Genomic DNA, 69,813 nt, shown 5'->3' with positions numbered 1-69,813 from the left:
AAAGGATCACAGGATTAGGAAGGTTGAGAACCACTGTTCTAAGCTGTCAAATATTCTTTTGCACAATTTTAGTAGCTGAAGGTATTCCATGATGTGAGATCTGTCTTCTGAACTCCATGGGCTCCAGGCATAAAGGTATTGCACGTACATACATGTAAAACACTCATACACATAAAAAATGTTTTAATAAAGTTAAAACAAAAGAACACACGCACATCACCATCATCTTTGTGTGAATCTTTTGTGGCGCTTTGAATGAGAACGCCGCTATAGGCTCAGCTGCTTGAGATGTTTGGAAGGAAGTTTCACAGGCCTGAGCCTTCCCAGCCATTCTCTCTCTCTCTCTCTCTCTCTCTCTCTCTCTCTCTCTCTCTCTTCTCTCTCCTCTCTCTCTCTCTCTCTTTCTCTCTTCTCTCTCTCTCTCTGCCTGCTCCCATGCTCCTGGCCACGATGATCATGGCCTCTCTCTAGAATCATAAGCCTCAATAAACGTTTTCTTTTATTAATTGCCCAGGCTATGGTGCTTTGTCACAGCATTAGAAAAGTCACTTTTAATCCAGCACTCCTGAGGCAAGACAGGGGGATCTGTGAGTTCGAGGCCAGCCTGGTCTACAGAGCGAGTTCCAGACAGGTACCAAAGCTACACAGAGAAACTCTGTCTGGGGTGGGGGGGAGTAACTGAGATAGTTTTCAACCACTCATTATTTCTTTGTATTTTTAGCAGGGAAATCACCAGATTAAGTTAGTTAATACTGACCAACTGCCTGACCAAAAATATAATTTAGATAGTCTAAATTTGACCAAGAGAGGATGCTAGTATTAAACAAGAAAGTTAAAAGAAGTCATACAATAAAGAGAAATCAAAACATTTTAAGAGATGAAACTGGATTTTAAAAATAGATTTATAAGGTTTAGGCTTTACAATTGGAATGATTTTTATACTTCCTCAGTAAATTGATTTCTAAGCTTTATTTTTAAAAATCTTGACTTTGTCTTTGTTTGTTTGTTTCTCGAGACAGGGTTTCTCTGTGTAGCCCTGGCTGTCTGGATCTTGCTCTGTAGACAGGCTGCCCTCAAATTCACAGAGCTCGCCTGCCTCTGTCTCCTGAGTGCTGGGATTAAAGGCTGTGCCACACGCCGCCCCGGGCTTATTTTTAAAATTTTATTCATTCATGTGCGTAAGATGTTTTTCCTGCGTGTATGTGTTGCTGCTGGAGGCCATAATAGGTCAGATCTAGAACCGAAGTTACAGGCAGCTGTGAGGCACCATGTGAGGACCTGGAATCCAACCCCAGGGCCTCTGAAGAGCTCCATTGCCCTTAACTAACCACCGAGCCACCTCTCCAGCTCCTAACTACATTTTATTGAAAGTTCATCTTTCCTCACTAATTTGTAAGACTCACTTCATGAGAAGGAAGCCCTGTGATACAGTTTTCTTCTTGTCAAGAGCCCAAGTAGAAATCCTGAACTCTTATTAACAAGAATTTCATCAAGTCCCTTTGGACAGTTGGCGTCCTTCCATCTGGTGGAACTAGGAGCTGTATGATCGACAAGGATTTTGTTAGTCTTTTCTTTTCCCTTCTCCCGCCTTCCTTTCTATCCCCGTCCCCCTCCCCCATCTTCCCTTCTCTCCTCTCTCATCGTTTTTAAAAATGGAAAGTAGATCTTTTTAACAATATATCCTGATTACAGTTTTCCTTCACCCAAATCCTCCCCACCTCCCCACCCAGCCTTTCTTGCTGTCTCATCAGAAAACTATCAGGCAGCCAAAGGTGGTGGTGGTCCACGCCTTTAGTCCCAGCGCTTGGAAGGCAGAGGAGGGCAGATCTCTGTGAATTCCAGGCCAGCCTGGTCTACAAAGCAAGTTCTAGGAAAAAACAAAACAAAACAAACAAAAAAAGAAAGAAATTAAACAAACTAGCATAGTACAACAGAAAACAAAAGAAAAAGCACAAGAAACACATACACACACTTACACAGACAGAAATCCCGTGAAAACACACAAAAAAAGCCAGACAAAGCATTGTGTCTCTCTCTTATTTTGAGCCAGGGTCTTCCTCTACTAACCTGGAACTTACTATTGGGTCAAGGCTTGATTTCTTTTCTGTTCTGCAACCAAAGTCTCATGTGTCTTCAGCAATAGTTTCTTGCTATCTAATTATAGTGGGCTTGAGTGATAGCAATAGTCCGTGTTCCTTGGGGGTGGTCTACAGAGTCCCCCAAACAAAACATGTGATTAGGAAGTTATCCCACACCTGGCATTGAAATTGTCACTTAATTACATGTCTTTTGGAGAAAGCATTTTACACTCACACAGGGTATTGTGTCCAAACTTTCTTTAAAATCATGATTCTGTTTTTTGGGTTTTTGTTTTGGTTTTTGGTTTACGAGATGGGTTTCTCTCTGTATAACAGTCCTGGCTGTCCTGGAACTCAATCTGTAGACCAGACTGGCCTCCAACTTAGAGATCTGCCTGTTTCTGCCTCCCAAGTACTTGGTTTAAAGGTGTAAGCCACACCTGGCTAAAAATCATGTTTTTAATTAGCTTATAAAGTAGCAATTCTCCATAAGGTTTTTCATAAATCCTTAGTTTGGTTTAACCTATTCAATACTTTCCTCTCCCTCCCCATCTCCAGCAATTCTACATTAATTTTTTTTTAAGATTTATTCTTTTGTCTCTGTGTATGTATCTATGTTGAGTGTATGCATGCATGTATGAGTGCTCATGGAGGGCAGAAGAGGGCTCGAGTTACAGGGATTTCTAAGCTGATATGGGTGCAGCAAGTGGTCCTAACCATTGAGCCATCTCTCCAGCCCCTAGTCTTACATTTTTATGAAGCATTTTACAAGAGTGGATTTGAAAAGTCTGGCAGATTACTGGAGGAAGTGGTGGGAAAAAAAAAAAAAAAAAAAAAGCAAGCTGACAGGTGACCGCACCAGTTAAAACAAAAGAGCTGGGACACACTTGTCCTCCCTTAAGGCTGGGGCAGGAGGACCAGGAATTCACTCTCGGTTTGGGCTACACAGGTAGTTCAACACCAGCTTATATATAGTGAGACTTTTTCTCAGAAAACCAAACCAACAAAACCCCAAAGCCTTAATTCTCTTCTCTGTCACAGAATGAATTATGGGGGCTGAACCCAAATTCTTGCACAGGAAAGCAAGACTCAGCACTGACCCAGCCTGAGACCTGCGACCTTTATAAAGCAGCTTATAAAGTACCTGGTTTTCCCATATTCTGTCCAGAATTTACTTTGGGGTAATATGAGAAGATTAAGATTAAGATAAAGTGAAATTCAAAATGGGATTCAACATGAATTGGTAGTTGTTGAAGTTGGGAGGTGGTGCAGGAGTTTTAGTGTATATATTCTTCATTTGTTACTTAAATACTTTACCAAGAAGGCCCTGAGTTTGATTTCTAGTATCAGATAGATAGATAGATAGATAGATAGATAGATAGATAGCTCTCGCTTTCCTCTATTATCTCTTCTTGTATATCATAAACTTGAACTGGATTTAGAGATCAATCCCATAAACATTCTGCATATGCTGTGAATGAAGAACCATGAAGATACCCAACATGGATACCTTCAAATGTCTTCCTACATTTCAAACTTTGAATACAAAATTAACCCCACAAAGGTAGACCAAATAATTTACACTTCTCTTAAACACAGAAAAGGAGATGTGACCAGGAGCATCTATTTGGTTTTAATTGTCAGCCTGGCAAAATCTAGAATCACTCAGGAAGAGGGTCTCAATAGGGATTGTTTGGATTGGGTTGGCCGGTGAAGGACTTTTTCTTGTTCATTGTGTGTATGGGGTTTTGCCTGCATGTATGTCTGTGCGCCATGTGTGCCTGGTGCCAAGGGCACTGGATCCCCTTGAAGCTATGTGGTTATGAGCTGAAGTGAGCATACTGAGTTCTCTCTCCAGCCTAGTGAGACATTTTCTTGATTGGATTGAGCTGGGAAGATCCAGCCTGGGTGTGGGCAGCACCTTTTTATGGACTATGCCCTGGACTGAGAAAAAGGAGAGAGCCAGCTGAGCACTGGCGAGCAGCATGTATCTTCTCTTCTCTTGGCTGTGAATGTGACTAGCTGCTTCAAGTTCCTGCTGCCTCGACTACTCTGCTATGATGACCTGAAACTGGGAATTGTGAGCCCAAATAAATTCTTTCTCCCCTAAGTCACTTTTGTCAGAGTTTTTTTTTTTTTTTTTTTTTTTTTTTTAATCACAGAAACTGTCAGTGAAAGTAAAGCAAGGCAATACTGTCAAAGAAATCTAAATAACGTAACAACCTATTAGAGTCAATTCCTCAATGACAGTCCCTCCAGTTTGGTTTTTTCATTTTTTTTTTTCCCAACAGGGACCTCATATAGGAGGAAGTTCTGGTTAAACAAGGGACAAATGTTTAGTAATTTAATTCAATCACAAAGGTTTAGACCAGGACTTAGCTATGGGTACCAGTCTCAAGGCCTCAAGAGAAAGAACACAATGACCTATGCATTAGCTCAGTGGTGAGCTCCTGCTTTGCATGATTAAGGTTCTAGGTTGACAGAGTACAGCAGTGGGGTACAGGGGTACTGGAAGGATATACAGAAGTGCAGACCTAGCATTTCAGCTTCCACTGGTTACTGTAATGCACACAAAGGCCACTCACAGTGATAGTTCATTTATCCCCAATTCTTTAGTTATATTCTTTTTATCCCTGACCCTTGATTGACTAGCTTTTTCAAGGACAGAAGTTATCTTGTGTTTTCCCAGGAGTCAGTTTCAGCTGCAAAACCCAAAACTGGCTAACTACATATTTGAGTCAGAGTCATTGTCTTTCATGGAAAAAGAGACACCACCATTCTTGGCACACTAGCAGTCATTTAAGCTTTTTATTGGAGTGGGGGACAGTGAGGGAAGTAACTTCTCTATATACATCCTTTGGTCTGGACTTGAGATAAATGGTAGTAACAAAGAACTTCATTAGCCTGATAGTTGTTGGTCCTTAAATTCATAGTGCCTTTAAGCAGTTGGAAATTACCATGCATATCCTCTACTCCAAATGTACTTGGTGGGAGGTAGGGGCATGCTTAGTTTCCCTTTATCCTCTGAGCATCTCTTCTAGGCCTCCTTTCCTCTTGGAGTGATGTACCAGGAAAAATGGGAGTGGTCAAAGGCATGTATAGATGATTTCCTGTGGCACTAAAAGAATTAAGAGTTTCTAAACCCTAATATATAATTAACTAGATGCTCCAAGGACCAGAAGCCTAAAGAGCCGTTCTGATCCTCATGTCTGCCATTCGAGCTCATAGTCCGATTCAGTGAATGAAAAGGCACTTACCTTTCTGCAGATTAATAAATCAGAAATAGCTTCAGGTTCATTTAGATTTTTAAAAAATTTTATGTGTTTGAGGGTTTTGCCTGCATGTATGTATGTATGTGCACTGTATCTGTGCCTGGTACCTGTGAAGGTGAGAAAATGGCATCAGATCCCGTGAGACTGGGGTACAGAGAACCAAACCAGTGTCTCTAGAGTAATAAGTGCTCTTAACTGTTGACTGTCTCTCCTGGCCAGCTGAGGGCCATTTGTTTCCCTTCAACATGGCAGGACTTTGGAAAAGTTTAAAATCGTAAATACTCACGACCTCACAAGAACCAGTGACCAATACATCACCTGACTGTCTGTCTCCTCTTGCTCATCTTCTCACACAAGTGATGACAACCTTTTTTGTTCATAAACAACATGGCTGATACTTTTTCACACATTAAATTCTACCTTTAACATTCAAATCCCCTTTTATAAACATTTGTGTGAATGTGCTCTCTCTTCTCTCTCTCTCTCTCTCTCTCTCTCTCTCACACACACAACACACCACACACACACACCATGGTACATGTAGAGGTCAGAGGACAACTTCAGGAGTTCTTTCTTTCCACCTTTCCTTCTACCAACTCAGTTGTCCAGCTTGGCAGCAGAGACCCTTACCTACCTACCTACTACTGAGTCATCTTGCTAGCCCTAAGCAAATGTTAAATTCAGTATTACTGAGTCTGCATGAGCATGTAGGTTGGCATGCATGCCAATGGTGGAGGTCAGAAGACAACTTTGTGGAATCAATTCTCTCTTCTCTAAGTGGGTTCCAAACTTTGTGGAACTTTATATGTGGGTTTCAGGGATCACATTAAGATTGCCAAGCTTGCTCAGCCAGTCTTTTCCTGAGGCACCTTGCTGGCCCAAGTCCACATCTATACATGTTTTTTTACCCAAATCGGGAACTTTTTAAGCACAAGGCTACTCTCTGTTCTGCTTCTAACGAAAGTACAGCGAGAAGCTGCAACTACTGTAGCAGGTCTACTGGGCCCATAAGACCCGTGGGAGACCCATCTGCTGGAGATTGCCCCATCACTGGGTGTAGTGGCACTTCCCTGAGTAGGTATGGAACATCCTCTTTGTGGATTTTTCTCCCTAAGGACTAAGTGAAAGGCTGTGCATTTTTGTCTTAGATTCCATCCCATTTCCCAATTGCAGATCTTCTCTAATGGACAGTTCTAAGGCAGGTATTCCAAGCTACCAATCAGCACTTTCTGCAGAGAGCAGTGTGTATATAAAACTATGTGGCAGAAGTTGATGCATGTGGCCATGTTGAATCTCACTTGGATCCTAGCTCTGCTGCTTCTAGCTGCACACCTTAGATGGATCGTTGATCCTTTCTGTTTATTTAAACATAAGGGCAACTGTATACACTTCATGAAGTCCTGATGAACACTAAGTTACTGTGCAGAAAACTTCAGTCAAGCGCTGCCGTCAGGGTTTCAAACACGTGTATTATTCTAAGCATTCATACATCAGTAGAGCAATTCAGCCTTGTGCAAGTACCTGGGTCCTGGTTGGTTGTACTATTTTCCTTAAAATCTAAAAAAATGAATAAAGAATTGGGGCATTATTCATTTATAAGGACCCATCTACTAATGGAAGCCCAATGTTAGACCAGGAATGAGTATGTATGAATGTGTATGTAACTAGACAATCTAGTATGCCAGGCCATGTGCAGAAGCAGCTGAGACGAACTACTCAGACTTCTTTTCTCAACCTCATTTTCTGCAGCACATGGTGACATTACTCACACGCTTGGGCAGGCTATATTCTGTGTTGGGAAGCATGTTCTGAGCCCTCCAATCAGTTCCACTCAGGGCTGCATTATTTCACAGACAATAAAAACATACTCAGGTGGGCACATGGCTTCTGCCTGCAATCCTAGCACCCAAGGACAAGGCAGGAAAATCATACCAAGTGAGGTCAGTGTCGGGGTCCTGTCTCAAAAATAAAAATCCACAACAACAGTAGTAACCAGGTAAATACACACAGGCCTGGAAACATTTCCCCAATGAAATCACAGCACCAGACAACACAGGGCTACAAGCCATGGACAGGTACGTTATCTTCTCATCTTTAGAAACATTAACAGGGCACCGAGAAACTAGCTGTGTAAACTACTTGGAAGGAAGCTATATTACGTAGGAGGGATTACGGACCCATATTGGAAAATCAATAGCCCCTACTTCACTTTTCACCCAAGACCCAAAAAAGAACAGCAATGTAAACATACAATATTTACTTTTATTTTTAAACAGTAGTGGCAGGACATGGTCTAGGACTGGAGTTGTATGAGGGCAATCCTGAGTGCTTGTGAGAAAACTCCAAGAAAACAAGACAAGAGTCTTAGGACCTCAGTTTCTCTTCAAAAAAACATGGAATTGTTCTTGGAATGTGTTTTCATACCCTCCCAGGTGTAGTGGATAGGAATTTAGATTATTCAATACAACTGGATATTGTTATTTGTTTTTATGTCTCTGTGGAAAAATGCTTTGGCCACATGTAGTTTGTCTTGGGACGTACACTTTACTCAGGTGAGTCTTTTTAACCCTCACAGCATAAAATGTCTCATGCTCTGACAAAGTTGGCTAATGTATGATACTTTAGCCACCTCATTATTGGGCCCATTTTCCCATCTCCAAGCCCCAATTAGAGTGGTAAACACAGTAGGGCATGTATCCAAAAGGAAGCAGGACTAAGAACCATGGCAGGGCTTGTTCAAAGTGGCCTTAGCCTGACTCCGAAAACGGTGGACCGAGTTGCTGATGGCACTCATAAGGAGACACATTGTACCCTAATCCAAAGGGATCAATGAGCCCCAGGGTACTGCCTCACCCTTGCAGCAATTGAGTATGATGGCCACCAGTTCAAATACTCAGGGATATTCTTAGGTGATATGCACATGCCTAGCACCAAAGACAGACCTTTCAACAGTATCAAGGGAGCAAACAAGTCATTGGGAAGTCACTGAGGAGAGACACTGGTTGAAACATTATGTCACTACATAGGTGGGGTCATTTCTCACCATTAGTGTAAAATAATTATAACCAAAACATAAACTGCATTAATGGGTTTAGTAAAAATAACTGGAAATCAAGGTAGAGTTGCTGTTTCCATGAAAGAAAAACTAGAGGAAAGAAATCATTCCAACAGTCCATGGTTCCATCCTGGGTTCTGAGAAGGGAGATGTTGTCCAAAAACTGTGTGTCTTAGTATGTTCTCTATTACTATGATAAAAACACTGACCAAAAGCATCTTGGGTAGGAAAGGGTAATTTATTTGGCTTACACTTCCACATTACAGTCTTATCACTGAATGATGTCAAGACAAGGGCTCAGGGCTGAAGGAGTTAGGAACTGAAGGAGAACCACAGAGGACCACTGCTTATTGAATTGCTTTTTTAAACAGTCCAGGACCACTTGACTAGGGGTGGCACTGCCCAGAGCTGGTCCTTCCCCATATCAATTATTAATCAATAAAAATCCCCCATCAGACTTGTCTACAGGCCAGTCTGATGGGGGCATTTTCTCAGCTGAGGTTCCTTCTTCCCAGATTTTAGCTAGCTTCTGTTCCACACACCCACACAAATAGTAATCAAAATTATTTTAAAGTTTTATAGTTTTTAAAAAATTCAAACACTTTAATCTCTTTAAAATGTTCTAAATCTCATTAAGTGGATTCCTGTAAAATCAAAATACACACTTTCTTACTCCAGGAGAGTAGAACCAGGGCACAGTCACAAACAAATCAAGTAAAACCAACTCAAATAGTTAGTTAAATAACTGAATGTCCCACATTGGGACTCATGATCTCCCGGCTCCAAAGGACTCGCATAGCCTCACCTCTCCAGCTCTGCCATATGTAGCACAAACCCATCCGACAGGCCCACGCGAGCTTCACTCCACATCTGCTGCTGTAACTTGGTGGCCGTCGTATAGTCCCGCCATCTCCAATATGCCGGGGTCTCGCTGCAACTGGCCATACCTTCACCAATAGCTTCTCTTGGGCTCTCTTCAGGGACTACGATCCCACTTCAGGAAACCAAACCTCAGCTTCTCTCCATGACCCCTTTAATCTTGTTGTTCATGCAGCCAAACCAAGAACCACATGGGAGATGCTTACACATTACCGAGTTTTGCTACTACCTGAGATGCAGAATTAGCCTCTTCTGGCCCAGTTTCTGTGTGCTGACCTTGAGGAAAAACTTCCCAGAAGATTTCACCTCAACGTGCTGGCCTTTTGTTAATCAGCTGATCTCCAGCCCCAGCTAACCAGCATCGACTGTCCCAATAAAGCAAAGGTTTCACTTCAGTGGTGCCTGGTCTCTTGTTTATTCACAGCCAGTTCTTAAGCCCCAGCTGTCCAGAAATCACACATTCTTAATTCAAAAACATTACACAAATGATCCAATAGTTTTTGCTTCCCTCTGAAGCTTCACAAGTCTGGTCTCTATCATCTGCATTTCTCTCACACTCTTATTTTCCAAGCTCCCACAGCACATTATACTTCTAATATGCAATGGCTTTTCCAAACCAAGTTCCAAACACTTCCATAGTCCTTCCCAAAACAAGGCCAGGTCTATCACAGCAACAGCTCACAAACCTGGTACCAATTTTCTGTCTTAGTTTCTCTGTTGCTATGATAAACACTGATCAAAAGCACCTTGGGAGAAAAGGGTTTATTTGGATTACACTTTTACATCACAGTCCATCATTGAGAAAAGTCAGGGCAGGAACCTCGAAAGTGGTTCTCCAAATCCTATCCATATTCTTTATCTACTTCAGTCATGTGTAAAACAAAAACAAAAACAAAACAAAAAAACAACAAAAAAAAAGTGAAACACAGGAGGAAGAATCTGGTTTTTATTTCTGGGAAATAGCAATACTTCTCATTACATCTCACAATCTTCAGGGGAAGGAAAAGTATAGTAGAGACCATGAACATCTTGTCTCTCACGGTAAGGGCATGGAAAATGGTAAGGACACTCAACTGTGATGGACAGGAATTGACAAGACAACAAGATCCTTGTGCCTGGGGTAGCATTACAGCAACAGCACTTGTGTCTACGTTCACTTCTCAAGGGGAGGTCTCATGGAATGGCCGTGATTCCCAACATGACCAGAAAACCCATCAATCCCACTCATAGGGCAGATGATCAAAGGAGCTGCGCTCTTCCCTCCCGAGTAGCTTAGGCTGAAGTAGGGCCGGACTGGCCCGCAGAAGGTAGCATGAGAAAAGTAAAGGTATGGCATCTCTCTGTCACATTGTAGAAGGAGACCTCACCAGCATCATAGTCCAAGAAAATCCCTACCCGCTGGAGAGGGGTCCGAAGGGGGAGGGCAGTCATCGGGGAGGTAAGAGCCCAGTATTCTTTCCCATACCACAAAGACACTGCCAGAATCCATTCTGGGGGGCTGAGGTCACTCCACCTTTTCTGCACACCGAGTCTTCACAGACACCTATGGTCCACTTGGCTTTATCTCCCACCTCTACCTCCCAGTAATGTCTCCCAGCGATGAAACACGGAGAGCCCAAGACACAGGGAAACAGATTGAACCGCTCAGGGTTGTCTGGTAGGTCCTGTTGGAGGTAACTGTACCGTACTTGGCGCAGATTATCAGAAAGGATCAGGCTGGGGTAAGCTGTGTCTGGGTCCAGGGTCACATCAACTGTAGAAACAAAGAGGGGATGGTCAGCTGAAAGCCAGAAGAGCCCACTCAAGACCATCTGGCATTTTGCCTACTCCCCTAGAACACAGCAAGAGATGTCCACTAGTGGTTGTATTCATTTTATGATCAAACACATCATACAACTACATATTTCAAAAATTACTTTTGGAACCAGGCATGGTGGCACACTCAGGAGACTGAGGCAGTAGTATCTTCCTGAGTTTTAGACCAGCCTAGGTCACATAGTGCTATACAGCAGTCTGGTATCAAAACCTAAAACTGTGTTAGATTAGCTGGTCCCCCTCTGTGCGGATAACAATGAAAGCAATACAATTTTACTCCCATCCTTCTCTCACATATAAGACTGAATTTCCATCAGACTACAGCTGAGGCTTTTTATCCATGTCTAATTAACTGAATTTGAAAATTCTGGTGGCCAACAGCTTAAGATGAAGCTGAATATTACCAATATACACAGCGAAGTCTAGCATTGCAGTGTACAATCAACCTTAACAGACATGCTTGGAAACATGCATAGTCATATTACAACAGATAGAGGCTCTTGGTCACATAAATTCAGGAGTTGCTATTTTCTTAAAGATTTATTTATGCATATGTACAGTCTTCTGTCTGCTTTTATGCTTGCACACAGAAGAGGGCATCAGATCCCATTATAGATGGTTATGAGCCATCATGTAGTTGCTGGGAATTGAACTCAGGACCTCTGGAAGAGCAGCCAGTGTCTTAACCTCCGAGTCATCCCTCCAACACCAGGAATTGCAATTTTAAAAATTTACTGAAAAACAACCAACGAAATTTTGGTTTACAGATATTCTGGAGTTCAGAATTCTGGATAAAGAACTGAGATTCTGCCCACTTTGCCATCTTTCAAATCATTCTTTCATTTCTTCTCAGATTCTGTCTTGCACACCCACACCCTATTCATGTTTTCTCCTTTCCTGAGACAATCTGTGCAGATCAGATACCTTAGCCTCAAACAAACTACATAGCAAAACATGACTGTAAGCCCCTGATTGCCCTGCCTCAGCTTCCCAACTGCTGGGGTTATAGGCATACACTACCACATCCGGCCTCTGCCTAGTTTTTTGTTTTAATAAAGACGAGGTCTTTCTACATAAGTCCCACTGTCCTGGAACTCACTCTGTAGACCAGGCTGACCTAGAACTCAGAGATTCAACAGCCTCTGCCACTAAGTGCTGGGATTAAAGGTGTGTGCCACCTCACCTGGTTGCCTGGTTTGCCTTAAAGCAGATTACTCCATTGCTCTTTGGCTTTTAATCTAACATTGTGGAGAATTCATGTCATCCCTGGTAAGGTGGATGTGGGGTGTTTAAGAAAGCAGACTTAGCTCGGCAGTAGAGTGTTTGCCTAGCAAGCACAAGGCTCTGAGTTCAGTCCTCAGCTCTGGAAAAGGAAAAAAAAGGGAGGAAAGAGAGAGAGACAGACAGAAGCAAAGCAAGCAAGCAAGCAGACTCAACAAGCCATGGGTAGTCAGTAGGCAGCTTTCCTCATGGCCTCGGCATCAGTTTCTGCCCTGACTGTCCCTCAATGATGGACTGCTACCTGAAAGTGCAAGAAGAAATAAACCCTTTCCTCCCCAGGTTATTTGTGGCCATAGTTGTCTCCTCTGAACAACAGAAGCTCTAACAAAGACAGAAACACTAACAATTTCCAAAATTTAAATCCTGAATCATGACAGGACATTGGTAAAATTCAGGTTTATCTGGTACATGGACTACTCGCACTGAATGTGAGGTCGAGCTGTAGGCCTTGTGCACATCCTACTTCACAAATGAGTCTGTAGATACGCTAAAGCCTTAGGCTGAAGAGGATGCCCCAATGCTGTGAAAGAGCCTTGGGGGACTGTCCAGGCAGCTGGCTGTTTCTACCAATTCACATCTTGTTTGCACTTCCTGTTGTGCTAGTAATATTATTCCCTTCTTGGGTCTCTGAGGAGTTGAAGATTAGATAGTTATAGTTATAGTTTTCCTTGTTAAGAATTTCAAAAAAGACTCAACTCACTAAAGAAGTGTAAAGTGTATAAATTTGAAAGACATTATAAGATAGTTCTCTATTAGTAATATAAGTTAGGATAGAAGTGATTCAGATACATTTTTGGACTTACCAATTTAGGATAGATAATGAAATATTTCTCTGAGTTTGTCCAATGCAAATGGACTAGACATTGTTGATATATTTATTGCTTGTAGACGTTGTATATAGTCATTGTGCTTATTGAATATAGTTTTTCTTATAACTTTTTTTAATCAGTTTTTTTTTTATTAGAAAAAAAGGGGAAATGTGGTGATATTTTATTGTATGTTAATAAATAAAGTTTGCCTGGAGATCAGAGGACATAGCCAGCCATAAACAAAAGTCAGGTGGTGGTAGCACATGCCTTAATACAATCACATGGCAGGCAGAGTCTCTGTGCATTCAAGGACACAGCCAAGGGTGGTGACACCCACCTTTAATCCCAGTATCAACCATAGAGACCTAGAGGTCTGTACAGAGAGGCTAAGAGCCAATGAGAAGACAGAACAGCAGGCAATAAAAGGCGCAGGTTAGACAGGAAGCTGGTTCTCTTGAGAAGCTAAGGAGGCATGGTGAGCTAAGGTTAGTTGGTGGCTATCATTATTTCTCTGATCTCTACGGCTTTCACCCCTGTATTTTGGCTCTGGGTTCTTATTTAATAAGATTGTTTAGAAATTCATCTACAGTACCAGAAGGGGGAAATTGCTACACAGACCTGACCATGTTTTTGGGAGGACTGTGATTGCCTTTGAACTTGAGTATGCACAGCTCAGTGGGCTGTTCTGTTTGAACTTGGAAGGCAAGAGTGTCCAGAGAAATGCAAATGATGAGGCCTGGTTGTGAAGTTGCTGGAGGAAGCCAAGACTCTACTGTGGTCGTCTGTGTGGTATTTTTGTGTTAAGAATGAGTGGTATCTGGTCATCTGGAGCTGAAGAATCATCGGTGATTAACAGAGACCAGCACCAATGGAGGAAAACATTTACTTTGCCAGGACAGACATCCCCTTTCTCCATACCTATTCAGTACAGTACTGAAGTCTTAGCTAGAGGACTAGAACCACTGAAGGAGATCAAGGGGATACAAACAGAAAGGAAGATTCATCATATCCTTATTTTGAAGATGACAATTTTTTTTTTTTTAAAATGGCTTTTCGAAACAGGGTTTCCCTGTGTAGCTTTGGGCCTATCTTGGAACTCACTCTGTAGACCAGGCTGGCCTCGAACTCACAGAGACCCGCTTGGCTCCACCTCCCAAGTACTGAGATTAAAGGTGTGCGCCATGCTCTGATAATTGAAGATGACATAATGTTTTATGCATAAAAGACCCTGAAGAGTCCATCAGGAAACTTCTACAGCTGATAAACACATCAACAACGTAGCAGGATATAAAATTAACACACAAAAATAAGTAGTCTTTGTATATACAAATAACAAACATACTTAGAAAGAAATTAGAGAAAATGATCCCATTACAATAGCATCAAAAATAATTTTTTTTAAAGCCGGGCAGTGGTGGTGCATGCCTTTAACCCCAACACCTGGGAGGCAGAGGCAAGTGTATCTGAGTTCAAGGCCAGCCAGGTCGACACAGAGAAACCCTGTCCCGAAAAACAAAAAAAAAACATAAACCAAAAAGATAAAGGGGAAAACTAGGAGAATTAAATTTCACAGGCGATGGGAGGGCAGGGTACAAAGTGTTATATGGGGAGAGATAATACTAAAGCTTTTTGAAAAAGCCTCAAGGAAACCTAATACTGAAATAAGCTTCCTAAAATATATACAGACAAAATGAATTTAAATGTTATGCATAGATAAGTTACCATATAATGGGATTCTGGGGACAATCTCTCAACTAAACACAATAAACTACTAAAAACCCCTACCAGGACTATGAATGAGTCAATCTTTTTCTTGAGTTGTTTGCTCAATGGTGTCTCAACTGCCCCTCCCCTCACATTACAGGCCATTGTTATTGGCTATCCTCAACAATTTGATGATAAGTCCCTGTTGCTGAAGACACTACATACTTATATCACAGAACATGGAGAAAATTGAGTTGGTGCTCAAGTGGAAGCTTCACCCCTACCTGCTGGCATTTAAAAGGTGCTATACATGCTACTGGAGGAGAAAAGTAATCATTCATCTCACCCAACTCAGAACCCTGGGAACTGTAATAATGATCTGCCTGCAAGACATGCCCACTGGTGAGTAGTGGCAAAAATGTTACGGAAATAACCAACCATCTTATGATTGCATTTTAGGTCTGCTTCATAAGATGGAACCCATACGTGACGCTGTCACTGAGGTTAAGAACCCAAGGCTAGTAGGTCACAGGTCCAAGGGGACAGTTATTCTGCTAAATGAACAGTGCAATAAAGTGACTACTAATAACACACTGCTATATGCATAGATAAGTACACTGCTTAACCCTTTTCAGAGAAGCTTCTTTTTGGCAATAGATAGTAATTAACAGAGATCCATAAATGGTCAGTGTAGACTTTGGAATATTCAGTCCTAAATGGTATGTCTGTATAACATTCTTCCTCTCAAGGCTCAGGAGTCTATGCAGAAGAAGGGGTGGAAAGACTTTAAGAGCCGAAGTGGTAGATGACTTCAAGGAAACTCTTCCAACAGAACAGGGCAGATGTACATATAAACACACATATATGATGACAGCATGTATAAAGGCCTGCACAAGCTCAAGCCAGACAAAATTCCAGCATGGAGATGGGAAAGTGGGCACGAAGTACCACCCCTAGCAAAGAAGCTATTCGAAATTGATAGTGCTTGGAGAGGGAAAATCAATTTTCTTCAACAGGATGATACTGGGTCTATCAACTACATTCCAGGTCAGGCTCCATGCTCAGCCAATACAAATTGGATTCCATGATCAAAATATATTGAATGAAATTCTCAAAGAATAAACAAACATTTAAAAAATTCATGATAGGTTACAGGCGAGGTGACCCTTGGTTCAACAATCTGTCTGCAAAAGTGACCTATCTACTCTCATCCACTCTTTTGGTGCTATGAATTTAACAAAGGCCCTTATACACACACAGGTTCACAACCTGCCAATGAGCTATATGTCCAGCACCAACTCGTCTTTCTTGTGTCATGGGTTACCTCTTATCTCCAACCAGACTGTAAATTCCAAGGGCAGAATAGCGCTCTCTAAAGTGTTTTACATATTAGCCTGTGCTAACATGTGACATACTCAGCCAGTATTTCAAAGAAACAAATATCATGGCAGAAGCAATGGCTCAGCAGTTGAGAGCAGTTGCTGCCTTTGCATAAGACCTGGGTTTTGTTCCCAGCACCTACATGGTGGCTCACAATCATCTGTGACTCTCGTTCAAGGGGATCTGACACTTTTTTTAGCTTCTGTGAGCAGCAGACATGCTATATACATGTATTCTAAATACTTAAAATGCATAAATACATAAATAAACATTGATAACAGCCTTTGTCCCAATTAAGGAAGACCTAGTAATTAAAGGTTAGAAGTAAATACACCTCAGATTTGGGTTTCCTGGAACCAGACTAACTCAGTCTCTGAATCGTAAGTTAAAGATGGATGTCTAAGGGTTGTCAGATTTTTGCCCAGAGCACACTGCTGAAAGGCTAACCCCCAGGCTAACCAGCACGAAAAATAAGAGCTGATTCAATCATTTCTGTTTATGGCAAACAGCACATTTGCCCCAGATACTAGTTGGGAAGGTTCATACTACAGTGGGATCTTTCTGTTTCTGGAGAACCACGTTTCTAGAATGCCACAATTATTTAAAGTGATAAAGATGTCACTTTAGAAAACACATGGAAACAGCCAGAGGCTTCTGGTTATATGCTATTTGTACATATGCAACTAAAGGATCCAAACTCAGGCAGTCTCAAACCACTTGTAATAGTGGTTAGGTTCAGAAAGCTTGTATTCCTTTCTCCAACATTGTTTGTCTTCTAGCACGTACCTGAATATAATTGAGCCTCTCTCAATTCTGAAAGAACAAGAAAGAAAAGATGTTACTGAACCTGTGTGTCTTTCTAGGAAACATGTTAAGTGAACCTAATCTGGTTAAAATCATAGAGCAGCGGAATCTACTAGTATTTCAGAATCCTTGTGTCAATTGGGCATTGATTTCTTTGTTCACAGTTATGAATCCATATCTGCTATCTACCATGAATTTTTTTCCTTTTCTCTCTTTTTCTGTTTTTTTTAAGACAGGGTTCTCTGTATAACAGCTCTGGCTGTCCTAGAACTTGAATTGTAGACCAGGCTGGCCTTCAACTGGAACTTGCTTTGTGGACCAAGCTGGTCTCGATCTCAGAGATCCATCTGCCTCCCAAGTGCAGGGATTAAAGGCATGCACTACCACTACCCGGCTCTTTTTTAAAAAAAGACAGTCTTACTATGTAACCCAGGCTGACCTGAAGCTCACTATATGGCCCAGGCTGGCTTTAAACTCATGACAGTCATCCCTGATTAGCTGTCCAAGTATTAGGTTTACAGGCATGACCATTATGCTTTGCTCATGGAAGAATTTTTAGGACTAGAGGGCTTGGAAACCCTGGCTATACAGATAACATGTGTGAACATAGTATCAGACTGAGTCACGATCAAGAATTCCACGTTCCAGAGAGCCACCTGACTCTGCAAAGGCAAAATTTGCATAACATATATATTTACAACTCAATGTGTACAAACCGTCTGCTGCAGAAGCTGAGTGGCTCAAATGACACCCACTGTCATCATTAATTTATGTGGGATTTTCTAGTTGGCCAGGGATTTCACCCAAGAGTCTTTGAAGTGGCAAAGGAAGAGGAAGAGAAATAACAAGAATCAGATTGAGGAAAGCCACTTCTGAACTAGCCACTGAACTAAATGTACTTGTGGAGTGCAGGTATGGCACATGTGTAACCCCAGAGGCTGAGGCAGCAGACTGGTGAGGAAGAGGCTAGACTAGGCTACATATTAAGACTGTCTCAAAAAAACTCAAACAAGGGCTGGAGAGATGGCTCAGAGGTTAAGAGTACTGACTGCTCTTCTAGAGGTCCTGAGTTCAATTCCCAGCAACCCATGTGGCTCACAACCATCTGTAATGAGATCTGGTGCCCACCCTCCAAAAAAAACCTAAACTCAAACGAAACCGTCAATAATGTAAAGTAGGGAAGCAGATGATGACTGTGTGTGTGATGACTGTGTGTACTGTGTGTGTGTGTGTGTGTGTGTGTGTGGTGTATGTGGCGTCTGCTCTTTCCTTACACTGTTATGTAGGTTCAAGTTTCAAACTCAGGTCAACAGTCAACAGGCTTGCACAGGCTTGCACAGTAAGTGAGTGCGTTTACTGAGCCATCTTGCTGACCCTCCTGAACTCTCAATATACTCAGCTTCTTCCAAGAAACTTCAAACATCAAGAGCCCAGTCAATAGAAAATTTACCTTGAATTTTCTCCATATCTGACTGCATTTTTTCTAAGGACAAAAGAGAAGAGATTCAGTTTGTATTACTCTGTCTGGTTAGAAAATGCATCATCAGGTGATAACATACAGATATCAGAATACAAACCCACTTCCTCTCCTCATATTACCTGTGAACTGCTTCAGACTTTCTGTCAAGAACAGACATTTTTGAGCAAAAATATGGATTTTTTCTTGTAATTGGAGGTGTGATCCAGGGCTCAGGGATCCTGATTCTTTCAGCTCTAAAATAAAACAACAACAAACCATATGTGATTCCTTTCCCTCAATTTGCCAGGCCTGGCTACTCTGTCCAACACTAGTGGGCAGTTTTTAGAACCAGCTACTGCAAGCTTTCACCATTTTCCTCTAAATCACCTTTAGAGATGAAAGTGAGATAATCTTGCTCATGTTCATCTCCCCCAGAGCACTAGCTCATGGCTTTGCGAACAGTACGTCTTCAGGGGGTACAGTGGCTCCCCCTAAATTCCAGTCCTCAGGAGGCAGGAACACGAGGAGGATCACTGCTTGCTTCAAGTTGTCTAGGGCTACAAAGTGAGATCTTGTCTTAAAACTTCCCAAAACAACCAGGTGGTGGCGGCAGCACACACCTTTAATCCCAACAATTGGGAAGTAGAGGTGGGTGGATCTCTGAGTTCGAGGCCAGCCTGGTCTACACAGCAGAGTTCCAGGACAGCCAGGGCTACATAGAAAAACCCTGTCTTGGAAAATCAAAAGACAAAACAAAAACAACAAAAAACAAAAAATACAAACCTTCCAAAATGAAGCAGACAAAAGAGCAAGTCTTCAATATTGAAATGAATTATGAGGCTAACCTGGCCAGAAAGCAAAGTGTTATGACAAAAGCCCTTGTGGGCAATTGTCTAGAATCTTCAGGTTCCAAAACAGAGAGAGAAGGCCATCTTTAGACAGAGAGGTTCTGTGTAAGGGATCAGACCCAATTTCCTAACCTCTGAAAAAAGGGACTGTAAAGCAAAAACTTGCCTTCTCCCATCTTCCACACATTATAGCTCATGGCGGGTCAATCTTCCACCTGTGACCTTACGACTGAGTTGTAATGAGAGATTAAAAAGCATCTAATGGAATTTTCAAAAATCTGCTTAAAGGGTCAGGGAAGACAGCTCATCAGGTAAAGGAATCTGCAGCGCTAGGCATTCCTAAACCCACACTGTAGAAAGAGAACCAATTCCTGACCCACGAGTTATCCTCTGATCTCTGTATGTGTTGTGGTGTGTACTCATCTATCATGCATGCGAAACCACACATGTAACACACACACATATACACACACACACCAAAAAAAAACGAATACTTTTTCTTTAAATCGGCATAGACATCATTGGCATTCTCGCAGTTCTCTTGGTCTAAATGAGGACCACACTTCAGGCAGGTAAAATGGGAAGAAATCAGCCTCTGAAGACCACTGGCACCACCACACCAACTACAGAGCTATATGTAGCTATCTACAAACTTCTTATAAAATTTTTACTATGCTTAAACCTTATGTCAATGAAACTCATAGAGCCAAATCTATTTTTTTAAACATTTATTTATGTATATGAATGCTCTTTCTGCATGTACACCTTTATGTCAGAAGAGAGCATCGGTTCTAACTATAGATGGATGGTGCACAACCATAATGCAGGTGCTGGGAATTGAACTCAAGACCTTTAGAAGAGCAGCCAGATCTTAACCGCTGAGCCATCTCTCCAGATCCGTATGTTCTTTTAAAAAAAGATTTATAGGCTGTGCAGTGGTGACACACACCTTTAATCCCAGCACTGGTGAGGCAGAGGCAGGCAGATCTCTGAGTTCGCAGCCAGCCTGGTCAACAGTGAGTTCTAGAACAGCCAGGGCTACAACAGAGAAACCCTGTCTCAAAAAAAAAAAAAGTTAATTTTATTTGTGTGTGTGTGTGTGTGTGTGTGTGTGTATGCATGCCACATCTTCAAGTGCCCGTGGATGATAGAAAGGGATCCCTTGGATCTGGAATCACAGGCAACTTATAGCGGGTGCTGGGAAACAAACTTTAGTCTCTGGAAGAGTAGCAAGAGCTCTTAGCTGCTGAACTATATTTCTACGGTCCCAAGCCTACTCTTTACTAATTTCTAGGGTCTGATAGCAACTTTCATGCAAGGTTGATGGCTTGCCATCCCAGTTCTGCATCAAAAACCGGAAAAAAAGAGTAGGGCATATGGACTAATAGTAGAGCGCATTTCTGGCATGTCAAAGGCCCTGGGTTCAATATCCAGTACTGCAGAAAAGGGAAAACAAAACAAACCCCCATACAAAACCAAACACAAACTGGCATTGTAGCTCATGCCTGTCATTTCAATGTAAGAAGCTGGAGCAGGAGGACCAGAATTCACAACTAGCCTACTATAGAAGACCTTATCTCAAAATAAACACAAACCAAACTCAACCCAAATAATCTAGCAGACACAGCCTTACTTTCTTGGCCACCAAATGGGATTGTTACAACTTCCAATTCCTCTTCATCTCAGCAGCTCTGAGACTACAGTTATTTGCATGCATCTCCCAGCCAACCCATCAAACTGCATTTTCCTTTGAAGGAGCTTAATCAATTTCCAAATTCAGCTTTGTCAAAGTCAGTCTCATCCTGTAGGTACCCCATATTAAACACTTTCCAAAGCCTAAACATCTGTCCTGCAGCTGCCTTGTCTTCTTGCCTGCTCCAAATTCTCCCTCTTTCTTCTGGTCTGGTGTCTCTCCTCCATTTCTAGCACTGGCAAATCAAGTCCTGGGCTCGTTGATGGCAAACACGTCCTAGCACCGAGCTCCACTCTCTCTCTCTCCATCTGACAGCACAGTAGAGAAATGGCTACACCAGAATCCATGTGACCCTCCAAGCCAGTCATATCTTTTTTAGGCCTTATTTCCCCCATTATATTAAAGAATGAGATAAGAAGATGGAAAAAACTCTGAAATTTGTAGGAAGCAAGAGTCACAATCTGCTCTTGTACTCTTTTCAAGCTCTGGAACTGTCCTTACATCTAAACTACAGCACCCCACAAGTGAACTCTCTCACTCCAACATCAATTTGTCAAAGTTCCAAAGTGGATTTTTTTTTTTTTTTTTTTTGAGACAGGGTCTCACTACTTAGCTCTGGCTGTCCTGGAACTCACTATGTTGATCAGGTTGGCCTCAAACTCACAAAGATCCGCCTACCTCTGCTTTGAAAGTACAGTGATTAAAGGTATACTTCATTGGGCTCTGCAAGTTCTAAAGTTCTACTGAGGAGCTTATAAGGTTCTCTAGTCCTCTGAACAGTAAGATTCCTCAGTGACAGACAGCACTTAGTAAGCCATCTACTTCTCAGGTGCTAGTCTCTAATTCGGATTCACAAATGCTGGCCCATAGTCTTGGTTTACAACACAACACAAGGACAGAAAAGTGTACCTGCTCAGTGTCTCTCCAATGTCCTGCAAGAGAAAAGAAGGAAAGCCATGAGATGCTACGCACAACTTGAGTTTTCTCCACAGGGCCACTGAAAACCCAGCCCCTCTTACAGACACTACAGTCAATTTTTTACTTGATAGTTGCAAAAAGTATTTCATTAACTTTAAAATCTCTTCCATGACTTAAACACAGTGCCTGAAGAATCTCTCCCTTATTATTATGGATTTTCTACTTTTTAAAGTTTTTTTGTCTTGCTTTTAGGATTTATTATTATGTATAGTGTTCTGCCTGTATGTATGCCTACATGCCAGAAGAGGGTACCAGATCTCATTATAGATGGTTGCAAGCCAGCATGTGGTTGCTGGGAATTGAACTGAGGACCTCTGGAAGAGCAGTCAATGCTCTTAACCTCTGAGCCATCTCCAACACTTTAAAGTTTTTTTAAATTTACTATTTTTTGTGTATGCTAGTTTTGCCTACATGTATGTCTGTGTACCACATGTGTTCTGATGCCGGCAGAGGCCAGATGAGGGCATGTGATCTCAGATTTATAGCTGGCTATGAGCTACCATGTGGGTGCTGGGAATCAAACCTGAGTCCTCAGAAGAGCAGCCAGTACTCTTAACTTCTGAGCCATCTCTTCAGCCCCATCCCACCCCTTTTTTAAAGACAGCATCTCATTATGTAACCTTGACTAGTCTCAAACTTGAGGATCCACCTACCCCTGCTTCCTAAGAACAGATATTATAGATTATTATTTATTCAATGGGCTGTAACCCATTGCTGTTTTATTTTGGTTCAAAAACCCTAACAATTTATTCTAGAGTCCTTGCCACTCCTCCTGACCCCTCCTATCTTATTTGCCCATTTCCCATGATTTCGTTTCTTTTGCAAAACTAGCTCATACATGTAATCTCCAATCTCTTTTTCTTACCCCAAAGTATCATACTCTCTTATGACTTTAAGATTTTATTTTTATTGTATGTGTGCACTGTCTGCACAAAGAACCCAAAAGAACTCACTGGATCCCCTGGGGTTGGAATTACAGGCAGCTGTGAGCCACCTGATATGAACGCTAGGAATTGAACTCAGGTCTCCTAAAAGGGCAGGAAACATTATTAACCACTGAGCTATCTCCCCAGCCCATAGTTAGTTTACATTTTGATTTTTTCATCCACATGAGTTTACAGGTACTATCCCTCTTCTCAACCCTCTTGAGACAGGACCTTACTATGTAGCTAGCCCTGGCTGACCTGAAACCGTTTGTACAGACCAGGCTGGTCTCAATATTGCATTGATTCTCCTACCTTTGCCTAGGTATGCACTTCCGCTTCAGGCCTCTCAGTTACCTTTCTTCTTTTTAAAAGCTGCATAGTATACTGCTGGGCATGTGTTTAGCTGACTAAGTCAATCTTTTAGGTTTGGAAGTTAGACTATTTCCAGGACTTACACACAATGTTGTAATCATCTTGGTATGGATTTTCATACTTGGGTCTGACAACTTTGAACTCCCACCAGCAGATCTAACAACATCCCAAACACTTGCTCTTCTAACTGATAAGGGAAACCTTAGTGTAGTTTTGGTAGGCAGCTTATCTCTTGGTGACTTTTGCCCATTTTCCTATAGAATGTTCTTTCAACTTTTTTTTCTTCTCAGATAGGATCTCATGTGGCCCAAGAAGGCTCAAACTCCTGATCCTCCTACCTCTACTTGCCAAGTGACAGGGTCACTCTGTAGCCTAGCTTGGCCTTGAACTCATAGCAATCCTTCTGACTCAGTGTAGGGAGACAGGTATGAACCACCACACCAGGCCCGCCCCTTTTATGACTATGTTGTCTCTTATCTAATTCAACTGGTTAAAACTTCCAATAAAGTTCTGAAACAGCATGCAACAGTTTGCAGCTGTAGCACTTGGGAAATGAGGTAGAAGGTAAGTGCAAGGCCAACCTGGGTTATACGAGATCTTCAGTTCATAAAACCAAAAAGTGAACAGAGGTCGAGGGTGCCTTTTTTCCCTGACCTCTGGACAGTCTGCTTTTCCAAAGACATAACTCTAAACAGCCCTGGAGAGTCATCAGACTTCTCCTCCTTACTGGATCCATGCATACTCCCATCATTCACCTTCAATTTCATGATCCATATAGTAAAAACTATTCTCACATGCTGAGGTAGCTGTGTTGGCATGAAGTCATAGCATCTTGGAGGTTAAAGCAGGACATATGAGTTTGAGGCCAGCTTAGGCAACATAGCAAAACTGTCTCAAAAAAACATACTAAAACAAAACCCCATTACAATTCCCAAAACATGCTGGATGCGGTGCAACCTATAATTCCAGATCTGTGAGTTTGAGGCAAGTCGGGGATACACTGTGAAACCTTGTCTGAAAAAAAAAAAAAAAAAAAAAAGGGTAGGACAAGTGGCTGGATAGCTCAGTGGTTAAAAGCACTGGCTGGTCTTTCAGAGGTCCTGAGTTCAATTCCCAGCATCCACATGACACCTTACAACTGTAACTCTAGTTCCTGGGAATCTAGTACACAGACATACATGCAGGCAAAATACCAAAGAACATACTATATATATATATATATATATATATATATATATATATATATATACATACACACACACATACATATATATATGTGTATATATACATACACACACACACATATATATCCTTAAAAAAAGAAGCAGCTGGGTACACATGTCTTTAATCCCAGCACTCAGGAGGCAGAGTAGGATATATTCACAATGGAATATTAAGCTATAAAAAGAAATAAGGTATTAATTCATTCATGAGAATGAATATTGAAAAAATTATGCTGAGTAAAAGAAGCTAGAAATAAAAAGTCCACATATTGTATGATTTTATTGAACACCGAAAATGTTTTAAAAAAACCCAGATACAAGGACTAGAGGTAGAAAGGAATGAAAGGGACTGCTAAATGAAATGGGGTTTCTTTAGGGGGGTGGTGATAAAAGTGTTCTGGATTTAAATAGTAAGCTGATATTTGAATTCATTATTTTAAAATGCTATGTTTGTGCTACAGAAACAACATTTTTGAAATGGTGAAATTTTATTTTCCATGCAAAAAAAAAAAAAAAAAAAAAAAAAAACTCCAGCCCAAACAGGCCAATTTCTGTTTCTCAGGACTTACATGGTAGCAGTGAAGACCCAAGGCAGCCAACATCACCCACAAAGGGCAGAACAGTCCAGCAAATAACTGTCATTGGGGCCAGAGGGTAGGAGCACCTTGCAAGCCTGATGACTTGAGTTCAAGCCCCAGAACCCACATAAAGGTGGGAGGGGAGGACGGATTCCACACAGCTGTCCTCTGACTTCCACTGCCATATGGCCACACCACCTACCATCAGTCATCATCAATTTGTCACTGACCAAACAATCCTACCTGCCTCAGAGAGCAGAGGCTTTCCCATACATTGCAGCAGTCTCTTCTCACACAACAGAGGACCTCCTGGAACAAATGTGCTATTCTATCCCCACACCCTCTTAGTAGCATACACTTCTGATGTCCCATCATTTTGGATTGTGTCCACGTGTTCTCTCACCTGATCTGTACCACAGACATCCTCCTCCCACTTTTAAAAGGTTTAGTTTCTTCAAGTAGTCCCTCCAGATAAAGCACAGAAGCCCCTTGTCTCTAGGAATCTGCTCCATCATCATCCTTCAAATAGTTTCACCTATGAGTTTCTATTCACCTCACCTGGTCACTTTTCAACTCTAACATGGTTACTGCTCAAAATTATTACTGTGACAATTCTACGTGGAGTCACCAGTCACTTAAAAAGCTCTGACACTGCTGGCGTCACCTGCATCAAGACTGTCGTCTACTCCCACCATCCTGGTCATCTGCCTCACAGGTCAGCAGTCTCCCTTGCAAACTCCCCTTCTCTCTCCAACAGAAAAAGTGACATTCATCAAGACAGCTTTAAGCTGTCTGCCTTACTGTGCTACCGGTGAGAAACTTGTTCTTGAAGAGTTAGATGGTCAACAGTTTAGGTTTCACTATCTACACAAATACTCAGTACTACTGAGGCAATGGAAAAGCAGTGAATGTTATATATATGAATGAGCATGGCTATGTCTAATAAAAACTTATAGACATCTAATCTCAATGTCATACAGTTTCACCTATGATGAAAAACATTCGCACCTAGTTCCCAAACATCTTTAAAATATGAAAACCTAATTGGTTCCAAGCACCAACAGAAAAAAATGGCAGGCCATAATTTGCTCACTAACCTATGTACTATTGTACTAACCTATAACCTGTTTAAAATGGCATTTATTAACAGATGTGACAACCATTTACTTATTGTCTGAACTTCAAAGTAAAACATAATTAAGGAAAGCTTATTTTCCTACCACTTAATTCCAGTGCCCACCACAGTGCCCGTGGCAGTGGAAGTAAGACAGGAGGGCAGGCAGCAGATCATGTATACTGTGGTCTTGCCCTGTGAGTACACTGGCCTTCTCAGCTACACTAACACAGGCAAGTTACAGCCATGTTCAGGCTAACGTACCTGCTCTCTAGATGTCTTCGGGCTGTGCTAACGTCCATGCACATATTAAAGTAAAGGCTTTATCATAATCCAGCCTGAGCAAATGAGATCAGGGAAGCCCTGACAGTGTCAAGGGCTGGCCTGCGATCTGACCACGTAGTGCAGGACAGGCCCAGAGACTAGGGTTTTCTTTTCCCGTTCCATGACACAGTGCAAACTGAAGAACTGAGTGTGTCAGTCACAACAGGCTTTCCTTCCGAAGTGCCCGCACTCAGGCAGTCCAAAAGGACAAAGGGAACCGTGAACTTGTGACAACAGTGAAGCTGCCCTGTCCTGCTGCGTCCAGCAAGCTGCCCTGCAGGGCTCTCCTGGTTACCTGTAGGAGTTCCGGGTGGGCTGCTGCTGCTTCTCTTCCAGCTGGGCAATCAGGCCACTGAGGTGAGAGATGTTGCAGGAGAACTGAGTGATGGCGCCATTGATGCTGTTGTAGATGGCCAAGTCTAGCTCCTCGAGGCGAGCTAAGAGGCGATACTCATGTTCCTTCAAGGAGTGATAGAGCTGCTCGAACTCCCAAACGATTTTTTCCCTCTCCATCTGGGTCAGGCTCTGCACACAACAAACAAAGGCAGTGAACAGGAAAGGCTCACTTCTACAACTCTTCATACTAAAACAGATTCTCATTCATTCTCCCTCCCTCCCTCCCTCTCTCTCTCTCTCTGCAGTCTTTATACACCAGACACACAATGACCATGAATTGAATTACTCCAATGGCAATTAAGAAAGAGTCCCTGACCTTAAGGGACTCGGTCAAGTGAGAGTCAGGTTCATGAGAAACCATCATGGTGGATAAAGAAGAACTGTCTTCCCCAAATCCATGTCCACACAGGATCTTGAAGAATGCCGTGGAAGCATAAACTAGATAGGCTTTCTAGGTTGAGCAAAAGGCACAGGTAATCATGTGGGGAGAGAAGACACATGGTTCTACATGCTTGGAGCCCGTGAGCACCGAGGGACAAGGTCAGATCATACCCTGCCTGCCAGAGTCATGAAACAGCCATAGAGAAGTGGCAAGGTGAGGTGTGTGTCCTGTGGAGGTGATCTGTAACGATCAAGTACACATTTCTAGCCTTGTTTACTTGGTCCTTTACATGATCCATGCCCTATGATTTTTCGGGATGCTTGTGGGCTTGGCATTGAAAGGTGTCCTCCTTTCTGTTCTCCACACAATGTGTCTATTCCAGTTTGTCTGTCTTTCCTTCTCCACCCACTATCCCACTGCCAGGAAGCCGGAGTCAGGTGTGCTGGTGAATGCCTGTATGCCCAGCGCTTGGAAGGCAGAGATGGGAAGACGGGCTTTAAGGTCAGCGTTAGCAATATAATGAATTCAAGATCAACCTGAGCTATGTAAGACCTCATCACAAAAAAACCAAGACTTCTAAGGAATTATAAGTGTGGCAGTGCATACCTGTAATCCCAGAAGACTAAGCAAGGGATATTCAGAATTCAAGACATTCTTGGGCTACAGAGTGAAATTATTTCTGAATAAATAAATGGTCACCAAATGGCTCTAGAACAGTCAAGAAACATTTCCTTGAATCCAGCCACACCCACTCATCCATGTATTGGACATGGCTGCTTCTGAGGAACAATAACTGAGCTATTTAGTTGTGATTCGGCTTGTGTAAACCCACAAAGCTAAAACTACTACTGGCCCCTTTTAGAAAGTTTGCCAAACTGATCTGAAACTCAGCTGCTCCAAGACGACACCCCACTCACACACCTCTCTAACCAACCTTCTTAGGCACTTACTAGGCATCTTTGTAGCACACGCTTGTGCACATTACGTGCACACGATACATACACACCTTGTGTTATAGACCCTTTTCATAAGCTCATATCTCTTCTCAGCTGAGTAAGACTTTCAAAGGCATAAAGCATACAATATAGTCTTAGATGTACAAATTTAAAGCTAAAGAAACCTTGAAGATCAGTGTTCCCAAAAGGGGTTGTGACTGACGCCCTGGCAGGAACAATTTGCCTGGCACAGGTCTGTTTCTTGCTGCAAAAATACTTATCAACCTTGTTCCACCTTCCCACTCAGCCTTCAACTTGGCCCCAAACAGACCATTTACCATTTCAAAGGCAGAAAGGGCAGCACAGCCTGCTGGAGAACCACAGGTTTCATCTGACCCCTCGATTTCACAAAGAAATTAAGGCCAAGAGAGGCTGCACCACCTCTCCATCTAAACTGACTAGTGTCAGAGCCAAGGAGCAAACCCAAGATTCTAGATTCCTAGAGGCTGTACCTCTCTGGACAAACTCCCAGAGCTGACACTGCTGTACGTGTAAGTTCAGTCCACTCAGGATCACCGAGAAGTTTCTTCAACCTACTTTTCAAGCAAGGGGTGCCAAGGTCTCATTCAGCTGTGTGTGGCAGAGCTAAGTGGTGGGATTGACAGACACCAAAGGGACGACAGGCTGTTTGGTTTTCACGTACCCCGGCCAAGACTGAGATTTCTCAAAGAGTATCAGAGACAGTAGTTCAGAAGGTTACTACCAGATGCAATGCCTCTGCAGGATGGAGATCTGGATGGACCTTACCAAGAGCTCAGCTCTTGCCTGCCCCCCTGTGCCGCCGTCTCTTCTTCAAGTCTTTTACTCTTCTCAGATGGTCCAGCGATTCTGGATTTGTTCCTGAAGAAAGCAAACAGTTGGGCAGGTCAAAGATTATACAGATCTCAGCATCAGAATAGTTACTCTGCTCATCACACAGGAACCAAACAACAGATGCCAAGGCCCGGCTGGACTGTCCTCAGACCACAATGCCACTCCTGGGAAGAGCCCAAAGCACAGGGGTCAGCACAGCTCTGCTTTAGCGATTGTTATTTAAACTCTGAGCCACTACCAGTTCCTAGATGGGTTCTGCATAAGTTATGAGGCATCTGGCTAAGAAGGCTCAAAAGCTAAGGTGCACCTCTTCTCGGAGGACTGCAGAGAAAATGATTTATTTTCCTCATGCACAGAATCGGTAAACATCACTTTCCCAAACTACATCTTATCACCGGCGAGTGAAATGATACAGGTGTCAGCTCTGTAAACAGCACTGACATTTGGATGAACTCACATTTAAACAAATACAACTCTGTGTGTGTGTGTGTGTGTGTGTATTCCTGCAGCCCTCAAAATAGATGCATTATCACTGTAGAGCTCCTTTAAAGTAACATTTTTGCATTTCTGTGGAGTCCTGCCAGTGTTTATTCAACAGTCCACAAAGGCCTCTTCAGGTCTTGTGAGTTCACTCACTCCTCATGATGACCGTTCTCTCCGAGTCTCAGAGTGCCTAAACGATTCACTCCAGCAGTAAAGAGCTGTTTTTATTTCCACTAGCTCCTAAAACAGGTGACAGGGAAGTGCCGGGGACACAGATTAAGGGACAGGCACTGCTTTGGTTGTGAATTCAGCCGGGCCCGCAGCGGCCGCTCGGTTTGCTCTCCCGGGGCCAGCTCGGGTTCGAGGTCTCCAAGGCCTCTCGCAGGGGACGCGCGGCTCAAGTGCACCTCCTTTGTCAAGGGAGCGTCCCCTCGCGCCGTCCCTGCCCCGCACGCGTGGAGGCAGTTAACGGGGGGGGGTGGGGGGTGCTGGAGTGGCGGGAAGCGATGGGGTGGGGACGCCTCTGGCCTGGCCAGCTACAGGTTCTCCCTGCCGAGTCTTGAGCGCGGAGGCTCGGCGGCCGACAGGGAGGAAATGACGGCGCTGGGCCCCACGTCCGGCTCGCCATTTTCTCGGCGGCAGGCCAGCAAAGCCCCCGGCTCGCCCCCTTTGTCCGCCGGCCCGGCCCACCTTAAAAGCCCTCCACCGCCTCCTCGAGCGGCAGCACGCTGTGGCCACGGTGCTCCCGCGAGCGGTGCCACCCACGCAGATGGGCATCTGGTCCTGCTCGCAGTACAGCTTCAGGGGCTCGCGGTGCTTCTCGCACACGCCCATCTCGCCGCCGGGCCCCGACGGCCGCTCGGTGCGCAGCTGCTTCACCAGCTGGGTCACGTTGGCCAGGTGCCGTTGGCGCATGTGGCGCTGCGGAAGGTCCCCGGCACTGCGGGCACGACACGTTGGTCTCCGCGGCCCCCAGCAGCGGGCCAGGCAGGCGCAACAGATGTTGTGGCCACAGTCGAGCATCATGGGCTCCACGAAGTACTGAAGACACACGGGGCAGGTGGTCTCCTGCTGCAGGCACTCGGCCACGCTCCCGGAGGCCATGGCGCGGGCCACTGGGCCGCAGGGCATGAGCACGGAGCCGAGCTCTGGGCGAGCCCGGCGCGCTCGCTCGGCGGCTCCGCTCCGGAGCGGGGCGGGCCTCGGAGGCCGGGAGCCCGGACGCGCGCGGGCTCTCGGGCGCCAGGCCAATCCCCGCGCAGCCGCACCCCGACGCCGACAGCGCGGGAAGGCCTGGGCCCAGAGCCCGGCAGGAGGCCGAGCCGAGGGTGCCGGGAGCCGGGCGCCGCGGGCTGGCTCACAGGGCAACGTGGCCGCGTCGGAACGGATCCCGAGGCCGCGCAGACTCCTCAGGGCCGAGCGGAAGAGGTGGACCGGGGGCGGGGCCTGGCTTCGCGCGCCCAAGTCCCCTGCCGGCGAGGAGGCGGGTGTCCTCCGCCCGCGCGCGCGCGTCGGCGGTGGCCGCCCGGTGCGGTGTGCGCACCGTGCGCCTGGCCGTGGGGTCCGGACGCTCCAGGCGTCTGTGGACCCCGAGTCTTTTTGTCGGTTTCCTCTTAGGGCCCAGGCCTCGGCTCCTTTAAAAAGTAAGATGGCTTTGTAGACGTGCTGGAAGCCGGGCGAGGAGAGCCCCGCTAAGCCCCTCCCCTGCGTGTGAAGCCCTCTGAAACACACCCAACCCGGGGTTTGCAATTGCTAGAACAAGGCTGCCTTATCAGCAACTTGGAGAAGCCCAGTTCTCCTTCTTGCACCCCGGAGTAAGTTGGTTTACCGTTCCGAGCCTCATCTTTCTCCTCGTGTGGAAATGGGGATGGTCGGAATCCAGACTAGAGCGCTGACGATGAGCAGCCCCTGGTACCTCCCGGAGTCCTCCCTTTCTCCCGATCGCTACGGCTCCTGGGGCGCCACTCCACCGAGAGCCCGCCTTGGGTCCCTAACTTCTTAGCAGGCGCCCTCAGTGCCCAACTTCCCACTTCCCCGAGTGAGCCGGCCAGACGAGCTGGGTCAAAGGGCTCCGTGGCGACACACCTCCCTCCCGTTCCCCCTGCCGAGGAGTCAGCCTCCCCGCGGGTTCCAGAGAGACCCCCTAAGAAAGGACCCGGATTCTGCCACGTGAGCCTCGTTCTCAGAACACCCCGCCCCCTCCCGGCCTGCTCCTGCGGCGCCAGGGCCTGAAATTCGGAGTGTCCACGTGCTGCGGTCCGTCCTCACATGGCGTTAGTAATTCTAGTTAGTTCGTACTCCAACAATCCGCTTCAGTGTCCCCCTTGAGCCGAATGCCCTATGTCTTTCAGGGATATACGCCAGCAAGGAGTTAAACTTTGTTTTTTGTTTTGTTTTGTTTTTTTTTTTAACCGTTTAATCCATAAAGATGTTTACCCACTGGTGTAAAAAACACCCAGTGCATGGATGGCATTGAGTAGAACCTAAAACTTGCTTGTTTCTGCCCTATCAAGAATCCTGTGGTAAGTCGAGGTCTCATAGTGTCCATTGTCTTATCACAGAATAATTCTGTAGTTCTGTGCACCGTCACCTCTGACGGGACATTTCCTGCTTTCCTTTGGGACTGTCTCAGTGTTGCCTTTGTGGTGAGCAACAGGGGCTTCTGCACCCAGAGCATCACTTTAGAGGACTCTGTTCAGATCTTCACCATGAGACAAGAAATTCGAGGTCCTAACTGGTCTTGCCAAGCCGATCCTCCATTCTCCAACCTGCCCTTTGAAACTCCAGGCCCCAACACTAAGCACAAGAAGGTAGAATCCGTGCCTAGGTCACACCATAGTCTGCTTCAAAATTGAAGGCCGAAGGAATCGAAAATTTCACACTTTACTCCAGAAGGAAGAAACAAGTTTTGCAAGCCAGTGTGTAAATATAAGAAGCAATGCAGATGTGTGTCCTTAGGCAATCAGTGCAGGCCTGGATGAGTTTAGGTTTGTCATCCAGGACTAATGTGGTCTCTGCTTTCCTAACCTCTGGAGGCAGATGGCCTGGAGATAAAGCAGATAAAAAGGTGAGTTGGGTAAGGTGGGGGAGGGGAAAGGCAAGCTTTCCTTCTGTGTTTCCCACTGCCCTCTCAAATGGCAGCTGCTTTCTCTTTATCCACTAAGTTTAGTAGACTTGTCATTTGCTTTATGGCTTAATTTGCCTACTCATTTACAGTTTTATTAGTGTTGGAGATCAAACTCAGGGCCTGAAGCTAGGCAAGTGCTCTTCTACAGTTCCATCCAACCATTCTAATTTTTGTTAATCCACCTTGACCTAAATCGTTGCAATACACTATCAGTTTGCACATGATTTTGAAATGAATTAGTAGTCAGATGAAGGAAGCTACTGCCATTAATTTTGTTCCCAGCCTTTTTTCTAACCATTTCATACCACTTCCAGGAAGAGTCATCCTTAAAAATTCTCCATAGTGTTTTCTTCCATTTTGTCAAGTTTTTTTTTTTTTACAGGTTTCTCTGTGTAGCTTTGCGCCTTTCCTGGAACTCACTTGGTAGCCCAGGCTGGCCTCGAACTCACAGAGATACGCCTGGCTGCTCCGAGTGCTGGGATTAAAGGCGTGCGCCACCACCGCCCGGCTCATTTTGTCAAGTTTTAAAGTACTTTGGAGTTAGTTGGTGTTTGAGCTCCCTTGTTCCTTGTGGCTTTGTGCCATTGTGCTTTGCTCGTGTTAGGTCCCGTCACTTTCTGTGTCCATTGCTAATCTAGATTCTGCATATGAGAGAAAATGCGATAGGACTTCAAAGTTTGTTTGCTGAGCTGTATTTTCGATTGTTCTTGCATTTGAAGCACCTCAGCCGGAGACTCTTTGCCATAGTCTTTAACTCCTACACAGTCCCAACCAACCACCTTACTGGGTTTCTTCCTCTCATTCAGTTTTACAGAGGCCAATCATTGCTCTAGTTTTGTTATATTTGTGCTCAGTGAAAAAGGCTTCGCTAGTTTACCTCTGTCACAGCAGCTGCTCTTTAAACTAGTATTCAGCCAGGTGACTAAGGCTATGGGGGGGGGGCTTCTGTTCCCTCAGACAGTGGTCTGCTGCTGCCTGAAGGTAGATTGAACTAAATCTCAATGTTCAAATAAAACTGAGATTCAAAGGATGGGGCGATTCAAAGGCTAGGGTGAAAACCTGTGAGCTCAGAGAGTTAGAATAGCAACTGGCTGACTTTCTTCTTAGCTGGGTCCCCCAAGCCTCTCTCCTTCCACACCACCTTAAATAAATAACCCATGCTGTGCTCTCCTTGCTACTTCCTGTCAACTAGTTGCCAACCCCACCTCTCAGAGCCCAGGTTAATTTTATTTAATGCAAATGCAACACATCTTCATGTAGTTAAACAAATGCAGCATAAACAAATGTAACACATCTTTACTTAGTTAGACAAATACTCCACAGCAAGGCTTCCACCAACTTGGCATACACAGGCTCATTGCAATTAGATGCAACAACACAGAGATGGAGTTGGCATTTATCTAAAGCTTGCCACTTTGGGAATTTCATGTACCAGGTCCATGTGATGGACGAGGGCAGTCTGCAGCACCTCTTGTAAAGCAGTGTAAAGTAAAGGATCATTACATCTCTAGCAGCAATGCCTTACTCAGGCCTTCCTCTTGTGTTCATGAGATTCCATGGTGGCATGAGAAAAGTGTGTCCTTTCTCTCCCCTCTCCCCTTCCTCCTCTCTCCTCTCTACCTCCTCTCTTCTGTTGTGGGAAATTTTGATTGCACTCTGACACTCCCAAGACTTGCCAATAAAGTTAAAGCTTTATGAAATGGATGTTTTTGAGACAGGGTCTTCCTATGTAGCCCTAGCTGTCCTGGAACTCCAGAGATCTGTCTGCTTCTGCTGTCTGAGTACTGGGATTAAAGTCTCTATGTTCTCATTCTGTTTTGTTTGTCTGTTTTTGCTTCTAAGACATTGCCCAACCGTTTAAAATGCAGGACAAAGATATTAAAATACAGCCAAGTATGGTAATACACGACTTTAATCCAGCACTCAGGAGGCAGAGGCAGGTGCATCTCTGGGTTCAAGGCCAGCCTGGTCTACAAAGTGAGTTCTAGGACAACTAGGACTACATAGAGATATCCTGTGTCAAAAAACAAACAGCAAAAATTATATTAAAAACACTATTTACTTATTATTTATTTTGTTTTGAAAGTCTCCCTAGGTAGACCAAGATGGCCTTGAACTTGCTAATCATCCTTCCTCAATATCTTGGGTGCTTTTACAGCTGTGTACTAACATTTATAACTTACAGTTTTTATTAATAAAATGTTTTATTTTAAAAATAAATTCCTATTTGTTGTCTTTACCCTACCTACTCTAAGGAGACCAGTGACTTTTAGACTCTGGCAGGCTTTAACACCTCAGAGGTATTTGGCACTGGTGACTCATCCTTCATCAGATCATTCATGCAGGCTGAGTGGGACCAAAAAGTACAGAGAGTTTTCTTCTTCTTCTCTTTTTCTCATCTGCCCTTTACCAAGAAAATTTTCAGAGTTCGTGTATTTCTTAGTTAGGATTTCTATTGTTCTAAAGAGATACCATGTCCACAGCAACTTTTATATAGGAAAACATTTATTTGGGGCTGGCTCACAGTTCAAAGGTTTAGTATATTATCATGTTGGCAGGAAGCATGGCGGCATGCAGGCAGACATGATGCTGGCTGGCAGCTGGGAGTTCTACCTCCAGATTGGCAGGCAGCAGTAAGAGAGAGAGACATTGGCCTGGCCTGAGCTTCTGAAACCTCAAAGCCCACCCCAATGACACACTTTGTAGTGGGTTTTTCTTGGAGTACCAGCTCCCAGGTAACAACACAGAGACTTTTTATTAATTATGAAACCTTAGCTTAGGCTTGTCCCCAACTAGCTCTTAAAACTTAAATTAACCCATTTACATTAATCTACATTTTGCCACATGGCTTGTTCCCTCTCCTCAGTACCATATGTCCAACTTCCTCTATGTCTGGCAGGCAAATCTCCTGCACCTCAGATTCTTTCCCAGAATTCCCATCTCTCCCTAGGAGTCCCGTCTATCCTTTCCTGCCTAGCTATTGGCCATTCAACCCTTTATTAAACCAATCAGAAGGTGCCTTAGGCAGGTGAGGTTAAACAGAGACACATCTTCACACAGTGCACAAAGAGATTATCCCAACATTTCTCCTTTTTTGTCCAATAAAGGGCTCTTTCTCTAACATCAATAAGCTATATACAATAAGAACAATTAGCAGATAAGAATTACATTCATAATGTCCAGTCCATTTGTAATGGCAACTTTGGAGAGAAGTACTATGTATCTTATATTGGTGAGCCCAAAGTTTTATACCTAAATCACTTTCTATCATAATTTGTATTACCAACCTAAAAATGTCTTTTTAGACCATAAGACATTTTTCTAGAGAAACAATTTAAGCTTTTATGTCTCTCAACCTTTATAAACTTTATATCTCTTTTGTGAGTTTCTTTTCTGAATTTGGTAACAAGGAAAACTATAAAACTATAACTGTCTAGTTTTCAACCTCATCAGAGACTTGAGAAGGATAAATATTACCTAAATAAACTGGAAGTGCAGAGCAAGCAACTTCCAAAACTATAGAAATGATAGAAACAGCTGGCTGCCTGGACAGTCACCCAAAGTTCCTCTGCAACATTGGGACATCCATCTTCAGTCTGTTGGTCCAGAATATCTAACAGACTTTTCTGTGAGGCAGGAATTTTGAAGGACTGTCCTACCTTGTCTTAGCAAAGTTCAGCAGACCTTTCTTTTGTGTCCTGCTTGTCCAGTTTGGACATCAACTCAGCAGTTGAGGAAAGGGCAGGTTCTTGCCCACATGGCTAGCTTTGCCACATTGAAAGCAAACTCCCTATGGAGGTTCTTTGATTCCCATCATCTTCTTTGAAGTAGATTGGTTGCTACCAGCAGCAGGCATGTCTCATTGTCATGAAAAGCCTTATGTTATTAAAATACCTTAAATACCATGTTGCATAGATCTCTGGAGTGTTTTGAAGACCACCTATCTTTCTAAAATACATCTCTGTTTAACTTTGAAACATGTCTAAACAGGGGCTGGAGAAATGACTCAGAGGTAAGAGCATTGGCTGCTCTTCAGTGGTCCTGAGTTCAGTTCCCAGAAACCACATGGTGGCTTACAACCATCTATGGTGAGATCTGATGGCCTCTTCTAGAGTGCAGGCATAGCATGCAGACAGAACACTGTATACATAATAAATAAAATCTTAAAAAGAAAGAAAACATGCCTAACATGACTATTACCACTAACCTGCATTTCTTAATTATCCTAAACAGTTTGTAATAGTAGCTTTCAAGGACTAGAACTTTATATTACATGTTAAAATGAGCCGCATAGGTACAATACCTTAACCAAGAGTAGAAACATATATACAAGGCAGTAGAATCCCCACAGGGCTACAGCCCTTTGACCTGGAGGGTTGGCACCTAGCTTTGATCTGCCTTTTGTGATTGCTGTCTCCTGTCTCTACCTTCTGTTTGAAGTCTTATCTGAGAGTTTTCCTAGGGAATCCAAGCCTGTGCAAACTTATCTTAAAACAACCAGAACACTATGGTATTCTTTATTAAGAATTTGCATTTGCCATTGTCCCTCTGGAGGGCTTAGATAAAGGTTTTGGTATACAGAATTGATTTGCTGAAGTGTGGAATTGTATAACAATAAAAGGGCCCTTTACTCAGCTACAGCTGTTCAGTCCATAGAATCCATCCTGCAGCTGGAAAAGGCTAAAAATTCATCCTTGAGGTGCCTCTGTACTTCTTTCACAGGCCTGCGTGTGCACCCACACCCGATAAACAACATATACAGTATGTTGTAACAAAAATAACCTTAAATTTGTATAAATATACAAAAATCCATAGCAATGTAAGATATTTGAGACTAGTAGTAGCTTGATCTACTTAAGGGACCCCCTGGCAGTAGCATCAGGATCCATCCCTGGTGAATGAGCTGGCTTTTTGGAGCCAATACCTATGGTGGGACACCTCGCACAGCCTTGAGGGAGCACAAGGGCTTGGATCTGCTTCTACTGAATGTACCAGGCTCTGCTGACTTCCCATGGGAGGCCTTACTTTTTTGTAGGAGGCAATGGGGGTTCGGTTGTGGGGAGAGGCTAGAGGGGTGGGAGGAGGGAAGAGGGGGATCTGTGATTGGTATGTAAAATGAATAAAACATTTCTTAATTAAAAAAAAGAGGGAAAAAGTAACTTCAATAATCTACCCTTTTATTCTATCATTTTTTAACACTTCCTCCAACAAAAGCCAAACCCATTCCAATAAGGCCACACTTCCTAATAGTGCCACTCTCCATGAACCTATGGGGACTATTTTCATTCAAACCACCACAGTGTGGGAAATAATATCAAAAACAAGCTGCTGTACTTTTAAAGATAATATAACAGATCAGTATAGCAGAAACAGGAAACTGAGAAACAATTCAAAATATCAGTAAGAATTTTGTATAAGATAAAGGAAAAATTTCAGGTGATGCTGTTGTCAACAATTGGTTTTGTACCTGTTGGCTGGCTGTTGTGGGGAAGGAAAAACATCCTCTCATGATTCTTCCAAATATGTTTTATATCAAGGACTAAGGGGGTCCAGCCCCTCGATAGTCCCCTCCCAGGGTCTGGGAAGAATCTACAACCAGTTGATAATTAATCTTTGATGAAAAGAAATGAATCTATGTACACGAAACTCCTTAGTCCATATACTTTATTATTCTGTGACAGTTATAAGCTTATATTCTGCTCTCATATTTAGGTCATCTTTAGCCTGATTTCTCTCTACACTTGTCTGCGATCCCCTCTAAGTTCTATCTTAATTCCTTTGTCTAGTTCTGCCCCTTCTAGGTTCTCATCCATCTTGTTCCTTCCCATATCATCTCCTCTCCCGTCTCCTTCTCTCTCATCTGGCTCTTCCTCATCTTCCATCTTGTTCCTCTAGTACTCTCCTGTAGCTCTTCAATCTACTTCTTCCCCATCTCAGTTTGTTCCTCTCAAGTTCTTACCCATCTAGTTCTTCCATTCTCTTCTCTGTCCTTTTGTGCCCTGGGAGTTCTGGTATATATACACTTACAAGCAGTATTCCCTTAGCAGTGCAAAACCAGGCTTCCAGGGTCAAATGGAGGGGTGATAAGAATCACATAGGGAGGCAACAACCATTAATTATCACTTGCAACCCCAAAGGGAAGTGACCAATGGAGAAATGAATTAACTAAAAAGCTAAATTCAGGTAATATCTAAGAAGAGGGCTCTTATGTGCTCAACTATAATCTTAAACATGGTTGGTAGAAAGTGTTAAGAATCTATAAGTTGCTAGGTCAATGGGAGAAAATAAAACTGTCTTCTTTTTTCCCCATAGCTCCTGTCTGTCCAAGCTATCTGCCGTTTTTCTGCAGGGTGGGGGGAAAGTGTGCTTAGTCGCTAGGCAACCTGTGTACAGCTAGATGCCTCTGGTGATAGTTAAAGGGCGATCTGGAACTGGCGGTAAGGTTTGGGAAAAGAGGAAGTAAGGCTTAATTGGCACATCCGCCAGGCCTTCTCAAACAGGTAGCCTGGATGCTTAAGTCTGTTCTTAGAGAGTACAGAGGTATCTCTGATAAGGTACTTTCCTCCATCCGGTGATGGACCTGGTCGGATGCTACCAATAATGATAATTACAGGGAGGCTTGAACTGGGAGTTCTGGCTGAGCATAGCTGTTAGCATAGAAGGTTATCTAAATATTCCTAGAAGTGGTTAGGTAGGTAGTTAGAGGTCTATAAAGTTAGTAAGGCTGTAAGAAAGGAGGGGTCTGAGCTAAATTGTATAAAGCTATTACTTAATGTCTACCTGACCTAGGCGGTGTCCCCTTGTGGAATTTACCTTAAGTCAGGAGACTCACCTGTGGGTTGTTATCACTGTTAATCCTCGGAAATTGGGTGACCACCTGGGTGATGTCTCCTTTAGTCCTTGAAAGTGGCTAGGGAGATATCTAATTCCAGAGAAAGCCTTTCCTGAGGCTGTTCTCCAAATGCCTGGAATGTGTATGTCTAGAGAGTGATCAGTCCACATTGTTAGCCCTTCTTAGGGAAAAATCAATTGGGAAAACTATAAAGGCACACATGATTTTCATAACAGAATACAGCTGATATATAACAAGCCAAGTAACACCAAAAACTCCTTGGGATTTGGCTCCCTCTGGAGGAATTCCCTGATTCCTCCAGGTAGTGACTTTGCCATAACCAGCTGAGTTCTTATGATATTCCTGCGGCCCGCAGCAGTTTTTATTTCAAGGAAAGAGTTAAGTTTAAAATGGTCATTGAAAGTTCTAAGGTTGGGCAATGGTTCAAAAAGTTACCTGGGGCCTGGAGAGTTGGCTCAGTGGTTGAGAGCACTTGATTCTCTTGAAAAGGACCCAGGTTCAATTCCTAGCATTCATATAACAGCTCACAATGAGCTACAACCGTAATCCCAGGATATCTGACATCCTCTTCTGGCCTCCTCAGATACAAGGCACAGAGGTGGGGTACACATACACACATCTAGGCAAGACACTCTTGTGCATAAAATAATAAAAAAATATTTTTTTTTGAGAAAATGTTGTGTAGTCTTGGCTGTCCTGGAACTAGCTCTGTAGACCAGGCTGGCCTTGAACTCACAGAGATCTGTCTGCCTGTCTCTCATCTGGTGGAATTAAAGGTTTATACCACCACTACCCTGCTATAAAATAAATCTTTGGCCTAGAGGGATGGCTCAGTGGTTGGGAGCACTGGCTGTTCTTCCAGAGGACCCAGGTTCAATTCCTAGCACCCACATGGCAGTTCAAGGCTGTCTGTAATTTCAGTTCCACGGGACCCAACACCCATGGCAAAAACACTAATGCACATAAAATAAAAATAAATTTAAAAAAATCTTTAAAAAAAAGTCACCTGAAGTTTTTCTAAATGTGAAGCTATGTTTGATCAACCCTAGAAGTCAAAGATTAATCAGTCTGATTACATGGAATTATAAATCAAATGAGTCAGTTCAATGATAAAGCAAATTTGGGGAAATATTTTTAAAGAATAAGATGAAGCCAGTTGGTGGTGGCCAAGGGATCTCTGAGGCCAGCTGGTTCTACAGAGTGAGTTCCAGAACACCAGGGCTAAACAGAGAAACCTTGTCTTGAAAAAACAAAACAAAAAAGACAAAGGCTATGACTAGAGATGATGCACTTTTAATCTGGAAGATAAGCAGGATTCAGTATTGCTCAGTATTGGTTAAGAATTTGAAGAGTAGGCATTCCAGGCACTCCAACACTGAGAATGTAAATGGAATGAACATTATTGAAAGCAGTTTGGTAAATAGCTAATATTTAAATGCAGACACTTTTTGAATCTTCTATTTGCTTCTCCCTTATCTGTATAAAATGACTGATTATACAATGTATAAATATTATTGTACCATTTGGACTTGTAAAAATATAGAAACATATAAAAATACTTCAACAGAAGAAAACTTGATGAAAATACTATGCAGACATGCAATGAAATACTATGCAGGCACTAAAAAGAATGTGTCAGATTTCTGTATTACTAATTTGGACAGATGTCTGAGATTTATTCATTTAATAAATGTTTTTGAGTATCAACTATGGTGACAATACCAAGTGTCCTTGCTAACTTTTAGTACACTCATGGGAACAAAACAATCCTGGGCTTCCTTATATGTCTGATAGGGAATGAGTGTCCTTAATATGTGAAAGACTGAAAAATAACATACACACAAACCAAAACTCAACAAGAAAAAAAACACCCCAATCAATCAATAAATGGTCAAATGAATTGAAAATACAGTTCTCAAAAGAAGTATAAATGACAGATATATTCTAACTGTTGTACCGGTTTCTCGAAACCCCCAGAGACCACCAAGAAGCCGGTTTCTGATGCAAGAACATAAGGGTCCTTTTATTGTCAGATTCGAACCTGATGGTGGGAAATGTGGCAAAAGCCGTGAGCCCAGGTATACAGAGTTTTTATAGGGAAAAAACACAAGCCGGGAATTACATGCTTCAGCAATTTGGAATTGGGCAGATGGGATATGAGGCAAGGTTATTTATTATTATTATTTTTTGAAACTATTGGTCTAGACTTTGGGTGCAAAACCACACTTGAAACCATTGGGTTAGACTTTTTGGCGGGGAACCACAACTTGCTGAGCAGGACTATCTGGGTTGCTCAGCAGGATTATCTAGATAGCCTCAAGGGCCATAAACTGCAGACAGGATGTCTGCAGGAGCATACTGCCCTGTATCTGTTCGAGTTGTCATGGCACATTCCTGAGGGCCTTCCTGGAACTGAGTACAGCAGGTGGTCTAAGATGGTGGCCCCACCCTAAGATGGAGTCTGTATTGCCTGCACATCAACATCCTTAGCCACTAGGGAAACAGAAATGAAAACTACACTGGGATTTTCTCTCCACCAGTCATAATGGCCGTTACTAACACTAAGCAACAGCAAATGCTGGCAAGGGATCGAGAAGGTGTCTTTCTACACTGTTGGTTGGAATGTTAATGAATTCCTACAGGAATGACCTACAGGAAGTCAGTAGACCCCACCCTCACCCCCAAATTAAAAGTTGATCTATAATGTGACGTGCTCCCGGGTATAATCACAGAGCATGCCATGGAGGTACTTGCATACCTATACTTATTGATGCTCTATGCATAATAGTCAAGATATTAAATCAATCTAAATGTCCGTCAACAGATGGATAGATAAGGAAAATGTGAAATATGTACGATAGAGTTTGGTTCAGCCACAAAGAAGAATGAAATTATTTGTTTTAAAGGTTCTAACATTAAGTCAGACTCAAAAAGTTGTATCACGTGTTTTCTCTCATAAGTGGAGATCAGGCTTTAAAATAATAAGACATGTCTGGGAGATGGTGGGTAAAGGCACTTGCCATGAAAATCTGGCAAACTGAGAGTGGCATTTTGAGTGAGAATGTCCCCCAGAGGCTCATGTATTTGAAGACTTGGTCTGCAGTTGGTAGTTCTGTTTGGGGTGGTTTATGAAATGTGGCCTTATTGGAGGGAGGAGTTGTGTCAAGATGTGAGCTGTCAGCCAGGTGGTGGTGGCGCAATTGGGAGGCAGAGCCGGGCAGATCTCTGTGAGTTCGAGGCCAGTGTGGTCTACAGAGCAAGATCTAGGACAGGCACCAAAACTACACTGAGAAACCCCGTCTCTGGAAAAAAAAAATGTGAGCTGTCAGCTCTCTGCCTACTGCCATATTATCCACACAACCAGGGACACTAAACCTCTGCAACCATTAAGCCTAAATGAACCCTTCTGTAAGCTGCTTTGGTCATGGTGTTTTATCACAGCAACAGAAAAGTAACTAATACAGTTAGTTTGATCCCTGGAACTCACATGAAAAAGAAATCTTCAAAAATAGCACTTGGAGGCAGAGGTGGGTGGATCTCTGTGTTTGAGACTAGCCTGGTTTGCATAGTAAGTTCTGGGACAGCCAGAGTTACATAGTGAGACGGTCTCAAAAGAAAGACGAGCGAGAGCGAGAGCGAGAGCGAGAGCGAGAGCGAGAGCGAGAGCGAGAGCGAGAGCGAGAGCGAGAGCGAGAGCGAGAGCGAGAGCGAGAGCGAGAGCGAGAGCGAGAGCGAGAGCGAGAGCGAGAGCGAGAGCGAGAGCGAGAGCGAGAGCATATAGAGAGAAAAAGAATAGAACCAATGGAGTGAGAAAGGACTGATGTAAGAGGGTAATGGGATGAACATGATCACATTTGATATACATGCATACACATCTGAAAAACCATTATGAAACCTATTATTTTGTGCAATGAGCATATGCTAATTTAAGTAGTACATTCAAAAATGTATGTGATGTGAAAATAGAAAGGGGGCTATTTGGAAAGAGGAAGATCAGCAGGAGGAATGAGGTAAAGAGATGGTCATAGGGAAGGTGAGTATGAGCAAGTGGCTTTTACACTTGTATGAAAAGGTTCTAATCTGTTATTTTGTGCAGTTAGCATACACTAATAACAAAAAAGCTCATATGCTCATAAAATTACTTCTTGGAGTAATAAACCAATAACTCCAGAGGCTGGGAATGTAGCTAAATGATGGAGCATTTGTCTAGTACTCTCAGTGCCCTGGGTTTGATCCTAACACCAAAGAAAACAAAATTCATTCATATACATACACACAGAGACACACATATGTACATATTAAATCAGGCCTGACCTGTGCAGGCCTGCAATCCCAGTTACTTGGGAGGCTGAGGCAGGAAGATCAAAAGTTTAAGACCAACCTGGGCAACAGAATGAGTTTAAGGGCAGTCTGGACAACTTGGTGAGACCCTAGAGAGAGAAGAAGAAGGGGAGAGGTGGAGGGAGAGGGCGATTGAAAACGTGCTGAGGCTACAGCTTGGTGATAGAGCGTGGGCCTAGCATGTGAAAGATCCTATGTTCAAACCTCTAGCACCATGGGCGCGTACGTGCATGCGTGCGTGCGTGCGTATGAGAGAGCATGGAGAGTGACTGGAATTGGTTGGGGTACCATTTTCTCCACTTTTTTTTTTTTTTTTTTTTTTTTTGGTTTTTCGAGACAGGGTTTCTCTGTGTAGCTTTGCGCCTTTCCTGCAGCTCACTTGGTAGCCCAGGCTGGCCTCGAACTCACATAGATCTGCCTGCCTCTGCCTCCCGAGTGCTGGGATTAAAGGCGTGCGCCACCACCGCCCGGCCATTTTCTCCACTTTTAAAGATTTGTTTATGTGGATGGATATTTTGCCAGCATGTGTGAATGTGCACATGGATCCCCTGGAACTGGAATTAAAGATTTTTTGTGAGCCATGTGGGTGCTGGGAATCAAACCTGGGTTCTCTGGAAAAGCAGCCAGTACTCCTAACCATTCATCTCTCCATTTTCACCACAGCACTTTAGAAATATTAAAATTATAGACAGAACACAGGCCAGTAGTGTCCAGGATTCAGGGAGAGAGGGGAAGGTAATATCTGTGGCTTTGCAAGGGTGGTGTGGTGATTTGAAAGAAAATGGCCCCCAAAGGGAGTAGTACTGTTAGGAGGTGTGGCCTTGTTGAAGTAGGTGTGGTCTTGTTGGAGGAAGTGTGTCACTGTAGGGGTGGGCTTTGAGGTCTCTTTTACTCAAGCTTTGCTTAGTGTGACACTCAGACCACTTCCTGTTGCCTGCAAGATATTGGATTCTTCAGGTACTTCCTCAGTACATGTCAGCCTGCATGCCACCGTGTCCCACCATAATGAGAATGGACTGAATCTCCGAATTGTAATCGAGCCACCCCAATTAAATATTTTCTTTAATAAGAGTTGCCATGGTCCTGGTGTCTCTTCATAGCAATAGAAACCCTAATTAAGACAGGTGGTGTGAGATTCCTTGGGATGGCACAGTTTTGCATCTGGACTGAAGATTGTTCACGTGGTGTCTATGTGTGAACTCAAAATAATAGAGAGAGCAAACTTGAAATGGCACAAATCTTTAAACTCTTAAAGCCAATCGCTAGTGACTTACCATTTCCAACAAGGCCATACCTCTTTCCCCAAACTGAAGACCAAGTATTCAAATGGTCTATGCGAACATCATTTAAGCCACGACACAAATAAACAAAAATTAAAAACAGATATATCATTGGAGAAAGTAAAGGGTGTACTTGATCTTCTGAAGTCTCTCTCTCTCCTCCAGAACCACAGCCTCACACCTTCACATGTGCCCCACCTCTGTGCTGTACAATTAGCCTTTAATATGAATTTTGTGACATTATTTCATGATCATATATTTGAGGCAATATGTCATTTTAATTTTCGCACTTAGAAATACCCTTTTTGAGTCCTCATTATATAAAAAACTTAAGGCTGGAGAGATGGCTCAGTGGTTAAGAGCACTGACTGTTTTTCCAGCATTCAATCCCCAGCAACCACATGGTGACTCACAACCACTTGTAATGAGATCTTGGTGCCCTCTTCTGGCCTGCAGGACACATGCAGGCCAGAACTGTATACAACATAATAAATAAATAAATAAATAAATTTAAAGGTTTGTTTTACTTTTCATTTTTATTTATATGTATTTTTGTGTGTCTGTGTATGGGTATGTGCACATGAGTGTATGTGCCCTTGGAAGCCAGAAGAGGGTGTGGGATATCCCGGAGCTAGAGTTACCAGTAGTTGTGAGCCATTCAACATGGCTGCTGGGAATTGAATTTGTGGCTTTGGAAAAGCAGCAAGTATTCTTAACTGTTGACTGATTTCTCTACAACAATTAAAGAAAAAGAGGCCATGAATTTGAGAGAGAGCACAGAGAAGACAGGTGGGCACAAAAAGTAAAAATTATAAACATGTATGCTTATATCAGCATTTATTTGTGTTGTGTGTGTGTGTGTGTGTGTGTGTGTGTGTGTGTGTGTTGGGAGGAGGGGTCAGAGAACAATCACAGGAGTCCTTTTCCTCCTGCCTTGTGAGTCAGGCTTGGTTGCAATGCTTTTACCTGCTGAGTCGTCTTGAAGGCCTCTCGCTTACTGTGGATACTGAACACATGAGAATTTGTCCCTGTGATTACAGATGTAACAGACTGAGGATGAACTCTCATGCAAAATTCTAACTGGCAAGAAAAGGGGTCAAAGAACAGGTCAAACCAGCTTTCTTGAAATTCAATTTTTCCTGCACTCCTGGAACTTTTATTGAGTTGTTGGAGGGGTATGTTATTAGTCATGAGAATGACTTCCCTCTCCCGGGAAATTTTCTTATGATTTTGGGAGATTTTCCCATTTGAGATGCAGATTAGTAGCCCATTTGTTCCCAGAGACATCGAATATTACCCTGTATATCTCTTGTGGTATTACTTTTTCTTCTATCACAGACTGGCTTCTCTCTAGCTGGAAACTAAGCAAGCCTTGGAACATCTTGTTTTATCTCTTTGGTGTGAAAACTTCACTATTATGGGATTCACATGCTTTTATTAATTTAAGTCTGTGTTTGCTAGAACCACGTCTCCAGAAACTTCTGAGAACGAGTATGTGGGACCTACAATGTTTGAGTCATGTAATGTCCGTTTAGGGTTGGTAAGGTGTCTCCGTGGGTGAAGGTGCTTGCTCGCATGCCTGAGTTTGATTCCGGTGACCCACATGGTAGGAATGGAGCCCCGACTCTGCAAGTTGTCCTTGATCTCCACATTCACAGCAGGAACGCGCCCCTCTGTCAATAAATAAATGTAACGAAAATGTCTGTTTATATATCATCAATAATCCGGCTGGGTGTAAACATCCAGATGTGACCATGACTCATCTTCTTGACTGAGTAATTGTGGGCTCCAAGCATGCCTGTGCAACTTAGTGAGCAAAATGAGGAGTAAAGAGGGAATAAGGGAAGTGCCTCCCAGGCAAGTCCTAAGGCCCAAGCGCCACCTCTGGGCCTCCATCAGGAGAAGACCTACCTTTGGATTTTTTTTTTTTTTTTAAACTTAAAGGTCATTGACTTTCTGTCCTCTAGCTTTGAGTTTTACTGTGTTTAAAAAAAGGACACATTCTGAATCCGAATCCTTTATCACTGTCTCTGCATCCGTCTTTCTCTTTACAAAGACTTCACTTCCGATAGAAAGCGTGCCCTGATGGGGGGCCCAGAGAGGCCGTCCCATCTGGAGATTTGAGGTCTTTGATCTAATAAACTCTGTCTCCTTTCTGTCATTTCCGCCTTTTCTTTCCCAGGAAGCCCCAGGGTTTGAGAGCATGCCTTCTACTAGACTTTAAAAAACGGTTTTGTTTATCGTCTCCAATTTCCCGTTCCCCACCCATTTTCTAGGAGATTTCTTCAGCTTTGTTTTGTAACTCAAAAAATTTTTGCCACTAAACTGTTAAAGAATTTATTCCTCTTCTTTTACCTCCTGAAGGAGTTAATAATAATAATAATAATAATAATAATAATAATAATAATAATAACAACCGAGTTCCCGTGCTGCATTTGTTTTTCCCCTCTTAGGTCCTCTCCGATCTCCTATTATATTTAATTTTTTTCTTTTTGTAGAAAATATTTCACAAGTACCTGATTTTTTCTTGGTTGTTATTCATACTTAAGATTAGAATTAAAACTCTGATTCTGGATGCTGTGTAGCCTAGAGATTCTTCGGGGTCACGCGGAGACCCAGCTATTTCTTGGGAATATTTCAAATGTCAGTGTCTGTTGTTACTATGGTACCATTTTTCCAAAGATGGGACAGTTCCGCCTTTTCCTGAAGAAGCACCAGTCTGCCTGCAAGTCTGCGCGCGGAGCAAAGGATCTGGGATTCGGGCTCTGCCCGACGTGTCCTACGTCTCACTCTGACTCTTCCCTCCCAAAGTTTCTATCCTTTATTCCTTGCATCTGCCGTCCGTTTTCACAGCCCAGGCCTCCGCACTCTCGTCTACACTGCAGCCCGTGTTCATGGACTACACTCCCTTTCTAACCTGTCTGTTCTACTGGTTCACTCCCCTGCAAGCTCTCTCCATCAGGCGGGCCCCTGAGGACACTGTCTCGGAACAGAGCTTGAGCTGATGTGTCCGGTCGTGACGCCGATGAATGGTTCTGAGCCAGACCTGAGCTTGCAGCATCTTTGCGATTTCTGAACTCGGCTGCACTCTGAAGGGCCGGGACCCAAGGGCAGATAAACGCTGAATTCCAGAAGGATTGGGAGCAAAAAACCTCGAGAGTTTTTCTTGTCCACATTCCCTGACTAGACAGAGAAAAAGAGTTTAGTTCAGCTTACAGGGATCTGTATTTCTACATTGTAAATGAAACTAAAGTGTAGTAATTGCATACACATTCAATACATTTGAAAGATACATTAATTATTACACAACCATCGTGTCAGGATGGCCGAGTGGTCTAAGGCGCCAGACTCAAGCCTAGCTTCCTCCCACTGAGGTCTGGTCTCCGATGGAGGCGTGGGTTCGAATCCCACTCTGACAGGTCTGTTTTTCTTGTTTTCAATTACTTTTCACAGACACTTCGTCTCCTCTCCTTTTCATTTTCTATCTTAGCGGAATCCTGACCCTTCATGAAATCTGTCCCACTAATCACAAAGCTCGTTGAGTCCTGTGCTCGAGCCCTAAAGGGTCTTTGCACCAGAGGGAGAACATCTGGCGACAGAGGATACTGCATGAACTGTCTGAAGCTTTCATGAACGGTGTGTAGGAAACGTGCACCAACTCCATAGAGACACTATTGACAATTGAGTAGAGAGTTGACTGGTCAGATACCACATCACCTTTTCCACTGCCAGGACCATTAAGAGCCAAATGCTGGAATACAAAAGGAATTGTTCATTTGCAAATACAGAATTCAGCAAAACTCACGTTGACAGCGTGAAAAGAAGCAAAAGGGAAAAATAATTTTAAAAGACTAGGTTCCACCGAGATTTGAACTCGGATCGCTGGATTCAGAGTCCAGAGTGCTAACCATTACACCATGGAACCAACTTGGCCAGGAGCTTGCCACAATGTCCATCTGTGAGCACTGCTTAAAAAAAAAACGGCATTGTAAAAAACAAACATTTCACCGTGTTATTTGAAATTCTGTTACGAATTTAGTACGTTTCAGAGTAACTTATCGTTCCTTTCTCATGAATTTCTCAACTTTATCCTTGGTCCTTCTTTATTTTTTTTCTTTCTTTTCCTGTTGGTTTGTTTACTGTTTTCTTTCTCCAATTACTGTTTTTGGTTAGCATACAAATAAATGGGTCTAATTGTGACATTTTCGTATACATATGTTATTAAACTTTGTTCTTATCCCCCACTTCCTCCCTCTACCTCCCTTCTCCCGCCCCCCCCCGCTAGCCGCCCCCAGTCTACTTTCACATCACAACTGAGGTCCTTGGGCTCTTGGCAAGCGCATGTTGGAACGTCTATCTCTGCCTCCTAGTGATTCCAACAGTATTTTTATCGGAGCTATTCACTTTTCAAGTAGAAAATCTTCGTCTTCGGTGTGTGGACCACGGAAAGGGTCAGGCGCTACGTGATGTGCACGGCACCTCCTGTCGTGCTCTCCTGCATCTCAGGGTCCCGAGTCCTGCATTCGGGTCTGCGTGGCAGCGTCCAGAGCAGTCCCCGCAGTTTGTGCTTTTTTTCCCCCCACCACGAAAGGCAAACTGGACGTTAGTCCTATCGTTAGAAGTTGGACAAAGAAATAGATGTGGTCTCCTTTCTCCAACTTCATTTACTCATTACATGGGACCCGCAGACTTGTCACGAGCAACGACTGTGTGGCGGGCAGCACCCCCCAGCTGCCGTCGCGAGCTGCTGCGGCTTGACAATACTTTCCCTCGTCGCGAGGCAGCAGGTGCCCAGGGGAGTCTTTCCCCTCTTCCACAGCCTTTTACAGCCTCTTCTTCAGACCCGGCCGGCCTCGGATGGGACAGAATTCCCTTCTTCAGTGGCACAGGCCCGATCTGTCTCTGGTTGCAAGTCGGTTCGGAAGGAGAACGTTCCACATTCATTCATCGTCCAAGATAGCAAGAAAGACCTGCGAAGTCTTCAGGCCCTAGCCTGAAGCGCGTTTCTTAACATGAATGAATGAAAGAAAAGCTTGTTATCTGTTGGCGGATCCTTTTATTCGGTGAAAATGAAGTGATTAGGGGAATAAATTTCACACACATTACGCGCTTGTTGATTGTTTATTGAAGCAATTAGTTGATGGCGTATCCTCTGCTGGGACTGCTGTGGTATGGTGTGTATGACTATTATCTGTAATCTGGAAAACAGGGACCAGGGGGGAGAATCCTGGCTGATTTACGAGACTGAAAACCAAGAGACTTGAACAAGAAAAAAAATCCACTGGCCTGAAGGAGTGCAAAAGCTAGTGGCAGCGTGGGATTCGAACCCACGCCCCCGAAGAGACTGGAGCCTTAATCCAGCGCCTTAGACCGCTCGGCCCACGCTACCCTGCGTCTGACTCCCCTGTCTTGTCTTCCTGGAGTAATTACACTCTTTCCTTTCCCGCAGTCCTTTGCGCACGGCCCTCCGTGGTAGGCTCTCGTTCCGCAGTCTCTATGGCTTCTTAGCACAGTTGCGCAGGCTCGGTCGCTGCTTCGTACCGTGAGGCTCCGCGACAGAAGCGGTCTTAGGCGCCATCCTAACCGAAAAACCACAAAACTTGACAATGCGAGACTGGCTAGGGGAGCAGCACGAATACCTGGTTTGTTGAAGACAAGCTCTACAGGCGCCTCCTTAGCGCAGTAGGCAGCGCGTCAGTCTCATAATCTGAAGGTCCTGAGTTCGAACCTCAGAGGGGGCAGCCGTGGTAATTTTTGCTTCCTTAATTTCGGAGAGCTCCCGTGCGTAGGTAGGAGGGCAAATCTTTACATATATAAATAAAATCTTTATATAAATATAAATATATATAAGTAAAATTTTCTTTTTCGCAAAAACAAACCCCAAAACTATTTAATGAAACTAAACGGTAATTTTGTTTCTGTAATGTAATGGTCTGTTACAAAGTTATAAAATAGTGATTTTTTTTTTAAAAAAATTATGAATTAAACACTAGACAAGCGTGGTGAAGCACTCGGAGACAGAGGCAGGTGGATCTCTACATGGTGAGTTCCAGGGGCTCTGTCTTTAAAAAACATTAAACACTTTCTAACTTTTCATCATCATTATCATCATCTATACCAATTGGAGCCAGGAGAATTTCAGTTGTCTTTCAGATATGCTTGGAAATTCCCCAGCCCAGGTGTAAAAGAGAGAGGGAGGCCCGGGTGCGAGTGTGAAAGGTGTGAGATGACGTGTAATTGCTAGTGTAAGGTGTAAGGTGTGTATAATTGCTGGTTTGGTTCTCTTAACCATTCTTCCGGGATTGCTTACTATCGGGTCACTCCATCCCACCCAGGATACTCTATGTCAAAAACGAAACAAAACTAAGATACAAAAATAAATACAAACACAACACAAACGTGTTTGCTCAGTCTCACCACGTTGGGCTCTTGCTCTCGACAGAATTTCTAAGTCTTCCAAACTTATGATTCAGAAAAAAGTCTAAAAGGGAAATAAGTAAAGCAAGGAAGACAGATACCAGGGTTGAGATCCAGCTTGCAGTATCTCCGTGGAGCCAGGGGGGAATCTCCAGGTGTGTTGTGTGTGTGTGTGTGTGTGTGTGTGTGTGTGTGTGCTGTTGCAAAAGAGGTGAAGGTTGACACTGAGCACGCAGGAAATGCTCTCCTGGAGTTTGTAATTTAATAGATCTGAAATAGACAGATAATAGATTCTGAAATCAGTTGACCAAATGTAGAATCGAAGATAAAAGGAAAAATATGTAAATTAGACATTAACGCTTTTCCATGTGTCTTTTATTCACTGTAGGATAGCACTACCGCAAGAGCCCGGATAGCTCAGTCGGTAGAGCATCAGACTTTTAATCTGAGGGTCCAGGGTTCAAGTCCCTGTTCGGGCGCTAGCGTTTTTTTGTCTTCCTGGTACCAGGCCTGATTTGTGGTAAGCTTTCCAACAATAACCGAACTGATGTTTCAGGAGGCCAGGCGTTTTTGCAGAACTTTATTTAACAAGACAGAAAACCTAGATCACATCTTACATCGAGGACGTGGTGGTAAGGAAGTTTCGTATGTATTAAAAAAGAGGACTTTCAGGCAAAATCCAGAATCAGTCGTTGATCTATGCATTCCTTCTTTCCAATAAATAAGTTGCAGGGTAGAATACTGTTTAAAGAAGGAACTTGGGTAAAAGGGCTCTTGTCTACTGGAAAACGATGGCTGCCGGCACAGCTTCTGAAATTCGGGGAGGAACCGGACAATTTTGAATTTTTAACCTCACGAATGCAGAAGGAAAAGCAACTGCCCCCTCTGAGTTCGAACTCAGGACCTTCAGATTATGAGACTGACGCGCTGCCTACTGCGCTAAGGAGGCAGATGGCTGGAGCCTTGCGTCATATTACATTAGTAACAAATTATGTTTTGCCTACGCTAGCCCAGATTCTTGAATAAATCATTTCCTAAATGATTTTTTTTTCCCTCTTGAAAATGTCTGGAAGATTCAACGTCTTCCCACACTTGACCTAGATGAAAAGAGTCGCTTTGATCTTCTGCCCCACCTCGGACATACGCAAGCCTTTGTGGCCTTAACAAAAGCATTTCCTCAGCCAATCATCATCTCACGCCCTTCTTTGCAAGTCAAATTTGCAAAGTCGGCTTCCCAAATCCCACCGACTTTTCTGCAGTCTCCTTACGACCCCTCGATTTCCAGGAGTCCAAAGGGGACAAATGAGATCTCAAAGCTTGACGAATAAATTGTTCTTTACACAAACTCATGGGAACCTGTTAGTGTGAGAACAGGAAGATGTGAAAACCTGATTTACCGAGACTTGCCCGGGGTTTGATCTGGTTCCATACTAGAATTCCCTGTTTTTAGTGTCTCCCTGGGATTTGTAAACAGTTGAGTGGTTTTCCGTGTTAAGTGTGGAAGTAAGAGAAAAGACAGAAACCTTTTAAATTACGTCCCCACTGCGACAGAAAAGCACATTGATTTTGTTGTCTCTGAGGACCCTGAGTTTCATAGTAGGATCCCAGTGTAACAAGTGACCCAGCCCTGGGGCGTTAGTGTGCAATGTTAGTGTGTGTAGTCCTGAGTGGTTTGGGTCTATCTTGACCGGAGTAAAAGTAGATTAACTGCTGAGATGTCTCTAGGTTGTATCAAGGTTATGATAGTTTGTTTCTGAACACCGTGAATATCATAACCATATTTTTCAAGAATTCGAATAATGAAAATGAGAAAGATTATCATGCAAATGCCAGCACCACCCAGACGTCACTGGAAAACTCTAAGTGATGTCCAATTTTAAAAAATGACGGAAGGACACACAACTGGATTGTGGAATAGATGATAAAAACAGAGCAGACTGCACCGCATGGAAAGAAGTCTTTAGATGTAGACGTGTACAGGGGGTGTATTAGTCAGGGTTCTCTGGAGGAACAGAACTGACAGAATGAAGTCTTTACTGGTATGGCTTACAGGCTGTGGTCCAGCTAGTCCAACATTGGCTCTCTACCAATGGAAAGTCCAGGAATGCAGTAGGTTGTTCGTTGGACAAGGCTGGATATCCCAGTCTTGAGTATAAGCTGGAATCCTAAGAAGTAGGCTCTGACAGCAGCGAAGGAAAGGATTTGCTAGTGAGAGCTGGCAGGCCGAGAGAGAGCCAGCTTCCTTCTTTCGTGTCCTTCATATAAATTGCCATCAGAAAGTGCCACCCTGATTAAAAGTGGATCTTCCCACCTCAAAAGATCTGGATTAAAGGTCTACCTTCCTACCTCAAAAGATTATAAGTGGGTCTTCCACTTTAAATTATTTCATCAAGATAAAATCTGTCATGGCTGTATCCAGATGCTTGGGTTTTAGTTAATTCCAGATTTAGTCAAGTTGACAGCCAAGAAGAGCCATCACAGTGAGACTAAAACTCACAAGGCTGCAATGAGTCAGACAGTAAAAAATAGATATAAAAAAATTTCCCAACAGTACCAATGCTCAGTTAAAAAGCACATTGGGTATTATAGACAAAAATAAAATAATATTAAAATTTAAAAAAATGCTGTTTTATGGTTTATCTTAGTTAGCTTTCAGTTGTAACATACAACACCATGAAAGCAGCTTGGGCAGAAAAAGGCTCATTTCATCCTAAAAGATGTAGTCTATCATCCAGGAAGTCAGAGCAGGAACTCAAGGCAGAAACCTGGAGTCAGGAGCTGATGCAGAGGCCATGGAGGAGTGCTGCTTCCTGGCTTGTTTCCTAGGGCTTGTTCAGTGCCTTTCTTCTACACCCCAAGACCATCTGCTCAGGAGCAGTGCCACCTAATATGCGTTAGGTCCTCCCACACCATCACTAATCAAGACAATGGCCTACAGACCTATCTATAGGCAAGCTGATGGAAACCATTTCCCAGTTCACGTTCTTCTTCCCAGAAAAGTCTAGCCTGTGTCAACAAACAGACAAACAAAACCAACCCGGACATAGTCCCGGATGACTATCTAGATTGAGAATTTAGAAGCCTTGAGGGAGAAAACCCCAGCAAATCTTAATGTCGTGTGCAATGTAGATCTTATTCTGACTCTGCTCTCTATCAAGTCACAGCCACTGAAATTCTTCCCCTAGCTCTTAAGTACTGTCATTTGGAATATGGCCTTGACAACCATCTCGATTAATAGGGACACTTAATAAAACTTCATGTGTCAGTTAATTTCCTTTGTCAGCTTGATGGGGTTTAGAATCCCCTGAGATAGCACACTTCAGCATGTCTGCCTTTCCAGAGACGTTTAACTGACAAAGGAACACCTACCCTGAATGTAGACTGAATACAAAGAGAAAACCCAGAGTCATCATTTTTCTTCATGCTGTGGCCTCAATGAGACCAGTGGCTTCACACTCCCACATCTGTGACTCCCTGCACAATGGACGACACCCAAGACTGTGAGCCACAATGAACTCTTCTTTCCATAGGCTGCTTCCTTCAGCTATTTGGTCCCAGTGATGAAGAAAGTACCATTTAGTACAGGAAACTCGACAAGTGGTTATTGATACTTGGCCAATACTCACTCATATTGTACAAATAGAAATTTTCATAAATTCCATTCAGACTCTAAAACTTATTACAGAAAGTGAGAGAAATCTTGCTTAGACTCTCTTTTTTTCTGGGGGGTGGTGTGTTGAGAAGGGGCTTCAGTACATATCCTGGCTAACCTAAAACTCACTGTACAGTCCAGGCTAGTCTCCAACTCACAGAGTGCTGGGATTAGAGGTAAATAACATCATGCCCATCTTACATTCCTTACACACTTGATGTCCTCACACCCTTTGCTGTTGCGCAGGGTGTGATTTGCTTAGTCAGGACAGCAAGGCTTTCTAAAGATAAAGAAATGCTTAATGCAATGTTTGATCTTATGGGAAAGGGAGGAGATAGCAGCTGTTGTACCCGTTTTGCGAAACCCCGAGAGACCACCAAGGTTTCCGATGCAAGAACATAAGGGTCCTTTTATTGTCAGATTCGAACCTGAGTCGCCACACAGCAGATGGAGGGAAATACAGCAGTAGCCTCGAGCCCAGGTATAGAGAGTTTTTATAGGGAAAAAACAAAAGCTGGAATTACATGCTCTGGCAACTTGGAATTGGGTAGAAGGGATATGGGGCAAGGCGATTTTTTGAAACTATTGGTCTAGACTTTGGGTGCGAAACCCACACTCGAAACCATTGGGTTAGACATTTTGGTGGGGAACCACAACTTGCTGAGCAGGACTATCTGGGGTTGCTCAGCAGGATTATCTAGATAGCCTCAAGGGCCATAAACTGCAGACAGGATGTCCGAAGGAGCATACTGTCCTGTATCTGTTTGAGTTGTCATGGCACATTCCTGAGGTCCTTCCTGGAACTGAGTACAGCAGGTGGTCTAAGATGGTGGCCCCACCCTAAGATGGGCTTTGTATTGCCTGCACACAGCATTAGCTATGAGTCTACAAGATGCTTATTGTTATGGTCCCAGCAAAGATGTCAAAACGTTGGCCTGATGTAAATCACATTTCCAAAGTGCAGTAGAAGAGGAATGTTATTCTGTAATTTGGAGAGGTTGAGGAGTTAACATAGGGGGAAGACTTGAGTAAGTTATCCATTTATATTTTCAATAAAGTTTAAAAATGAAAGTGGTTTTTACTAGCTGGCCAGTATGCCGTCTGTCAAACTGAAAGGTGTTCCAGGGAGGGGATCGGAGGAGGAGGTTTTATAAGTGTAAAAGGATCAAAAAAGTAGAAATAAGGAACAAGAAAGGATTGACCATTTCATGTTTCCTTCCCTCTCTTAGTAAAACAGTGGCTTCTCCTCACCACGCTGGCTAGGGCAGACTGGGCCCCTTCTGACTGGTGACTGGGACTGCTTGTGTTTTAGGCTTGTTTATCTGGACCTTTCCAAAGCTTGTTTTGATTACTTAATACAAGAGGCGCCATTCTAATCTGGTCTGTTGAAAGGGATCTAGGGCGGAAAGGAACTCGGTTCTGAACCATGGTCTCCATAAATTCTGTTTAGTGAAACCCTATTTACACATCACGACAAAAAATTCACATGCTGAAAAAGAGAGAAAGAAACATTTTGGAGTTGTTCATGTTTTAGATGAAATGTTTACACCAGCAAACAAAGTAATGGGTCTCGCTACGGTATTTTCATCACCTTCGTTTTCAGCCCATCATCTCTCCCGCTGCCCTCACCCACGTCACTTTTCTCTGTAGGCAAAATCTGAGGATCCATGCTGTCTTTATTAATTGATGTCTATTGCTGGGCAGAGACACCACGACCACGCTAACTCTGGTAAAAGTAAGCCTTTATTAGGGCTTGCTTACATTGAGGTTTAGTCCATTATCATCACGGTGGGAAGCAAGGCATGCAGGCAGTCACGGTGCTGGAGAGGTAGCTGAGACGTCTTCATCCCGACGGATAGGTAACTGGGAAGAGAATGAGACACTAGGCCTAGCTTGAGCATTGACACCCCAAAGCCCACTTCCAGTGACTCTTCCTCCAGCCAGGCCACACCCCCTAATCCCTGTCAAGTAGCTTCAAACCACCACACATGCCCAAATGGATGTGCAGGGGTAGTTGGCTTGACTCATGACTCTGGAGTGAGGCTGGGAACCTGAGCGATACTGGCTCTGGAAGAGTAGAAACGAGGTTGAGCATCAGCTCAGTGTGCAGGGCCGGTCCCACTGGCTGTGGGTCCTGATTTTGATTACCAGTCATTAAGAGAGAGAGAGAGAGAAAGAGAGGAGAGAGAGAGACAGAGACACAGAGAGAGACAGAGATAGAGACAGACAGAGACAGAGAGAGACAGAAGAGAGGAGAGACATAGAGAGAGAGACAGAGACAGAGATAGAGATAGAGACAGACAGAGAGAGAGACAGAGAGACAGAGAGAACACCATTGTAAACTTTATCTTAGACTGAATTCAATTTGCCACTACTTGAAAAAAAAAAAGGATGTCCTACATATTACAGGTGGTTCACAGAAACAGTATTAGAAGCAGTCATATAAGCTGCAGAATATCCTGTTGTAGCACAAAACAGACAGAAAGGTGTTATTATTATTTGTTTCGTTTTGTTTTTGAGACACGGTCTTACTGTATATCCCTGGTGGGCTGGAATTCACTATGTAGACCAGGCTGGCCTTGAACTCACAAAGATGCTACTCCTGCCCCTGCTTCCACAATGCTGCTGCCACCACAACCAGCCGTAATTATTATTTTTGTCTTTTTGGTTGTGAGCCTTAGTCTTTAGCGGTGGAGCCATCTCTCCAGTCCTAGTGTTTTAAAGGAAGCATGGGTCATCTCTGCTTAAGAAGTTTCTTGTGTTTGCATTTATTTTCTTATAATTCCAGTGGTGCTGCTATGGTCTGTATCTAGTTTTTTTTTTTTTTTTTTTTTCAATGTCAGTATCAGGACTGTGACACTGGACTACAATTTTGCAAGGTATTGTCACTGAAAGCAGCTAGGCAACAGAAAAGGACCTCTTTATATTATTCTTGGAAATGTATGTAAATTACTTAAAAGTAGAGAAATTAATTAAAAATCAAACTGCAGGCCCCAAAAAGTTACAGAAGTAATGTGATGAAATAGAATCACCATACAAAACAGAACAACAACAACAACAACAAAAATGGGAGGACAGTTGAGTCCTAAGTCCAAAGGAGGATTGTTTTTGTTTAAGGAACAAATGTCAATTAGTTTTCATTCCATGAAAATTAAACATAGCACCGACAAGAGCCACAACATCTGGAAACTGGGAAGTTGGTGGTCATGATCTGTTGGACTGGATGGCAGCCGGTAGCTGAGTCTGGCTTGATGAATCATGGTAAGACATGAGAACCCGGGCTCTGTTATGTGGTCCAAACACGGCGATGTGGATATTTTCTAGTCTGTAGAGAGGTCAGTGAGGAAGAGAAGGATCCCTAATATCCCATGCTGTATTCTCCACCTATTTGGATCGTAGATCCCTTTGAATTAGTAGCCGGCAGAGAATACGATAAAGAGCGAGCCTTGTGAAGTATCCACTAAAGACCTTTACTGCATGTTGGCTTTGGCTTACAACTCTTGAGATAACTTAATGGGAATAAAGAAGAGGTAGGTTTGGAGAAGAAATAGATGCCTTGGAGAAACAGATGAGGAGCAGCTCAAAACAATAAAGATAGTAAATACAAAAGTAGTTTTATTAAGGAAAAATTTGACCTGCGTTGCCGAAACCCGGGATCGAACCAGGGACCTTTAGATCTTCAGTCTAACGCTCTCCCAACTGAGCTATTTCGGCCCCGCCCGCTGCAGCTTCACGCTAAGTTGTAATGACTTTATCACTTAGGTCCTCGCTGTTGTGACAAAACTGACGAGAGAACCTAAGATTAACTAAGAATTTCGATGTTTGACATCTTATTGTATTATAAACAGAAAAGCAAGGAGACAATTTAAATTGATCTTTAAAACTTGCCTTAGCGCAGGGAGTGGTGGTGCACGCCTTTAAACCTAGCATTGGGGAGGCAGAGGCAGGAGGATATCTTTGAGTTCAGTACTAGCCTTCCTAGAGTTCCAGCTCAGGGCTGAGACACTGTCTAAAAAAAAAGTTGTGATTTTTGTTAAATGCTATAATGTATTCTGGGTCAATTCATACATTTAAGGAGCAGTACAGACCATACGCTTTCGTGCCTTTTGAATTTTATTGACTGGGTTGTAGTTGGTTAATGGAATAAAAATCAGAGGTAACACAGTAGCTAATTGGAGGTAACACAGTAGCAAATCCAGGTCATATATCTTACAAAGAGGGAGCCTAGAAGTTTCCCTGGTGGTCTAGTGGTTAGGATTCGGCGCTCTCACCGCCGCGGCCCGGGTTCGATTCCCGGTCAGGGAAGTGCTGTTTTTGCAGTTCACTAACACACAGGCCCTACACTGTACAGTAAACATTTCGTTTTCATATGGGAGTTTCTGCTTTGTGTTCGATTTATTTGGGTATTTCAACTTCAAAATTTCAAATGATGCAGTGTTGTCATTAAAAAATTACTAATAATTATTTTATCTTGTGAAGACCTAGACAGCCCAAGCACTTTTGCCAGAGGACGTAGGTTCGGTTGTTCGCACCGACGGGACAGCCCACAACTGCCGGTTACTCATTTCCAGGAGATCCAATGCTCTCTCCTCTTGCCTCATTAGCACCAGACATCCACGTGGCACACTAACATACGTACAGGCAAAACATCATGTATTAAAATGTAAACAAAAATCTTATTAAATTTATTTGCCGTGTTTGTGCCTGAGTTGTGTGTGTGTGTGTGTGTGTGTATATATATATGCGTGTGTGTGTGCGCGCGTGCGCGTGCGCGTGTGCGTGTGCGTGTGCGTGCGCGTGTGCTTGTGCGTGTGTGTGCGTGTGCGTGTGTGTGTGTGTGTGTGTGTGTGTGTTGTGTGTATACCGCACCACGTGCCGGGAGAGGCTGGAGTTGGAGGCAGTTGCGAGCTGCCTGTGGCGGGCTGAGCCCGAACTCAACCCTCTGGAATCCTCCCTCCTCGCCACCTGTCTCTGGGCTTTTGCATTTAAAAACTCATGCTAGAGGGCGAGTCAGCGAGAGCTGGGTGGGGTTCGTACAGCGCTTTTTAAGATGCTTGTGAAGGAGACAAGTAGGACCTCGCGGGGCTGCCCACGGCCTGGGAAGTTCCGGGGTGAAAAGCGAAGGGCCTCAAAATTTCTCGGTTCCACTGACACAAGAGAACTGCTTAAAATGTTTTAAAATTCGTTTGTGTCTAAAGAGAGGGTACACTGAATTCTCAGTGCGTCGATTTAACTAGATTCTAAGACATCTTACCGCGAGGACCTGAATTAACCCAAGCACCGCAGAACCTGGCAGAGAAGATCGCCGCAGGACATCAACCCCTAAAGGAGAGATCCATCCTTGACTGTGAGGCTACCCCGCGGAGTGGGCTGAGCATTTCAAAGGGGATCAGATTGCTCCCCTCAGCGATGACTTCTACAACATCCCTTGCAAGGAGAGGAGAGAGAACAGTGAGAGCACGGTCTGAGCTGTTCGGGCAGCTATGCATACCCCAAACCTTCTTTCATACGCATAGCACATAATATGCAACGTATTTACAAAGTTCCGGCTTGCCTTTGATGATGGATGTGGGCGGCATCTGTTTTCCAGTGTGGCCACTTTGATTAAATGTCCTCTCTCTGCTCTTCACAGTCCTCCGGCATGTGAGACAGGCCGTTGATTCTAGTTGTTGTCCGGACTCTAGGGCCAGAACTTAGTTATAAAGTCCGGTAACATACTTGTAACTGCATAATCAATTATTTGCCGTTCCTATTCAACTTGAGACAGCTGTAGGATCCTGACTGGCTAGGACCAGGTGAAAGGCAGCCCAGGCAAGCGGCGTTGTTTCTTCCAAAGAGACCAGGCTTCATTGATCACTGAACTGATGGTCTTCTTTCTTATTTTTCACTTGTAGTCTACTTTACAAAAAAGAAAGAAAAAAGAAAAAGAAAAGGAAACACTAGAGAGAAATCAGTCCCTGATTGATGTTTTTAAGAAGCGGTTGATACAGCATTAAACCAAATAACACCAGCAGGGGGCGCCCAGGCTCCAGGTCGGTCCGACAAGGTTGACTTTTTGCCCTTAGAAGCAAGCATACCAGTGCGCTGATTGCAGAGAGATCACCTTTGAAAAGAAGAAAAGAGATGACAGTCAGGCAGAGAGCCCAGAGTCACACAATGGGTGGAAACACAGGGCTTCGGATTAACGGACAGGGAAAAGAAATGGATAACTGTGTTGTTCTAGCTTTCTTGGGAATCCGTTTTTCTTTTCTTTTTTCTCTTTTTTCCTTTTTATTCATTCATTCATTCATTCATTCATTCATTCATTCATTCATTTATCTATCTATCTATCTATCTATCTACTATTTATTTTACATTTCAACTGCTGTTTCCCTTCCCTCCTCCCCTCTTGCCCCCCACCCCATGCACTCCTCCTCCTCCCCCTCCATTTCTCTTTAGAAGGGCAGGCTCCCACGGATATCAACAGCCTGATACATTAAGTTGCAGCACCTCCTCTCCTATTGAAGAGTGGATGAGGCAACCGGAGGAGAAAAAGGTCCAAGAGCAGGCACCAGAGTCAGAGACAGTCCCCGCTCCCACTGTTAGGAGTCCCACAAAAGACCAAGCTACACAACTGTAACATATGTGCAGAGGGTCTAGCTCAGTCCCATGCAGGCTCCCTGGTGTCAGCTCAGTCTTTGGGAGCCCCTACAGCCCAGGCTAGTTGACTCTGTGGGGTTCCTGTGGTGTCTTGACTCCTCTGGCTCCACAATCCCCCACCCTCTCTTCCGCAGGAGGGAGTCCTTTTTTCTCTCTTAGTCATTATCTTAATTCCCCAGGAAATAACATCTGCCAAGTGCTGAGAATGATGCCGAGTGATGCGATGCCACCGAGCCAGTCAGTCCTGTAGAGGGGCCTTGTGAGGGATAACAGGGGTACCTGTGGAAGCTGAACTGGAAAGAACTTTCTGTACCGAATTCTTCTCCTGTTAGAACTCACCTTTTCACATATGTATAAAATCCCTGACTGAGCGATTTAGACTCCTTTAACTGATTCAAACCTTTCTGGATCAGGAGCAAAACCTCACTGCCCTCCCCAGGAACGCGGATAGGACAGCTGGGGGGAAGGGCAGGACTTTACTAATACAGATGATGTCATAACAAGCAACTGTTCTTAAGGCATTCGAATCCTGGCATTGAAAAGTGAGCGGCCTTTGGCTTTTTGCCTGGGGACAGTTTGGTGGGAATTCCTCTGTGTGAGGTCTCTCAGGGAACTGCAGGGCCTCAGACTCCGCAGGGGTGTGGGGTGGGGTGGGATGTAGCGGCTTCTGCCTCACAGATCACAGACCCACAGGTCGTGAGGTATCTGCGCACCTCCCTCTCCTTCCTGGGTCATCAGGGGAATGAGAGGCCACCCGTGTTCTCCAGCACTGGTCAAATGGGGTGTGGTGGCACCCGGGCCCTCAAGAGCTCAAAGTTGCTCATAGGGAAAACACAAGATGAAACATTCGTGTGGTACTGTGTCCAAGCCGTCAAAGGTGCTGGATTTAGGCTTGTATTGGGAAGAATCCACCACTGACGAGGATTTTCCTAGTTAAAAATGTACCCTCAGCTCCCTAGATTCCACCTCGCACACTCTTACTCACTGCTAAAAAGCTTGAATGGCACAATATTCCTTCCTTAGTTGTGTTTCTATTGCTGTGATAAGACACTATGAACGAGGAACTAGATGAAAGAAAGCATTACTTTGGGGCTCATGGTTCCAGAGGATTAGAATCTAGGACTATAAAAAGGCAGCAAGCATAGACCAGAGCAGTAGCTGGAGTTCCTGTCTCCACCCACAAGCACAGAGGGAGGGGACGGAGAGAAGAGGAGAGGCTATGCCCAATGACAACAGTGACGCACCTCCTGCAACAAATTCCATCTCCTAATCCTTCCCAAACGGTTCCACTGACTGAACCTATATGGGATTCCAATGAACCTATGGGGCCATTCTCCTTTAAACCACCACCTTGCTAATCATAAATTAGTGGATGAGGTAGTTCATTTCAACAGTAATTGACGGAACCATTTGGAATCCACTTCCATCTAGTACATAAATCTTGCTATCATTAGCCATTAATATTAGTTCTAGCATCTTTACTCTGAGCAGAGTACATCTGGAAGGGGTAATCTGTAAATCTGTATGGTGGTGCCCTTCTGTGTGGTTCCTTTTACAGTTTCTCAATGTAACTTTGAAACTGGGAGGATGACTGGCGAGGGCAGTGAGGGGGTGGCTCTCTCAGAAAGAGCTAACTTCCTGAGCTGGGAGTAAACTGGCCAGAGCAGAGAGCACCCTCAAGTCGTGGGACCCAGAGTGCTCAGGTCTGGGTGCTGGGGGAGGGGGATATGGAATGTAGGTGATAAACAAGGTACCACACAGGTAGGTGCTCTTCCTAAGGTTGCCTCTCTGAGTGTCATCAGATGCTGATGAGTTCAGGACCAATTCATCGCTTAAAATTCTAATATATAACAAATATATTAAATGTATACAATAATAAATAAAATAATATCTATATATATTTTGAAGCAGGTCTCAATTATGTAGCCTCGGCTGTCTGGGAACTCACCTTGTAAACTAGGCTGGCATCAAACTCACAGAGAACTCCATTTGTCTGCAAGTACAGGGATCAGAGGCCTGTGCTAACCACACCTGGCCATAAAAGTGTTTTAATTGCAATGTGGGTGAGAGAAATACTGGAAGAACAATTCACAATTGAGGGAAAATCCTTGGCAGCGGTGGATTCAAACCCACCAGTCCCTAAAGCAGGCTGAAACACTTAAAACTACTCTAGAACCACTTACCACACTGCACATCTGAGAGCTTCTCACAAATCAGGATAGAGTATTCCTTAATCCGATAGAGATGAATAATGGAGTCACATGGCGAGGCTTGGGAAAAAACCATTCTTCCCAGGTGTCCTCCCCAACCTCCCTGGGTTTCCTACCTGACCTAAAAGAATCAGCGACAAGCCAACGATTTGACCAGTGCAGACACAAAGAGAAACACTACGGCAGCAGGGCAGACATCCTATTGATTGTAGAATTTGCCTTCTCTCACCGTTTCAAGCTTGTTTCGTAAATGCAGTTTTTAAACATGTACCCAACGACTAATATTGACTTCACCAAGAAACCGATGTATGTACGTGACTCGTTACTGTGTCCCACAACTATATTGGTCTACCCAAATAACTTCAAAACTTGCACTGGAAAATCACAGACAAAAGGGAGCGCACTATAATAGAAAAGTACCCAAACCAAATGGTCAGCCACACGCTCGTAATAAGACCTACTCACTTGGCGCAGATCTGTCTGGATCTCTGTGAAGTTCAGCGCCACACTGGGGGAACAACCGATCCACAGGCCGCGAGGCCCAGCAACGAGGTGGCACAACTCCACTTAAAGACTGTCCCACGACTAGCACTAAGCCCTTAAAACACTCCGGAGTGTCTGGTTATACAGCACAAGACAGCAGAGTAGACAACTCTGCAGCGAGCGCAAGAGAGACCAAAGAGTACATGCAGCTGAGCGAGTGACCAGCGAAACTCGAGAGACCTAAGAACAGACACCACAGTAAATATAAGGTGTGGGTAGACACTCACGCTTGACTGAACCAAAGACCATATACAATATACCACGACAAATATAAAGATCAGAAAAAACACCAAAGGAGAAAACAAAGCAAAAAAATACAAGAGAGAAGCAAAAGTGAAAAACGGTGGCCAGGCAACTACTCATATGGACGACGACGTCTCTTGTGGGGAATGGACCTCTAGTCTCCAGACAACTTCAAATCATCGCTCTATACGAGTCTGCGAGAAAGAAATCTGGGATGTGCTGTCATTTAGAAAGGCAGTTAACAGTTCCATAAAAGATGTCGAGATCGCCTTAGTACAACTATGGGACTGCTTAAGATCTACACTAGACTCCTAGACAGTCTTCTATATGGGAACCTACAGGTGAGGGGTCAGAAGGCTAGAACAGAACTAGGCTCTATCCCAAGAAAGGGCATGACATTCAGAGGTAGCAAGCTACTACAGAACTTAACACTGCATATGAGAATAAGAGAGCTCACCATCACGCACAACAGGAGCCGCCGAAGGTTCATGGGACTAACACAACCAGAACACACAATAGCAGGACAAACAGGCAAAATGCACAATTTCTAGATCTGCCAAGAGTCACAGATTTCCTTTTTGATTGTATTTTGTTTTGGAGTTGAGACTGCAGAATCACACTATAGCCCAGGTTGGCCTAGAATTCAGTTAAGCAGCCTGGACTACCAAGAACTTGCAGCAATTCTGCACTCAGTCCCCTGCAGTGCTGTGTTACAGGTGCGCACAACCACACCTGGCCCATGAGCGCGGATGTCCCTTAATTGCTACTCCAAATGGTTTCAACGCCTGATGTTCAACATCGGGAAGCACACGTGATACTGAAATACCACCAACCATATGCACAGCAGTGAGTAGAAATCTTATCTCCCCCAGATGCTAAGTCATCTAATTTGTACTATAACAGTTTATATGTTAATAGCTCACCCTCATCCCGCTAGTCTCTGTCTATTGGTGCTTGCCAGAGTCACAAACACAGTTCTTCTGTCTGCCCCTTCCAAAGCTAAACTGTCAAGCAATGCCTCTCCATCCTTACGTAGTGACAACTACCACTGACCGCTGAACTCTATCCGTTACTCAGGGAGCACACCACAAGCCAACAGAAAGCTTGGCTGGACTCAGAGAAGCTTCACAGCCACCACACAGAGACTAGAGACACCAGGAAAGTAGCAAAAGGAAATAGGACCAAAAAGGGAAACAGAGATAATATCTACACTAGAAACACTATACAAACGAATAATATAAACTCCCAACAGCAAATGCCTAGATACCCAAGAGAACTATAAATCTGACAACCAAAGACACAGCCTGTAACCTCCTCCAGAAAACCACGAACCTCCTGCAAGTAACCCCAAGACAAAGCAATTCAAGTAAGCACAAATGAGGACTTCAAAATAGCAATTATGATATATTCAAAGACATTAAAGAAGATATCGAAGAGAATGCCCCAAGAACCAACGAAAACACAACAGTACATGAACGAAAATAGTGAACAATAGTCAAAATATGAAAGCTCACGCAACTATAACAAGGAAGAGACATGCTAAAGAAAGAACAAATATTAAATAATAAACTGAAATGAAAAAACTCAGGAAGGCCAAACAAAAAGCCCAAGAAGATAGGTAAGCCACAGCACACCATTAAGAGATGTAGAAGAGAGACACCAAGAATTTATGTGAAGACACAAGTAGAGATAAAAATGAAATAGTTTCATCAGAGAAGAAACAATGTCCTAAAAAATCGCAACAGCACAAAAACATTCACCGCAAATTTGGGAACATCAATGAAAAGAACAGAAACAGTACAAATAATAGATATGCAAAGAATGAGAAGAAACTGAATCAAAGGCACAGAACCATTTTTAGCAACAATCAGTAGAAAAAAACAGTTTCAACCAATCTAAAAGAAGAGGCTGTTAATAATCAACGAGATAAGAGACCATATATCAAGTAGACAAGGACTACGAAAATAAATTCCTGTCCGTGACACATATCAATCCAAACACGGAGGACTTGTACAAAACAAAAGAAAAAGATATATAAAAGACGTTTTCAAGAACCGGAAGAAAAGAGGAGCAGTGTCAACATAGAATCACATATAAAAGCAAAGCTCTATGATAATACCCAAATAATATTATTCAATGAAGAGACTGTAAAAAGAAGAGGGCCTGGACAGATGTTCTTACAAACTCTGACGAGACCAAAGATGCTCAGGCCAGGTAACAATAATACCTCGCAAAACCATCAGACATCACAGTAGATGGAGAGAGAAAGAAAAAACCATTCCTGGAATAACATTTAAACAATTTCTGTTTGACCAATGCTTTCTAGTGTCTATAGTCAGACACATGAAGGAAATACTTTAGTGACCTTAGAAAGTAGAAGAAGAACTAACTACACCCAAAGAGGAACACAAAAATAAAACAATCCCAGAAACATTTAATAACAAGAGAAAAGAAATCCACACCAATCACAACAAACAACGAAAAAAACCAACCAGAAATATGCACTGCTGGATAGAATAAATCTCAACCAATATTAAGCTTTTAAATTTTCCAGTAAAAAGAACATAGATAAGTTGGATATAGAAAAACAGGATCCATCCTTTTGCTGCATCCAATAAACAAACATCACTATTGAGGTTAGACATCACCTTAGGATAAAGGGATGGAAAAAGTATTCCAAGCAAATAGACCCAAGAAGCAAGCAGGGAGTGTTATTTAAATAGCTGATGAAATAGACTTTAAGTCAAAACCAATCAAAAGATAGGGAAGGACACTACATACTCACATTAAAGGAAAAATCAAAGAAGATTTCACAATTCCAAACATTAGTGTATCGAACACACGGGCACTCAAGTTATAGAAGGAACAACTGCTATAGCTAACGTCACATATTGGCACTAACTCAGTGATAGTGGGTAGCCTCAACACCCTACCTCTTACCAATGTACAAGTCACTACAAAAACTAAAACAAGAACTGTTGGAGTTTAAATAACATCATAAATCATCAAAAATAGGACAATAACTGACAGGACCTTGAGAGCAACTCCACTGAAAACACTGAGACGAAATATCACTTTATTCTCAGAAGCAGCCACACTGGAAACTAACTCCATAACCACACAGATGCAACCACAGTTAGTGACAAACGGAGAACAAAAGCTTAAAACGAGATATACGAAAAAATGAGAAGATCCCCAACATCTCTATCTGACCATCAGTGGAAAACCTCCAGGTCCCGAGAACCAACGTACACAACCAGAGAAAGAAATTAATAAAACTGTTCAGGACCTGAATGAAAAATAAAAACAAAGTTTAATACCCAAACCTAAGGAGACATAATGAAGCAAGTTTCTAAGACGGCAAGCCTCACCTGAAGCCACTAATGGAAATACATAAAATACTTGGCAGAGATCTTATATCCACGTAACTTGAGGACATATTTGAAAGCTCTGGAAACACAAAAGAAGACCCTAAATAGCACTGGTCCCAGAAGAGGACAAGTGCGGAAAATACGACAAGTAGAGACTCCAAAGAGCTAGAAGTCCAATGAACATAAGACAACACAAAAAAATACACAAAGAAAAGTTAATGAAAGAATACACCGGACACCTTTAAAACCTGGGGCCAAAAAACCAAAAAAAAAATATAAAAAATCACGTAACTAATTGTAGAGAAAATCAGACAATATTCACCAAATGTTAGCGCATAGATTATAACTAAGAGACAAAAAGAGGGAGAGACAGATCTAACATTCAGATCAACAAACTGGAGGAATGAAACCATCGAGAGAACGACACAAAAGACGACAAGAAGGAAAATTCAGACAACCATAAAAGACCCTACTTTAAAAATCTGATATTCGAACCAAATACTGGAAACTAAAGATAATGAATCGCTATGATTTGATCATGGGTACATATGACCATTGGCATAATATGAACCTACTGAAGTTAAAATCAGATGAAATAGATGAATTAAAAAACCCCACCAACTCCAGTGAAATAGAAGCAGCAAAACAAAAATCTTGCAGTAAGAAAAGCCCAAGAGTCAGATGGATAAGCACAGAATTCTACCAGACCCTCAAAGAAACTAACAAACACCAATACCTCTTCTTCTCTTCTTCTTTCTTTTCTTCTTCTTCTTCTTCTTCTTCTTCTTCTTCTTCTTCTTCTTCTTCTTCTTCTTCTTCTTCTTCTTCTTCTTCTTCTTCTTCTTCTTCTTCTTCTTCTTCTTCTTCTTCTTTCTTCTTCTTACAGGGTTTCTCCATATAGTTTTGGTTTCCATGTCCTGGAGCTCAATTCTGTAGACACAAGCTGGCCTCGAACTCAGAGAGATCCACCTGGCTCTGCTTCAGAGGAGGCTGGATTAAAGGCGTGCACCATCAACTGCCGCCGCAATACTTCTTAAATTATACTCACAAAAGTAGAAACCAAAAGGAATATTACCTGTGTGGTATTGTGTTCCCAAAAAATATTGTGCACCCCTAATAAACTTATCTGGGGTCAGAGACAGAACAGCACTAGAAAAACAAAGGCTAGAAAATGGTGGCACTCACACTTAATCCTAGCATTCCAGAGGTAGAAATCCCTCTGGATCTCTGTGAGTTCAAGGTCACATTGGAAATGGCCAGGCATGGTGACACACGCCTTTTAATCCCAGAAAGCGAGCCTTTTATCCAGGGAATGGTGATAGAAAGCAGAAAGGTATATAAGGCGTGAAGACCAGGAACTAGAAGCATTTGCCTGGGAAGCATTTGGCTGGTAAGCTTTCAGGCTTCTAGCAGCAGTTCAACTGAGAACCATTCTGGATGAGGACTGAGGATCCAGCGAGGTGAGGTAGCTGTAGC

General features: G+C 43.4%; 8 non-coding genes and 1 pseudogene across 8 annotated transcripts; 4 read left to right on the top strand and 5 right to left on the bottom strand.

Moving 5' to 3' along the window:
- Positions 1 to 10,437: 10,437 nt before the first annotated feature.
- On the bottom strand, positions 10,438 to 30,787 carry LOC114685766 (annotated as a pseudogene).
- A 17,790-nt stretch (positions 30,788 to 48,577) lies between these two features.
- On the top strand, positions 48,578 to 48,681 carry Trnal-caa. Its single transcript has 2 exons — positions 48,578 to 48,616; positions 48,637 to 48,681. It is a non-coding gene; the product is annotated as a tRNA-Leu (tRNA).
- Positions 48,682 to 49,115: 434 nt separating this feature from the next.
- Trnaq-cug lies at positions 49,116 to 49,187 on the bottom strand. Its single transcript has one exon. It is a non-coding gene; the product is annotated as a tRNA-Gln (tRNA).
- Positions 49,188 to 50,566: 1,379 nt separating this feature from the next.
- On the bottom strand, positions 50,567 to 50,651 carry Trnal-aag. Its single transcript has one exon. It is a non-coding gene; the product is annotated as a tRNA-Leu (tRNA).
- Positions 50,652 to 50,930: 279 nt separating this feature from the next.
- On the top strand, positions 50,931 to 51,003 carry Trnam-cau. The gene has a single exon. It is a non-coding gene; the product is annotated as a tRNA-Met (tRNA).
- A 1,082-nt stretch (positions 51,004 to 52,085) lies between these two features.
- Positions 52,086 to 52,158, top strand: Trnak-uuu. The gene has a single exon. It is a non-coding gene; the product is annotated as a tRNA-Lys (tRNA).
- Positions 52,159 to 52,556: 398 nt separating this feature from the next.
- Trnam-cau lies at positions 52,557 to 52,628 on the bottom strand. Its single transcript has one exon. It is a non-coding gene; the product is annotated as a tRNA-Met (tRNA).
- Positions 52,629 to 58,972: 6,344 nt separating this feature from the next.
- Trnaf-gaa lies at positions 58,973 to 59,045 on the bottom strand. The gene has a single exon. It is a non-coding gene; the product is annotated as a tRNA-Phe (tRNA).
- Positions 59,046 to 59,564: 519 nt separating this feature from the next.
- On the top strand, positions 59,565 to 59,636 carry Trnae-cuc. Its single transcript has one exon. It is a non-coding gene; the product is annotated as a tRNA-Glu (tRNA).
- The last annotated feature ends 10,177 nt before the right edge of the window (positions 59,637 to 69,813 follow it).

Source organism: Peromyscus leucopus, unplaced genomic scaffold (genome assembly GCF_004664715.2).
Source record: "Peromyscus leucopus breed LL Stock unplaced genomic scaffold, UCI_PerLeu_2.1 scaffold_114, whole genome shotgun sequence".
In the NCBI taxonomy this organism is placed as follows: domain Eukaryota; kingdom Metazoa; phylum Chordata; class Mammalia; order Rodentia; family Cricetidae; genus Peromyscus; species Peromyscus leucopus.
This window is presented reverse-complemented; position numbering and strand designations above follow the sequence as displayed.